This window comes from Phodopus roborovskii, unplaced genomic scaffold (assembly GCF_943737965.1).
Source record: "Phodopus roborovskii unplaced genomic scaffold, PHOROB, whole genome shotgun sequence".
Classification (NCBI taxonomy): Eukaryota; Metazoa; Chordata; class Mammalia; order Rodentia; family Cricetidae; genus Phodopus; species Phodopus roborovskii.
Genome location: NW_026125397.1, coordinates 4,973,831 through 5,045,919, shown reverse-complemented (window position 1 = coordinate 5,045,919; position 72,089 = coordinate 4,973,831). Strand labels below are relative to the sequence as shown.

At 42.2% G+C, this 72,089-nt stretch overlaps 1 protein-coding gene across 2 annotated transcripts; it reads left to right on the top strand.

Annotated features, from left to right (window-relative positions):
• Positions 1-45,430: 45,430 nt before the first annotated feature.
• On the top strand, positions 45,431-71,530 carry Tbpl1 (TATA-box binding protein like 1). 2 transcript variants are annotated; one of them, XM_051175382.1, is made up of 7 exons: positions 45,431-45,491; positions 63,294-63,472; positions 66,432-66,514; positions 66,659-66,722; positions 68,357-68,460; positions 68,548-68,642; positions 71,010-71,530. In XM_051175382.1, exons 2-7 carry the CDS (start codon positions 63,338-63,340, stop codon positions 71,087-71,089), a joined length of 561 nt encoding a protein of 186 aa, XP_051031339.1. In that variant the 5' UTR covers positions 45,431-45,491; positions 63,294-63,337; the 3' UTR covers positions 71,090-71,530. The 2 variants fall into 2 exon arrangements, with proteins under 2 accessions (XP_051031339.1, XP_051031338.1); XM_051175381.1 differs by lacking the exon at positions 45,431-45,491 and adding an exon at positions 45,921-46,150.
• Positions 71,531-72,089: the final 559 nt, after the last annotated feature.

Here is a 72,089-nt window from a genome sequence, read left to right as displayed (position 1 = left end):
TCTGGACATAGTTGTGTCCCCAGAATTATAGACTGGATGGGGTGAGGGCAAATTCAGAGAGCAAATAGCAGGGTTTGGGCTTCAGACATCTCACTGGAAGTCTCTCCCTCTCTCCGTCTCCCCCCCCCCTCCTTTTATCTACACAGAGCCTAAACATCTGTCACTAGCCCTGCCTCACTAGAAGGTGCCTGCCCTCACCATGTTCAGCTTCCCTGCCCCTCTCGTTCTCACTTATTCCCCGAAGTATGCAATTCCCAGGCTGCCTGGTACCCAGCCTCTGTCCCTGAGGCCACAACTTAATGCAAGAGTAGGGGACACCTTTGCCCCGGGCTAGAAGAGCTGACAGTGAGGGATGAGGAGTATAGTGTGACCTTTAAGCTATAAAAAGTATTGTACAGAAAGCACTCTTCTCAGAAGGACCAGGCAAATAACCAAATTACCATATCCACCTGGAAGGAAAATGAAGTGCTTCCAAATGTTCTCAGACACAGATTCACAATGTGGCAGCAGCAAATGGCATGCACCCTCCCTCCCTCCCTCCTCCCTCTCCCTGCCAATGCTTGTGATTCAGTGTACTTTTAGCAGTTTGCCTGTAGTTGCACCAACTACTTACTCCAAAAAAGTAATAATAAACAGAGCTCTGGTGTTCACTAGTTATCTCTAATCCTTAGTGAACACGACCCAGGTGACCTTTGAGCCTGTGCTGCTCTAGCTTGATTCAGTTTTGTATCCATTCTAGGGTAACATGCACCTAACTGCCAGTCCAAAAATAAAGTCTCTCATCCTCAGGAAATATGAGATCTGTTCCTAGGGATGTGGCCCGACTATGTGGAAGCACATCTTGTGTCCTAGAAGATAGAAGATAAATTCCAGTTATTAGTCGATGAATTAATTTAAAACCTGGGTAGATTGGAGGCCAGAGTATCGTTGGTTTCCTTAGACCTCCAAGGAAGAACTCTGGGGAACGTGGACTCACACCCCTGGAGAGAGGTTCCCACCGCCGCTCAATCCCAGTTCTGCAGGCGTCTGCCTCACTTGGGTGGGGAAAGTCGGGCTTGCTCGGACTCAGAGCACTGTGTTTCAGGAAGTGGGAAAGTGGTTGACTGACGCCAGGGGAGAGGGTGAGCTTGGAGTGAGCGCTGCGGGGAGGAGAGAGGGAGGAAATGGGGGGGGGGGGGAATCCATCTCCGTTTTTACAGTCTGGAAGGGGGAGCAAGGAGTGTTGGGCTCCCGCCTAAGAGCTTGCAGGCTACTCTGTCCCTTTCTGGGTGTGGTCTAGGGACAGCTGCAACGTGTCCCGCTGCTGCAGACACGCTTTAAGAAGGGGCTCGCTCGGGTCCAGGGAGGGTTCTAGATCACTGCGGCATAGAAGGACACGCAATTCGAGCTGGGCACAGCTGGCCGGCAGAGCATCTTTCCTCAGCTTAGCACCCTGTCTTTCGGATTCTAGCTCTGCCTGTGGAAACTGTGGTAGCACGTGGCTGCATTTTCGAGTTGGCCTGCTTGCTCTCTCAGGCAGCCTTGGCTCAACACGGGTTCTTTGATCTTCAGGTGTAAGCTAGCCCCAGCCTCCTACCTCCCAGTTAACTACCCCAACCGGCGGCGGCACCCCTCGCCCCAACTCCATCCCACACACCCCACCCACACACCCGCTGCACAGCAGGGAGAAAGGATGGGGAAGAACTGAAAGCATCATCTTTTAGAACGTGGTTAGAATACAGGACTTGGTTTTGTACCCACCACCCATCATAGGACCCATTAAGCAGTGAATCAAAGCAAACCATTACTTTTAGGAATGTGGAGAAATAAAAAGACTGTTCCAGGAGTAAAACTATAGTTTAGCCTCTCACCTTAAAGACAGACATGAGGTGAAGAAAAAAAACGCGAAAGAAAATAGATGTTATGCAACCACATAAAATCAACAGCGGATAGCATCACTAGGTAAATTGTGTTTTTCTTATGCCTGTAATCCCAATGTCAGCGCTTGGGAGGCAGAAGCAAGTGGATCTTTGTAGTGTTAGACCAGGCTGGTCTGGTCTACATAGAGAGTTCCAGGACAGCCAGAGCTACATAATGTCTCAAAAAAAAAAAAAAAAAGAAAGAAAGAAAGAAAGAAAGAAAGAAAGAAAGAAAGGAAGGAAGGAAGAAAGGAAGGAAGGAAGAAAGGAAAGAAAAGAAAAAAGAAAGAAAACATTGACAAATTCTCAAAAGTACCTGGAAGAATAATATTGATGATTGATGTCCCCTAATCATGTAGTCAGTCATAGATGGTCATTAAATTGAGAGATGATACTCAGCTCTCTCTCTTCAGTGAGAACTCCAGTTTCTATCTGGAGTGAGTCCTATCTGCACCTCTGTGTTCCTGTGCCCGTCACCTCACAGAGAAGAGGTAAATTTTCCCGTTTCTCTGTTCAGTCTGTTGTTCATCCCTCCAGCTGCATGAGAGCATGGACTGACTGTATATGGCCAGTTTGCTGGCTTCTGGCACCTAGCATACTGCCCGGCACAGGGAAGACAGGGAAGTGCCCATAGAGTGTGTGAAGACTAAGATGGGCTTCTTGGAGAGGTGGATGTCTGCTGCACCTCCAAAGACTGGCTCAAATGCATTCAAGTTTTAATTCAGAATCTAGTAATGTAGTCACTTGTTCCATGAGAGTCTGTAGTGAAAGCAACATCAGCAATCCCATTCAATGTGCATTAACCAGAGACTCTGGTCCACATTGCTTTATAACACTGTCTCAGGCAAGGTCACAACAAGCACAGTGCCTTTGAAAGGTGTGCATTTCTTTTCAGCATCCTGTCCATCACTGGGAAGCAACCACTTCTAACTTCTGGTCACTTACTGATGAATTTGTTTTTCTTCTTTCATGGCTCCTGTGAGTGCCCAAATCTTTGGCTACCTTCAAATCTTACTTTGAAGCATTCATCTCCCATTGAGAAACCCTTCACTTTACAACTTTTCCTTTTCATTTCCTGAAAGAAAGTTCTTCAATATACTTACAACTTCCCTGACATGGAATGTATGGTGAAACAACCTCACCTCCTATAAACTGAATAAGCATTCAGTACTTTAACTTTCACACTATCTTCCTAATATGAGTGTCATGTCCCACTAATTAAGGGCTGAGTCTCTCAAAATTCTTACTATCTCAGATGCCAAATCTCTGACCCACAGGCTGTAAACCAAGGGTTCCATAGCCCCCCACCTCAAATTTGAGAATTTGCCATAATGGTTCTCCTGACTCAGAACACCATTTACCTTTGTCCACTTAAAGGATATAGCTAGAAATTCAGGTGAAGATGGATAAGGTAGAGGTTCTAAGTATGTACATGGAGTTGAGGCATATCACATGTTCAGCACATAACTGTGTTCCTGTGTTACAGATTTGGAAGCTTCCCAAATCTGTAATTTTAGGGGTTTTTTGTTTGTTTGTTTTTTGTTTGAAAGTATATTCAAGATTGACTAAGTTATTCACCAATGGTGATAAATTCAATGCCCAGCCCCTTTCTGTGGGGTAGAACAGGAAGAGTTCCTACTTCTGATTACAAGATTGGCAAGTCTGACAGACCATGGAAGCCACCTTCAGATACAAGTCATTCCATCAACATATAAAAAGGCATAGCTAAGTATAGTTGTCAGAAGTCTCTAATAGCCTCACTCTACAGGTCCTCTACAGGTCAGGACAAGAGCATTCCAAGCTCAACAGACACCTTTGGCTACACAGTGAGTTTGAAACCAACCTATTTGGAGACCCTTCCTCAAAAAAAAAAAAAAAATCACCTAAGAGGTTTCCAACAGTCTTAAAAGCTGTTGTGCCAAGAGCCACAAAAGTGACAAAATGCCTGCTCACATGTAGTAGGTCACACAATTGTTTTCCCCAACAAAGAGCCCAAGAGATTTCTAAACATAGCAAACTTTCAGATCTACAGAGCTGTTTTGAATACAAAGGAAATGAAATACTGTGAGATGATCCAAGCAATCCTTGGCCTGCATCTCTTGGCAGAAAATGGACAGTAACCATGCTGCAGGGAAACGAAACAGTCAGAAGTTCAACTCTTCCCTGAAGCTCTCTGAGCACTCTGTGAGTCTTCAACATTTCCTCCTCTAAAACTCCATTTTCTGTGCTGTCTACCTTTCTCCTTCTAACTGTTTTAGATCATAGACGTTTGGTTAAGTTGCTGACTGTAGCCTCAATTTTATAAGTTTCTATTGTAGATGTTGTCATCTATTATGTATATCTTGAATGTGGATTTATGGAGAAGATATAACTATTCTCTCTCTCTCCTCTCTCCATCTCTCTTTCTTACCTTTTTAACAAAGGAATTTATTTACTTGTTTTTATTTATATGTATCCGTGTATGCTTGTGTGAGCGTTTTGTGTTCCTCATTCATGAAGGAGTTATAGAGGCCCAAGGCTACCAGATCCCTTGAAATTGAAGTTAGGGATAGTTAAGAGTCACCTGATATTGGTGTTGGGAACCAAACCTGAGTCCTCTACTCTTAAAAAGCTGAGTTTTCTCTCCAGCCCCATGTGCTCACACTTAGTGAAGCTCCTCTTCAGGCCTTACCGGAAGTTGGAAGCCTCTCCTTCCCTTCATGGCCTCATCACGATTATGTATCTCTCCATCCATGTTTCTGTTTGATGATGCCACTTCCAACTTAAGGCCTGATCGTGGCCTTAAGATCCCTTTACCATAATTAACCTCATTCTGAAAGGAAATTTACGTGTGACCTTTCCTTTTCAGACTTCAGACTGACCAATGTGACCTGCTTTACTTTTTTAAAAAAACAATATTGAGACCACAATTTATTTAAAATCATTTATTCCCCCTTAGTCATTAAAGACTGATGATTTATTGTTATTATCAGTTACTATCATATAATAAGACACTCCAAACCCCAACAGCTATTTTTTTTTTGTTTTTTTTTTTGTTTTTGTTTTTGTTTTTCAAGACAGGGTTTCCCTATGGAACTTTGGAGCCTGTCCTGGAACTAGCTCTTGTAGACCAAGCTGGTCTCGAACTCACAGAGATCTGCCTTCCTCTGCCTCCCAAGTGCTGGGATTAAAGGCAAGCACCACCACTGTCCAGCCCAATTGCTTGAAGTAATAAACTTTTGATATTGCTCATGGATCTGTGAATATGTTGGGAGGTTCTGACTATGTGGAACAGGTTTTCTGTTCTTGCTGGCTTGTGCAGGTATAAGTGATGATTGGCTGATGATTTGGCCAAGAACTAGCTACTTAGAGGTTGCCTCATTAGTATGCATAGTGGCAGATGTTCAAGGTCTCAGTCTGAACCGGTTGCCACTGAACCATGTGTTTTTCATCATGTGTTAGTCTAGCTTGTATTGTTCTCACAGAACAAGGAAGCAGTAGCTCACAAGGCCCCTCAGACTTAGCTTCAGAATAGTGTTACTCATGTTTTTTCTACTGATGAAATCCTATTGCCAAGGGCATTCCTGTGGTTGTTAGGATGAGGATGGTTCCCATAGGCTCATAGATTTGAATGTTTTGTTCCCAGTTGGTGGAACTGTTTGGGAAAGATTAGGAAGTTCAGCCTTATGGGAAGAAGTGCATTAGTGGGGATGGAGTACAATTTTAGCTTTAGTAGTGTTTCTTTTATGAATTTGGGTGCCCTTGTGTTTAATGCATAACTGCTTAGAACTGTCTTCTGAGTGGAGTTTTTCATGATGAGTATGTAATATCCTTCCCTATCCCTTCTTACTATTTTTAGCTTGGAGTCTATTTTGTCAGATATTAAAATGGCTACACTGGCTTACTTCTTGATCCATTGGCTTGGAATATCTTCTTCCGTCTTTATACCCGGAGATGATGCATACCCTTAATGGTGAGGTATATTTCACGAGGCAAAAGGGTGGATCCTGTCCCTTAATCCAATCTGTTATTTTGTGTCTTTTTATTAAGGAATTGAAATCATTGGTGTTGGCAGCTATTATTTTGTTGTTGTGGGATAGGTTTTTTTCTCATCTTTTGATTTTTATTTTCTGGTCAGATATTTATTCTTTGTGTTTTCTCTGGTGTCCTAACTTTGTCAAGTTGAAGTTTTCTTTCTAGCGGCTTCTGTAGAGCTGGATTTGCAGATAAATACTGCTTAAGTTTGATATTGTTGTGGAATATCTGATTTCCTCCCTCTTGACAGTTTTGCTGGGTATAGTAGTCTGAGCTGGCATCTGTGGTCTCTTAGACTCCGTAGAACATCTATTTAGGTCCTTCTGACTCTCAGAGGCACCACTGAAAAATCAGGGGTTATTCTAATGGGTCTGTCTTTATATGTAACTTGGTCTTTTTCCCTTGAGGCTTTTTAATATGCTTTCTTTGTTTTGTACATGCAGTGTTTTGGTTATTATGTGCTGAGGGGACTTTCTTTTCTGGTCCAGTCTATTTGGTGTTCTGTATGCTTCTTGTACCTCAGTTGGCATCTCCTTCTTTAAGTTAGGGACATTTTTTTTCCTATATGATTTTGTTGAAAATATTTTCTGTGCCTGTGACCTGGGTTGCTTCTCCTTCCTCTATTCCCAGTTTTGGTCTTTTCATAATGTCCAAGTTTTCTTGGGTATTCTGTATCTGGGTTTGTTGTGATAGTGGTGGTGGTGGTGGTGGTGGTGGTGGTGGGATTTTGGGGAGGGATTTTTTTTTTTGATTTAACATTTTATTTGACTGAGATACCCATTTCTTCTATCTTGTATTCAATACTTGAGATTCTTTCTTCCATATCTTGTATTCTGTAAGTGAGGCTTATATCTGTGGCTTTTGCTTGACTTCCTAAATTTCTCTCTCTCTCTCTCTCTCTCTCTCTCTCTCTCTCTCTGAGGAATGGAAGAAATTGGACTGCAATATATTGCTATGTTGTTAGGCTAAAGTGATGCAGCCACTGTGGAAAATACTTTGATAAGTCAGAAGAATTAAACAATTACTACATGGCATAGCAGTTCCACAGCTGAATGACACATTCAACAGAACTAGCAACACAGCCACATATATAGCCAAAGCAACATTAATTATAAAACCCCACAAGTGTGAACAGCACATATCCATACCACAGGTTATTAGTCAGTTGTAAAAAGGATGAAGTCCTGTCATACAACAATGTAGATAAATCTTGAAGAAAATTATGCTAAGAAAAAAAACGAATCCAGAGCAGGCGATCCTCCTGGTCCAATCCCCCACCCATTCATAATTATTTATTCTATTATCTTTCCTTAAAAATATATCTGTCCCCACCTAGTCCTTTACTCTTCTCATAATGACCTAGATTTTCTGGATGTTTTGTGGCAGGAGCTTTTAGATTTAACATTCTGTTTGACTGAGGTATCTGTTTTTTGTTTTTGTTTTTGTTTTTTTCTAACTTGTTTTCAATGCCTTGGATTCTCCCATCTCTTGTATTCTGTCAGTTAGGCTTGCCTCTGGGGTTCCTGTTCTAGTTCCTAACTTTTTTATTCCCAGAATTCCCTTAGTTTGTGTTTTCTTTGTTGTGTTTCTACTTTTAGATATTGAATTGTTTTATTCGTTTCCTTCTACTGTTTGTATTTTCATAGATTTCTTTGAGTGACTCGTCCACTTCCTCTTTAAAGAGTTCTATCATACAGGGTATTTTCAGGTCTTATTCCTGTGTTTCAGCTGTGCTGCCATACTCAGTGCCTGCTGTAGTAGGGTGCTGGACTCTAATAGAGATGTGTTGCCTTGGCTGTTATTGATAGTGTTTTTGTGCTGGCATTTGGTTTGGTAAGATTGTAATTTGAGGTGCTGGTATCTAGTCTTGTCTTGGGTGGGTGTTTTGTTGCTTGGTTTCTGTTTCCCTCTCCAGATCTTTGGAGAATGTGCTTGGGGTGGGGGGTGATGCCTGGTAGGAAATTCTTCTGGGACGTTGCTAGGTTTTCCAGGTAAATGTGCTTCTAGGGACTTATGAATAGGGAAATACTGGGGTGGGGGTGTTGAGGTGTTCACAGAAGGGAGGAAAGCAGGCTGTTCTAGTATTTGCTTAGTCCTCTTGGAATAAGGATAGGGGGAGGAGAGACCACAGCAGCTCTGCTATAGAGCTGGGGATGAGCCTGGGGACAGACTTGGAAGAGGGGAGGAAGAGGAGAACATCTACCCTTAACCTGCCTGCTTCTTTGGCTGGAGTGGTCTGAGGGTCCCAGGAATTGCCTCTTGGAGCTTGGGGGGGGGCTGGGGTAAAGTAATAAATTGGGGGAGGGAAGTTAGGAGGGAAGGACCTGTGTGATACACTGGTGATGGGGAAGGCAGGCCTTGCATCATGTGATCTGCAGAGCTAGAAATGATCAATCCTCATGGGGGATGGATTTGGAGGAGAGGAGAAACAGAAGATGTGCAGTTGGCTTCCCTGGTCAGAGTGACTTCTTAAATTTTTCATTTCCAGTTTTACTTCAGTTTGGGGTTTTTTGGGGTTTTTTGTTTGTTTGTTTTTGTTTTGAAAATATTTTCATTACATTTATTTATATATTGAGGTAACACATGCCATGGAAACAGAGACCAATTTGTAGGAGTCAATTCTTTCCTTCCACCCTGTAGGTCAGTTTGGGTTTTCTCTAATGATTCTATTTCTATTTCATATCTTGAACTGTTTTCATTATTTCATTGCACTGTTAGAGTGTGTTTTCTCAGTCTTCGTTAACAGATTCCTTCGTATCCTCTTTAAGGTCCTTGAACACCCTCACCACGGCGACTTTGAGGTTCTGGTCTTGTACTTCAGCTGCACTTCTCAGAGCCTTCCGTATTAGGGTTACTAGACTGTGGTGGAGACATAGTGTCCTGGCTAGCGCTGATTGCATTTCTTTAGGCTGTACTCCTGGCATCTGAAATCAAGGGAGAGTACACCTTTGATGTTTATGGCATTGTTTCTAGTAATTTGTAGTCCTATCCTTGAGAAACCAATAAGAAAACCTTTGCACGAACTTAGAGAAAAAAGACAAGGTTGTATACTTATGGTTTCCTCTCGTTCTTACAGTCAAAGCACTTGAATGCTAATTCACAAGGAAATATGGAATTATGGATATTCGCTCAACGAGCACACTCGGTTATATAGTGTCTCCATTTTCATTTCTTTTTTTTTATTTAATTTATTTTATATAACAAAGTCCAATTAAATGAAAACAAACATTTATAGACAATATTTGGGAATTTGGGCGTTGTTCTTTCCAAACTACTTCCTGCTGGTAAGGGGCGCTGTCATGGGGGATTTGAAGAAGATTCAGAAATCCTGGCTGTAGTCTGTCAGGATGCTTTGTCCAGCTATTTTGAATGTAGGATCAGCTTGTACTCTGTTTCAGGCGGTCTGGCGTGATCAAACCACATTAGTCTGGAAGGAATCCACATCTTTTCATTTTCTGTGGAAACAAAAATAGAAGTCCTTTTCCCTAGTAACTTGTCCTTCAACTTAAATTTTGGAGTCAAAACATTTTTTTTAATTTAATTTATTATTTTACATGTCAATCCCAGTTCCCTCTCCCTCCCTGCCTCTCTACCTTCCTTCTTCCCTCTCTCCTTCCTTCTCTCCCTCTCTCCCTCCCTCCTTCCCTCCCTTTTACCCTCTCTGCCCTCTCAATGCACTCTAACCACCCTTCCCTCCCATCCCCCCACCCCAATTCCATATGTAGGGGAATGCCATGCAATTGGGGTCATGTAGATCTGACAGGTCATGTGAAGTAGGGACTAGGGCTTCTCTCCTGTCTCTAGGTTAAGGCAGTTATCCCTCCATGGGGGATGTATTCGCAAAGTCCTTTTGTGCACCAGGGATACATCCTGGCTCCACTGTCTGAGGTCCCTTAGACTGCTCAGTCCTTCTGGCTGAGACCCATATTCAGGGGGGCCTGAGTCAGTCCCATGCTGGCTTCCCAGCTATCAGTCTAGTGGCCGTTAGCTCCTCCTTGTTCAGGTAAGCTGTCTCTATGTGCTTCTGCCGCATGGTCTTGTCCTCTCCATCTGCATCTGGATTTCTTTCTGCATACAATATGCTAGTTTTCTTCTGTGGAATCCAAATGATCTTATATTTTTTTACTGTGAACCTAGCCTTTAACGGCTAGGCCATCTCTCCAGCTCCTGAATGATCTTCTTAAAGTCATCTTTGACAGCAGTGTGGATACTATTGAAAGTGAAGGTAATCCAAACAAAGGCACCGGTATTAAGAAATAGCCCAATTTTAGAAATATAAAAACATGTAGGAGAAGATGTTCACTAGCATGATGACGCAAGGGAGCTCGTGTCACTACGTGTATCAGTCATCAAGTGTCCCCTGTGTGAGTGGCCCTAAACTATGTATGTATTTGAAATGGATGAGTAAGATGGTATATCATTTTCTTTTTCTGTTGCAATAAGACCCTCTGACAAAATCAGCTTAGGGGAGGAAGGGCTTATTTCATCTTCCAATTTAAGGTACAGTCCATCATGGTCAGGAACTCAAGGCATCCATAGCTTGAAGCAGCTCGTTATATTGGCCAGCCTGGGCTATTTAATGAGCTCCTATTTTAAAAATTACAAAGAAGGCTTGGGAGTGCCCTTAGAGACAGAGTGTTTCCTAGCATGTGCACGGCCCTAGGTTTAATCCCCAACGCACACATAAAAAGTGCCTTGGGCAAAGACTGGGAAAAAAAAAAACTATGAAAATGACTTCATTTCTGTGACTATTAGAGAAAGAGTTAATTTGCCTTTGATTTTTTTTTCCTTTCCATGCCACATCTAATAAGCTTAAAAATAGTTCTCCCTCTATACTGCAGGAGGCAAAGTTTTTAATCCCAAACTCAGAAACCTTCCCAAACAGATTGCTGGCAAATTTAAAAAGAATCTACCTTCTTTTCTGATTACAATGGCACATGGAAAGAAAGGTGTCACTTTCTGAGACAGATGGGATAAATGTGCTTTGTTCTTTGGACTTCTGAAGGCTGCTGATACTGATACGACTCTTTGGGTACTGAAGATGGGCTGACTGCATTTTGCATTGTGAGAAGGGCCTGCTGCAGATAGGTAGAGAACTTTATGGTTTCACTGTCAATAGATTATGTGTCTGAATACTTGAGCCCCAGCTGCTGGAGCTGTTTTAGAAGAATGACAAACCATGGGGAGGCAGATTGTAAATGGGATGGAGCTTTTCTTTTGTCCTGACGGCCCAATCCCAAATAGTCACACAAAAGCTTATAATAATTACAAAAATGTTTGGCCTATAGCTCAGACTTAGTATTGAATTAACCCACTTCTATTCATCTACATTTTGCCATGTGGCTTTGTGGCTTTACCTGTTTTCAGGCACATCTTGTTCCTCGGGTGACTGGCTTGTCTCCCCCTGACTCTGCCCTTCTTTCTCCCTGTATCTTCAATTTGGCTTTCCTGCCTGGCCTTATTCTGCTTTGCTGTAAGCCAAATCAGCTTTATTATCAACCAATGAGAGTAATGCACACTCACAGCATACAGAAGGATTTTCTCACAGCAGTAGATCTAGCTGGAGGAAGTTGGTTGCTAGGACACAGGACTTGTGGGCTATAGTCTAGATGCACCTTGAGCTGTCTATGCTTCCTGGCTCCTAGAGATGTGAGGAATTTCCACCAACCTCATCACCCTGTCCTAAGACAATCCCTGAACCACAATAAATCATTCCCTAAACTTGTTTCTTTCGAGTATTCAAGTTATCTTGATGAGAATTAGCTAAGGCAACGAGTTTGCACCTGGATGGGATACTAGGCCAGGCCTGCTTGAGGAGGACTGGTCACTTGGGGGAGCAGGGCACATGGCCTTGAAGGATGGACTGTGTCCCTGGATGTTTCCTGTCTTCTTCCTGTCACTCTCTACCACCTCTTCTGCCACAAGCCTCTTCTGCATTATATTCTGTTTCTCCTCAGGACCAAAGTGATGGATCCAGCCAAGCATAGATTAAAACTGCAAGCCAGAATGAATTCTTCTTCCCTTAAACTGTTTGTCAGACATTTTATCACAGCAATAAAAGTAACCAGCAACATACTATGTAGCTATGGTGTCTGAATTGAAACATTCCTTCCTGAAGGGAGGGGGAGGCTTCTAAGAATCATGGGAACAGTTTCTAAAACTTTTGAGACCCGGGATCCTCCCCAAGATTACTTAAGCAACAAATAAGTGCAGGGCAAAAGGGGACTCCTAGGAGGGACTGTGTGCAGGTTGTCTGGGTTGCTCCAGGATGAAGCTTTTGTGAGCTTTCACTCATGCTGGGGTGAGGGTTGTTGGTGATGCAGCTGATCAATCTCTTTTTTTAAAATTAATTTTTATTTAAATTAAAACAATCTTATTTTACATACCAATCCCAGTTCCTTCTCTCTCCCACCCTCCCGTTCCCCCCACCAAGTCCCCATCCCACCCTCCATCCATTCCTCTGGGAGGGTGAGGCATCTCATGGCGGTATCATCAAAATCTGACTCATCATTTGGGGTCAGGACCTAGTCCCCTCGCCCCCCCCCCACCATGTATCTAGGCTGAGAAAGTATTCCTCCATAGAGAATGGGATCCCAAAGGCCATTCGTGCACAAGGAAAAATACTGCTTCCCTACCATAGCTGGTCAATCTTAAGCTCATTGGTTCACTCTACTATACTTGGGTGGAATTGTATCTTTGGTGTGTCATTAATGTCCTATCTAGGGTGAAGAGACATTTCTTCATATCTCCACCCCACTCTCTGCCCTCTGCCACTGTCAAAGTCACACAATACAGAGAATGTGCTGAGAAATGGCACTGTCACTGTGACTACCTAACCACATGACCTAGATGCAGTTGGAACTGGCTCATCAGGGAGTTGGAAAGTTTGAAAGAGCAGCATAGAAAAATCTGAGAATGCTTTGTCCATATTTCAGTGGGAAATTCTGATAGGAGTTCAGAAGATCACAGTACAGATAGAATTGTTAGTAGAAAGGACTAGTCTTAGGAGTTATTCTTGTTACACTCTAGCAAAGAACATATCTGCATTTTGTCTGTGTCCTTACACTTTGTGTGAAGACAAATTTAATTGTGCTAATCATTAACCTTGAAGAAGAAATTTCAGGGCAACCACAGCATTCCAGCACTAGCATAGTTATTTCTACCAGCTTGTCTTAGTTAGGGTTTCTATCTCTGTAATGAAACACCATTACCAAAAAAAAAAAAAAAAAAAAAAAAACTGGGGAGGAAAGGGTTAATTTGGTTTATACTTCCTTCTTACTGTTCATGACTAAAGGAAGTCAGGACCAGAACTCAAATCATGGAGGCAGGAGCTGATGCAGAGGCCATGGAGGAGTGCTGCTTACGGTCTGTTCCCCATGGCTTTCTCAGCCTGCCTTCTTCTAGAACCTAGGACCACCAGCCCAGGGATGGCCCCATCCACCATGGGCTGAGTCCACCCCCATTAGTAACCAATTGAGAAAATGCCTTACAGCTGGATCTCAAAGAGGCATTTCCTCAGCTGAAGCTCCTTCTTCTGATGACTCTATAGCTCCTATAGCTCAGTGTCAAGCTGACACACAAAACTACTTTTAGATAGGTTTACATTGAAAATTCGGTGTAAAACAGAGCAGAAGGATACAAAAGCCTTGTATCTTGGCTACAAAAGAAGCACAGGATGTGAGAGCAAAGGGAGGGATGGTTAAGGACGCCACATAATTTACCCTAGGACAAGATACATTGAGGGAATCTCAGAAATCAACTACACCCGACTCATTGCAGGTGCAAGGGTACATGGACTTAACAATTTTTTAAGACTGCTTTGAGAAGAAAGTGTCGGGGTGCCCTGAGCAAGTGGGGACATCGAGGAAGTGTTATCTTATTTCCAGGCAACCAGAGGCCACTGCAGCCATGATCAAGTGAGCCTGCTAGGGCTTAAACTGCTGGCTGATTTGATGATGCCATTTCTGTAAGCGGAGACTGCAGTAGTCGTGAGACCAAGACTGTTTTAAAGGGAGGCCCGGGAGAGCCGCCAGGTGTCACATGTTTGAGTCCTGGCACGCAGCCTCTGTGAAGGCAATGCAGGAAGTTGTGAGTGACTCTGTAGCTGTAGTAGAGACGTCACAATGTTAGAGATGGCAGAAAGCATCCTAAGATACCAGCTCAGTAGAATGATCAGTGATCAGAGGCAGCCTCCTGGGACTCAAGTGATACCACTCACACCCTAGATCCCAGGCACAGAGCTTGGTTCCTCTCCCCATTTCTATGCTACTGCCCCCTTCTGAAATGAGAGCACTTACTCAGTACCATTATATGCCAAAATAGGTAACTTGCATCTTTATTTTTCTTGGGCTCAAAAGAAAAAGTTTATGTTGTGTTTCATAGAAATATCTTAACTTTGATTTTTGGGGGGCACTGGAGTTATTGAGGTGTGGGGGATACTTGTGGATGCACTAGACACAACAGGCATCATGAGATGGTCATGAGTCTTTGGGGGCACGGTAATGCTATGGAATATGGAGATGTGCCCTTGAAGAAAGGGTATGCCTCCTACCTACCTAGTCCCTCCCTCTTTCTCGCTGCTTCTCTGCCACCATGAGATAATCAGCTGCTTTCTTCAATATGGGCCTCATGTGTGGATATCCATAGATTACCACCAGGGGTCAAGAGCTCACCACGGGTCTGTCTGGGCAGCCACCTAGGGCCAAGTTAGTGTTCAAGGGCTGAGTCTCTGTTAGGCCATGTAAATGCCAGCGGCCTGCTCTGCCACCCAGAGCCATGATGTCATCCCAGCCTGTGCCACGGACCACGTCTGGGTCTGTAGCCCTGCCCCAGCCCGACCTGTGTTGAGGTCCCTCTCGTGTTGTTACTGAAAGCAGTGATGATAAGGCTATACAGAGTTGGCCCTGCCCCTTACTGGTCCAGGCACTAGGGCGAACTGGCCCTGTACCTCACCTGGGCAGCACAGCAGGAGAGCTGTCCTTGTGGGCAGGGGTACAGGTGAGCTGGCTGTGAAGGCATGAGAGTGGGAGAGTGAGCCCCGCTGTCAACTCGGTGGCATGGGTGAGGGAGAGACCCCCTTCACCCATGTCCTCCTCCCTCCCCCCTCAACCCTTTCACCTACTGCAGATGGGAAAAGCTGATCCTGGGGTCGGTCATGAGAGTGCTCAGAGGGCTGACTCTGCTCTTCGAGGACTTGGAAGACCAGGCCGTGCACCTCACCTGGGGAGCACACTAGAGCTGACCCTGGTGGCGGGTCACAGGTGAGCCAGCCCTGTGGAGGTAAGAGCAAGAAAGCGACCCTATCCCCCTCCCCCAAGTGCCATGGGTGGTGTGGGGGAGGGAAATATGCCCTCCCCCACACCCCTTGCTACCTGCAACAGGCTGGGCCGGAGATCTGAACAGGGCACATGAGAACAGAAGAGCCTGTCCTGCCCCTCGACAGCTATAGCAATTGGGAGAGCAGGTCCTGCACCTTGCCTGGACAAAACAGTAGAGCGGGTGCTGGTGATGAGTGCAGAACTGACCCTGCTTCTTGCCGCTTGCTGCATGTGGGTGAGCTAGCTGGAGCAGTGATGGAGAGTTCACCCAGAAGGTAGCAGTGAGGGAAAGCTGGCGAACTGACCCACCATCCAAGTCCAGAACAAGGACTATGAGTTAGCCCACCCCAACCAACATCCACCTCATCTATTAACTTCTGGAGCCTGTTAAGAGGCCAGACCTGCAGATCCAAAGCTATAGGATCTCCACGGCACAGGACAGCCACAGGACAGCCAAGAGGAGTCCCAGTGAGGGTATGAACCGGGTAGCAGAAACCAGAGGCCTCGAATCAGACCAAAGACTCATTGCAGTGAACACTTACAAGTAAAGATGGACTTACTGGGCCACACTACAGCTTCCATACTGAGAATTTACTTCTTTGGGTTTCTGGTTTGTTTGTTTTGGCAGGGGAGGTTGCAACCGCAGAAGGCAGAAGTGAGGTACTCCGAGATGAGAGGATCACAAGACACACATTGTGAAATCCACAAAGAATTAATAAAAAGTTAAAAAAACTAAAAAAAAATTAAAAACGCATGCCTCGCCACGATATGCGTCTCATGTGACTATAGAGCAGTACAAGCAAGAGATGGTGGACTGAAACCTCTGGAAGAATGAGCTAGACTCTTTTCCCCTTTATTGTAGGACCCCAAGGCACCTTGAGCTAGCCTGAAGCTGTTGGCGGGAACTCCTTGCCCCAAGGCTGTTGTTGGTACTCTTCCTGTTTTGATACCACACCTCGTGACAACACATCTTGTGACACACACCTCGTGACAACACAAGGAGGAGCTAAGCCAAAAAATTCCTGTAATTTTCCACTGTGCTATAAGTCGGTATTTAAGCCCATTCTTCCCTTTCAATAAACAGCATTCGGCATTTGGTGTTCCAACTTTGCCATTGAACGAATGACCCGCTGTCTTGTCTTCATTTCAATCTCTAGGCCTTCGCCCGATTCGTGGTAGAGATTGTAGCGCGGGCGCTACAAGTGGAGGTCCCGCCGAGATCGGGAAAGAAAGGATCACCTAAGAGATCGCCCTCGAAGGCCGGCTGGCAAAAGTAAGTGAATGAGGGTGTATTGAAGGGTGGGTGCCAGTAACTGTAAGGAAAAGCTCAGTGGGCAATTAGTGGCCCTATTGAAAAGGCAGGGCACCAGGATTAAAACAAGACAGCTAAAGAATTCATTGCAATAAATAAAGTAAAAGAAATGGCATAGATGAATAGGACTTTTAAGGAAGTATAAGATTTAGAACAAGGTAGAAATGTTAGAAAAGGAAAGACAGGTGTTTCCAATGATTGAGACAATGGATCCTCAGATAACAGGGTTAGGGAGCACAGCCCATTAAATTTTAAGGATATAAAACAGCTTAAAGAGGCTGTCTCTGCTTATGGGCCCATGCTCCTTTTACTCAATGTTTGAGTCTTTCACAGCGTTAAATTGCACCCCTAGTGATTGTATGCAGTTCTGTAGAGCGGGCTGAGTGGGGGTGACTATTTGCTCTGGAGAGGCAAATTTCAAGAATTTTGCAAGGAAATGAGCAAAGTAATGCTGTTTCCGGATTTCCTGCTAGGAATTTAGATTTGCTCATGAGTGCAACAAGTGGAGGTCAATATACTACCATTGCAGCTCAAATTCTTTTTGACCCAGAGGTTTATGCACAAATTGCTGCTGCTGCTACTAGAGCTTGGGAAGCCTTGCCTAATAAGCCTGCAGGAGATCAACTATCTAAGGTGTTGCAGGGACTGTCTGAGCCCTACTCCTACAGCTGGCAGGACGCATTTTTGGTGATGTTGAAAATGCCATGCCCAAAGTTAAACAATTGGCATTCAAAAATGCAAACAAGTATTGTAAAGAGGCTTTATGTCCCAATAAGTCCAAAAGTCTTAATGATTATATACGCATATGTCGGGACATAGATGGTCATCACATTTATGGGCCAGGTTATAGCTTCAGTTATTTAAAGAGGTGGGAAAAATGGAGGAGCCAGGCCAAATACTTGCTTTTGGTGTGGACAGCCAGGACATTTCAAAAGGAACTGCTGTGGCTCCAGAACGTAGTACTCAGTTTCTTAAATGGTCAGATGATGAAGGACATGCAGGAATTTTTCAGCCTTTTGTGTTAAGTCATATACCTGTTAATCTTTGGGGGAGAGATGTGCTTCAGGCCATGGGAGCAGTCCTTACTATTGAGCCTGTTAAAAAATATGCTGGCTGACCAAGGTTATGTACAAGGAAAAGGACTGGGTAAATTCCTACAAGGTGACCCTCAGTCTGTTGCATCCAAAAATTTAATTATCAAAAGAGCCGGAGATCGCTCTGGGCTGGGAAATTTTCCCTAGGGGCTATTGCTATGCAGCCTGTTCCCATTCCTATTATCTGGAAAACTGATAACCCAGTATGGGTGGAGCAATGGCCCTTATCTACTGAGAAGTTACAGGCTGCACATCAACTTGTAAAGGAACAATTAGAGGCAGGACATATTGTTCCTTCCACTTCCCCATGGAATACCCCAATCTTTGTTATAAAGAAAAAATCTGGAAAATGGAGACTCCTACAAGATCTCCGAGCTGTTAATGATTGTATGCAAATTATGGGAGCAACACAACCTGGCTTGCCTTCCCCAGTGGGTATTCCTCAAGGCTATCATTTATTAGTTATAGACCTAAAAGATTGCTTTTTTAGCATTCCTTTGCATCCTCAGGATAGTGAGCGATTTGCATTTAGCATTCCTTCTGTTAACTTTAAAGAGCCCTATAAGAGATATCAATGGATGGTGTTGCCTCAAGGAATGGCCAATAGTCCCACTATTTGTCAAATTTATGTATCATTGGCCATTGCTCCCGTTAGAGAGAAATTTCAATCCCTATATATTATACATTATATGGATGATATCCTTTTAGCCGGCCCGGATTCTAAGGAAGTGAATGAGGCTTTTGGGGAATTGCAACATAATCTTCAACTAGCTGGCTTAAGATTAGCCCCAGAAAAGGTGCAACAAGAATTTCCCTATCAATACCTGGGTCATCAATTGTTATTTTCTGGTATCCGTCCTCAAAAGATTACTTTAAGGCTGGATAATCTGACCACCCTTAATGATTTTCAAAAATTATTGGGAGACATAAATTGGGTTCGATCTAGTTTGGCCCTAACCGGTTACTGGGCAGCTTAGACCATTATTTGATATTTTACAAGGAGATTCTGATCCCACTTCTCTGCGCACCTTAACGCCTGATGCTCGATAATGTATACAGCTTGTGCAAAAATGTCTCCAATCTGCACACTTAAATTTTATTGACTATTCTCAAACCTTGATGTTATTAGTCTTTGCCTCAGTGTATTCCCCTACTGTGGTATTTTGGCAAACTGGTCCTATATTATGCGTACATGAACATGCATCCCCAAGAAAGGCAGTTAAATCTTATCCTCAGGCAATGCTTTCTATTATTCAAAAGGCATACAAAATGAGTATTCAAGTTTTTGGCAAGATGCCGGATTTAATTGTTACTCCCTATACTCAACAACAGATACAATGGCTTCAACAGTTTGATGAGGAGTGGGCACATTTCTTGTGTTCCACACCCTGCCACTTTGATAGTCATTTTCCTTCCAGTAAGTTAGCTCATTTTTTTAAAAATCACCCTGTGTGTTTCCCCAAGGTTATTTCCCAAAATCCTCTGAAGGAGGCCCGTAATGTATTTACAGATGACTCTTCAAATGGTTGTGCAGTAGTTGTTTCTTTTCCCATTATCAAACGCTCGATATTTAAGTGAAGTCTGCACAATTTGCAGAACTAGCTGCAGTACAATTAGCCCTTCAACATTTTTTCTGATGAGCCATTTAACTTATACACGGATAGTAAATATGTGTATCATATATTGGCTCCCTTAGAAACTGCTGCTTATATAGCTCCAGTGTCTCGTGTATAAGAACATTTACTAGCCGTACAAAGCCTACTATGGAGGCGCTCTAATCCAATTTTTGTAGGACATCTCTGAGAGCATTCTGATTTGCCCGGCCCTTTAAGTGAAGGAAATGCCATTGCTGATTTTAATACTAAAACAGATAGTGCCATCATGATGATGAGAGAGTCTGGGTATGAAGCAGCCTGCAAAGCTCATACAACCTTCCACCTTAATGCAGAGTCACTCAAATTCCATTTTAAAATTACTAGAGACCAAGCTATTGATATAGTTAAGAATTGTCCCCTATGTGCAGAGTTCTTACCTGTTCCACACCTTGGAATTAACCCCCGTGGTGTCACACCTAATGATATCTGGCAGATGGATGTTACTCATGTTCCTTCCTTTGGTCGACTACAATTTGTTCATGTATCTGTGGATACCCATTCTCATCTCATATTTGCCTCTGCTCATACTGGAGAAAGGCTTAAGGATGTTAAGAGCCATTGTTTACAAGCCTTTGCTTATATGGGAATGCCCAGACAATTAAAAACTGATAATGGCCCTGCATATACTAGTCAGGGTTTCAATTCTTTTTGCAAAAATTATTTTTATCTAACATAAGATGGGTATCCCTTATAATCCTCAGGGTCAGGCCATGGTGGAACGTGCACATCACACAATTAAAGCCTATCTTCATAAAACAAAAAAGGGGGAGTTTACAGGATCTCCTCATAATCACCTTTCTCTTGTCCTATACATTTTAAATTTTTTAACTATTGATGGTGCTGCTCGATCTGCGGCCGACAGGCATTGGCGCCCTTGGTCATCTGACTATGGTTCAGTTATGTGGAAGAATGTCACTACTGGAAAATGGTGCGGCCCTGACCCAGTTCTAGTATGGGCCCGAGGGTCAGTTTGTGTCTTTCCACAAGACGCAGATAACCCTGTTTGGGTGCCTGAGCGGCTGATTCACCATATGCCGAGGGATGGTGATTGTAACAGCCAGAAAGAAGGTCCGATGGGTCTTCCAGAATCTACCCATCCTGATGCCTGTGCATCTGAGTAGCCATATGTGGCCTTTTTCCTGATCATTAATTATAGATTGGATCAAGCGGCTATATAAATTTACACTGATCCAAAGGACAAGAATTTCACCTTCATCTTAGGCACTGTATTCTGGTTCCATTCTTTTGTTGTAATCAATGCTACTAATGCTACTAATTTTGGAGAAAGTTTCAATTGTTCTCAACAGGTCTGCTGACTGTAACAGCTGTCGTGGGCCGCGTACCCCAGGTGTGCAGCAGCGAGGAAAGGAGATTCCTGGATCACGGCTGCCAGTGCCGCCTTCGCCACTGAAGCAACAGTTCCTACCATAGCCCTCTCCCAATCTGTAAATACTGCAAGCACAGTGGATCAACTAGCAGATGATTTGGCTTAAGCCTTAGCTACCCAAAGCACACTTAATTATCTAGTACAAATTGGCATTTTTAAACTAAATTTACAAACTAACCTCCTATAGGAACACTTGCATTTTTGTGAGAAGCTCATATGGCTTCTTGTTATCTATCTTTTACACATATCTGTGTTAATGCATCATGCTTTCTCCAGAAATCCTGGAGTGATCAGTTTTTAAGTTATACACATGCTTTAGCCATGTAGATCATTAACATCTATGAGACCTGAGTGCCACTTGCAAATGCAGAAGGCCTTTTACAAGGACTTCAACTTGTGGGCAGAACACTGGGGTTTGTAGCCCTTGCACTTGGTGCTACTTTGCCACAGCATTAGACAGGCCCAGGCCAACTTTCTAACAAGACAGATACTGTCTTTGGCTCAAGAGAAAATGCCTCTGCCCACGTGTGGCTGACAAACTATTCACCAGTGACGGGTAAGGCAGAAGGGGCAAATATCCAACCTAAGCCAGGAAGGTTACAGGCCTGGGTGACCTCTCCAATGACGGGTAAGGAATTATGCTGACGTCCTCTGCCACCTAAGACAGGTGTTAGTTTATATTAAAAGAAAGGGGGACCTGTAGGGCCCTGCATGGACCCCAAGGCACCTTGAGCTAGCCTGAAGCTGTTGGCGGGAACTCCTTGCCCCAAGGCTGTTGTTGGTACTCTTCCTGTTTTGATACCACACCTCGTGACAACACATCTTGTGACACACACCTCGTGACAACACATCTTGTGACACACACCTCGTGACAACACAAGGAGGAGCTAAGCCAAAAAATTCCTGTAATTTTCCACTGTGCTATAAGTCGGTATTTAAGCCCGTTCTTCCCTTTCAATAAACGGCATTCGGCATTTGGTGTTCCAACTTTGCCATTGAACGAATGACCCGCTGTCTTGTCTTCATTTCAATCTCTAGGCCTTCGCCCGACTCGTGGTAGAGATGGTAGCGCGGGCGCTACACTTTATGTCAATTGTGTCATAAAAGTGAAGAGTGACTAAGACAGATGCAAAAACGCAAACATTATGTGGTGTCCTCACATGGATATTTAAAAAAAATAAAGCTGATCGGGAGTGTGGGATGGGTTACTAGAGAATAAGAAGTACAGAGGGAGTGCTTCAGAAGAAAATTGAAGTTTGGATACTAAAACACAACTAGATAAAAACAACAGTCTTCAGAAATATATCACAGAGTAGGAAAACTATAGTCACAATAACTATATTTTGTGAGTAATTGTAAATAGAATTATATTTTCTTTTTTTATCGACCACATGTTTATTGCTAGAAAGTAGAATTACAATTGGATTTTATATACTTAATGTGGCCTTGATGATTTTTATTAGTTCCATTAGCTTTAATTCATTTGTTTGTTTGAGACTCTCTACATTGACAATGATGTTATTTGTAAATAATTACATTTTTTTCTTTCTTAAAATTAATATAGCTTTTATCTCCTTTATTCAACTGTCTATAACTTCTGACCCTACCTCTATTAAAGTCATAATAACAGACATCTTTGCCATCTTGAGAAAGTATTCAGTTTTTTATATATTTCAAACTTTTGGCTTTGGAATGGGAAGACCTACTTTTTAAAAGATTTATGTATTATATGTACAGTTTTCTGCCTTCCCTGCCAGCAAAGGGCACCATGTCTCATTATAGATGGTTGTAAGTTACCATGTGGTTTCTGGGAATTGAGCTCAGGACCTTTGGAAGAGCAGCCAGTGCTCTTAACCTCTGAATCATCTCTCCAGCCTTCAAACTTTCTTACTACTTTAAGTTGTTATTTTAATTTCACAAACATATGGAGTATAATGAGATAATTCAATATATGTATAAAATGTATAACCAAATCAAGCATGTTAACATTTTTATTTTTTTGAAAATTACGCTTCTCAAATCTTTGGTTAAAATACAATAATTGTACATGTTACTGATAAACAGTATGATATATCAGTACATACACAATGTATACTGATTAGATCAGGGTAATTAATGTTTCTAGATCTTGATAATTTTGTTTAGAATACAAACACAGTTGAATGGACAATGCAGTGAGACAAAGCATGAAGAGACGTTTAACCAAAGAAGAATACAAATGAAAAATAACCACAAAAGGGGGAAGTTAAACAGTGTTAGCCATTTGGAAAGTGCAAAATATTACCACAATGAGCTATTACTAAATATTCAGAAGGAGCAAAGCAAAATAATAAATAAACAAACAATATCAAATGCTACTGAGCACACAGAGGGGTTGCATCATTTACACTTTGCTGAAAGGTATGTAAAATGGTCCATCTACTCTGAGAAACAGCTTGGTCATTACTTAAGAATGAAACACACAACTATTACATATATTCAGGCATTTGAAGGGGGAGAACCCTTCCATTTACACATACACACACCACAAACCATGTGCACACACACACACACATATACACACACACAGACACAGACATTCAAACCACACTGATACATATCACATAGACACACACACACACACACACACACACGGCATACCATACCTGAGTGTCTGAAACAACTTATTTATTATAACCTTAAAGTAGAAACAACTTGGACATCTAGGTGGCAAAATTGGTTTTAGCAGCAATAGGAATCAATAAACCAAATCTCCAAAGGCTGCTTTAAAATCTTCTTCGAATGAGCACATATGTATGTGTGTAGTTTATAAATGCACATAGCTCTAAATATTTAAGCACATAACTTTATACAATACATACTTGCATATGCAAACTTTAATTCATTGTCACAGCATTGACTTCTGGTGTGCTTTGTTGAAGAATTCTGAACATTTGTGACTGGAAACAGTCTTTGTGTAAGAGAATGTTCACACTGAAGTTCCTACTGAGACACTGATGCCAGATCCAGATGCACAGCAGAGTCCCTTCTGAAGAAGGTACGAAGTCCCCAAACTAATGGAAGCCCTTCAGCCTCTCAAGCAAAGCCAGAAAAGAAAAAGATGGGTGTGATGATATGTCATTTATTATTTAATAAAGACTGCCTGGAGTGTCAGAAAGCAAAGCCAGCTACACTAGTTAGCTATAAAAGGTAAGCAGTGGTGGCACACACCTTTAATCCCAGGACTCAGGAGACAGGCAGATAGATCTCTCTGAGTTCAAGGCCACCCTGAGATAGGGAAGTGTGGGAGAAAGTGTTTGAGGTTCTTCTGAAAGATGATGCTGTGTGATTGGGGCTGAGCTCTGAGCTCCATGCAACCCTCATGCCAAGGGAGAACAGACAGAGTACCATCATGTGAGTGAGAGAGGCTCTGAGGGTTCCTGAAGAGACAAGAGGGGACACTTATGGGGGTCACTGAGATCCTTTCCTATGTAGCAGAGTCAAAATGAGGATGCTGCACCAACAGCATCCTCTAGAGGTGCATGGCATGAAAATAACCTTGGGCTCGATGCAAGGTGACTAAAGTGGCCTCCTAATGTGACACACTGTCATACCTGTCTGGAACACATGAGAGTGTTTTATAGAGATGACACTGAATATCTGCATATCCAGAGGTCATGCAACCAAATTATAGTGAGTCCTTGTTCTTATAATATCTTGATCTTGCTCTGTAGGTCTGGGCCCATCCATTTCTATTTATACCGGGAGGGATAGGAGTAAAGGAAGAGATAAACAGGAGAGAAGACAAGGAGGCCAATTATGAACTCTTCTAGCAGATCCTGGCTAGGAAGCTGAGGTTCAGCACACAGTATAATGCAGACTGTCTGCCACTACCTTGAGTTAGGCTTTCTGATTACTGGATTGCTATGGCTCGGAGAAATGTTTAGCAGCTCAGAATTAGCACGGCACTCATAGAGCCTCCAACACTTCATCTTGGTGATTAAGCATAACCTCCCCAGTGAACCCTTCTTCAGCAGGACAGGAGACGGGAAGCAGAGAGTGCTTGGGTCACATTAGCATGTGATTCCTATGTACTATTCATTATTTTCTACTTTAACTGTTTTCCCACTTGCTTATTCATTCTGAGTCCATGTATAATGTGTGCACACCCTGCTTTCAGAGTCTTTTCTCTCCTTCCGCCATATGGGTTCTGGTGTCAAACTTAGGTCACTGGGCTTGTTGGCCCAGAGCTTTCCATTCGCCATAGTACATTCTACCCTGAGTGGGAAGCCAACACTAACCATTTCCCTATGACTCCTGTTACCACACACAAATGCACACCCAGCCTTGCAAGATCACCTCTCACAGCCAGCCATTTGGGATCTAGTGCAGTATCCCTTCCCATTATTTATTTATGTCTATTTCCTCTTTTCCCCCTTCCCCTTCCCATGCTTCAATTGTAGCTTTGGATTTCCTCATATCATGATTACTATAATAGAAAAAGTAGGAATGTAGTTAAAATGGAGGCAGAGTTGGCACACAGAAGGGTTTGAATGCTAGGCATATAGCTGCAGGACAGTACTGGGAATTTGCTCTCTAGCTTCACTAAAATGCCAGCTACACCACGTTTGAGGAGTTCTTGTAAAGAAAGAAAGTTACCTGAGAGATGGCTGACTGGAGAGTTCCCACTCAAGAAAGAGAAAGAGAAAGAAAGAAAGAAAGAAAGAAAGGAAGGAAGGAAGGAAGGAAGGAAGGAAGGAAGAAAGAAAGAAAGAAAGAAAGAAAGAAAGAAAGAAAGAAAGAGAAAGCTGTGTTCTAGCTGCTAACCGCGACTGCCAGCCCTATCTTAGTGCAAGCTAAGTCAAGCGAGCTAACAAGCTTGTGAGCCAGTTTGAAAGAAGTGCTTTGTCCTGCAGCGTCCCATTGGCGCCCTCTGCTGACAAAATGTAGCGCAGAGTGGCTAGACAGTAGGGGCCCCACTTCAGAGACTTGCAGGAGGGCAGGCAATGACACTCAGATTTGGAGTTGAGAAGCAACAACCTGGTAAACGGACCACTGCCACATCATTGTCTTCCTGTGATCTTATTTTTCTACTCAGAAGACCAAATGTCTTGTAAACCAATCGCCAGCTCCCTAAGTCTCAGGATTTCTGTGGACCGTCACTATCATCAAAGAATTTCAAGAGAAAATCATAAACAAAAAACTGGTTGAGGTTTTCTCTAACATGAGTATCTGCCTGTATCACATCCCTGGCATCATAGTTAATGTGATACATTTGTAAGCAGTATAAGAGCAGTAACTGTAATTCTTGTGTGGGGAAACACAGTGAATCTTGGGAAACTAGCACACTATTTAACAAACTCAGGCTTGATTTCTCATACTGAGAGTGAAATTTGGAGATGTGCTAAGTTCCATAAGGTACTGGGGTACTATCATGTGTTAATTAATGCATTTTCTGTAAATGCCTTGGAAATGCAGGAGATGCATCATACAATTTGATAGTTTCGTTGTGGGCACTCTGACTGTAGGTCTCTACTGCACTTGGATGACAAGCAGAGGCTAGTTTCCATGTGTGTCCTTTCATTCAGTCCTTGCCAAAACCTTGATATTGTGATTTCATGTTCAGGATTCGAAACTGAAGGCTGAAGAGGTTGAATAACATGACCAAGATGATTACCTAACTGGTACCGATATTTGTGAGTCCAGATATGTCAGAGGCCAGGGCTTACTTAACTTCTCTGTCATGGCATGCGGCCTGAGCTCTAGTAACCCTTTCTTCCTCCTCTATAGTACCAATTTTCTTGTTTTCAACTACTCTAGCTTTTATATTTTAAAAGTCTAAAATGAGGGGCATCTATTTTTCAACTGCCTTTAGTTACCGAGGTGCTGGCATCCTCTAGGGAGATGCTAAGCTGTGGAACAGGGACATTTCCATCACCACAGAGCAGCCGCTGGTACAGCACCCTCTACCCATCTGCAAATTCCAGTGAAGATGGGTGGATATGTGTGTACATGCTGTGACTGTGCAATAGCCTGGGATGGAAATGTCATGTACCATTTGGGCAGGCTGAATTTTTCTTTGCGTGCTTCTTACCCTGTCTCAACCTGCTAGAATCATATACTCAGGATGTACCTCTATAAAATGGGGTTTTCAAGCCCCATTAACAACAACAAAAAATAAAGCAGACATACGATACACACTTGTAATCCCAGCTCTCTGGAGGCTAAGGCAGCTCCCCAACCTGAGAACAACCTGGGCTGCATAAGGAGACTGTATCTCAAAACATAAAACTAAACGGAAGTGAGCTCAGTCCACAGTTCTGCAGGACTGCAATTAGAACAGAAATCACACAACTCGGGAAGGCAAGGTCTGTGCGAGCATTTAGTACATCAACACTTGCTTCACTCAGTGGCGATTGTGTCCTATTTTAACAGTGAGGAAAAAACAAAAATCCCTTCCTGGGACTTAAGTGGTTCCATGGCTATATTTCAAGGTTCTGCCATGAGTTCCTGCGTCATCTAAAGAGATCTTGCGTTTTTGTAATTATGAGAACCTGACACTACTTACAAATAATTTGTAAATTAGCATTATTGTTCATGGAAGCTCAAGCTTTTATAACTTTCCTATTCCTCACACTTCTCTGTATAAAGCCTTCTTTTGTTCTCATTTCCTACCACACGAGGGCAGCATGGTTCCCAAAGTCCTGCTTGTCCGCCTCAGGGCTCTCTCTTGTTACAGCGTTAGCAGTTTGAGAAGCCGAACCTTCCGGAAGAAGCCAGTAAGGAAGCCGTGTGCGCCCATTGGCCTCTAAAGACCCTTCTCGTTCTACTTAGTGATTCCGAAGCAGAAGTGACCTGGGGCCCCTCAGCTTGAGCTCACCCAGCACACCCCAAAGTAATGAGGTAGGATAGGGAGGGGTGGGCAAGAAAGTGAGGCTGATCCAGCACTTTCCAGAGGGAAAACGGTGAAAACAAATTCAGCAGACTTGCGTGAGAGTCCAAGGGTCTCCAGGACAAAAAGAACAGAAGTTAAAAATGAACTAGAACACACGAATAAAAGCGATGTCAACACCATGAACGATGGCTTAAAATCAGTCCGTATGTATGCCTCTTGAATGGAAGCTAGGCAGAATCAGCACCTAATGAATGCAACTTTTTCAGCTTCTTGGAGGGAAAATCCAAAACCACACCCATCCAACCAAGGCATGGCTTCAATTATTAATACGATTAAATTGTAACTGAATAATACTGACAGAGAAATAGCAGTCTAAATGGCATTTTAAAAGAGAGGAGATAAAAGATGGATTTTAAAGGTAGTTTTTTAAACGATAAATGTACCTTTATTTCATGTGCATGGCGGGTTTGCCTGCATGTTTGTATGTACGCCAGGTGAGTGCGATGCCCATGGAGGTCAGAAGAAGGAGCTGGGTCCCCTGGAGGTGAAGTTACAAGTGCTGAGCTGCTGTGTGGGGGTGAGAATGGAGCCTGGTCCTCTGTTAGAGCAGCCAGCATGCTTAGCTGTGATCCGCTGAGCGATTCCCCAGTCCCAGAGACTGCTTTCTTTTGTCTTCGGCAGACGTGCCTAGGATGCGCTCTCTTTACTCTACAAGATCATCTGGGGTACATGTAGGTTCTTTTTATACATCTTTTTTTTTTTTTTTTTTTAGATTTATTTATTTATTTTTTGTATATGGGTGTTCTAGCGACTTTATGCCAGAAGAGGGCATCAGATCCCATTATAGATGGTTGTGAGCCACCATGCAGTTATTGGGAATTGAACTCAGGACCTCTGGAAAAGCAGCCAGTACTCTTAACTGCTGAGCCATTTCCTCAGCCCCAGAGTTATGTATTTTTAAATGAGACAGGTGATGTCATACTTGAACAGTGCCCACCGTCAAAGGAAGGCACATTTTCCCTATACAACTTCCCTGGTTTAAAAGAAAATGGTCTGCAAAGGCAGTGGCAAGATTAGGAGGTATGGCCTTGTTGCTGGAAGTGTGACACTGTGGGGGCGGGCTTTGAAATCTTTTTCTCAAGCTTCCCTCAGTGTGACAGTCAGTCAACTTCCTGCTGCCCTCTGGACAAGATGTAGCCACCATCAATCACATCTGCCTGCATGCTGCCATGCTCCCTGCCATGATGATGATGGACTGAACCTCTGGACAGTAAGCCACCATCTCAATTAAATAATTTCTCTGTAAGAGTTGCTGTGGTCATGGTGTCTCTTCTCAACAACAATTTAAAAAAAAATTTTTTTTAATTAAAAAAAAAAAAAAAACCCAAGACACTGATTGTTTTGGGGAAAGTATGTGAAGTCAGTATTTGTTTAGAGAGAAGATAACAGTGTTTCCTGGCACCAGCTACGAGTCATACAAAACGAGTTTCAACTCTGCTCACCAAGAGCCACTTCCTCATTCTTGTAGAGAGAGCGTGGTGTACACAGTGGTAAATTGTCATTGAAATATGAATGGAAAATGCTGAGCAGAATTTCTGGCACAAAGTTGATAACAAGTGGAAGATAACACTACCAAGAATTCATCCCTTCGCTTGTGCTTTATCAGTTTCCATGGATTTTTTAAATTAGTATTATCAGGTATGGGTGTTTGACCAGCATGTGTATGTACCTCATGCATGCAGTCCCTGAAGAAGCCTGGAGAGGGCGCCAGACAGCATGGACCTAGAGTTAGAGGTGTCATGTGGATGCTGGGAAGAGAACCCCAGACCTCCCTCCGTACGCACAGCCAGTGCCTTTACCCTGTGGGTCATTTCTCGAGCCCCTTCTTGGATATTTTTAATTGATATGAGTGAGTTTTCCAGATAATGTGGAAAACAAAAGCAAAATCCCTCACTTCAGTCTGCGATTATTGTTTGTTTTCTTATCTCTGATTAACTAAAACTTCTAAGAGAAACATGAGAAAATAATGGGATCCCTGTGTTGATAAACACTCCGCTAGTGCAGGCTTTGCGATGAATGACGTGAATACTGAGGCTAGAACAAATGATCAGACCTGACTTCTACCTCATTCCCTCTGCACCCAACAAAGGTAAACTCTTGCCTGAATTTCATATTTTCATGTGTTTAGATTTTTTTTTTCAATTTTTATTTTTAACACACGTTTGTATACTCAACGTTTGTGTAAATGTGGAGGCCAGAGGTCAACATCAGGTGCCTCTCTCAGTCACCCTTTCCTTTTAAATTTTGTTCTAGTCATTGGTGGTGTGAGCATGGAGGTCAGAGGAAAACTGGTAAGGACAGCTTCTGCCCTTCTATCATATGGGTCCCGAGGTCTGACTTCCCCCTCGAAGTTATCTTAGCAGTCCCAATTTTTTTATCTTTTATTTTTTAATTGTTGCTGTCGTTGTGTGTGTGCACATGTGAGCTCACACATTTGAGGAACGCATGGAACTCGGGGGACGACTTTAAAGGTTCTCACCTTTGACTTTGCCCTGAATCATCTTTTGTGCAGTGTACTCCAGGCTAGCTGGCCCTTTCTGTCTCTGCTTTCCGTTTCCCCACAGGAGTGCTGGGATTACAGATGGACGCCACTGCATCTGGCTCTTTTTATGTGGAGACTTGGGTTGCCAGGCTTCTGAGGCGAGCTCTTACTGAGCCATCTCACTGCTCTGACCTTACTTGAGACAGTCTGTAGACAAACATTGAGTTCACTGACTCAGCTAGACTGGCTGGCTGGACCTGAGTTCCAGGGACCCTCCTGTTCCATCCACTTCCCCACAGCTGGGATTATAGTGCAAACTGCTTTTATATGAATGCTGGAGATTGAACTGGGATCCTTATGCTTGCCTGCAAGCACTTTATGGACTGAGCCATCTCCCCAACTCTCCATATATATATATATATATATATATATATATATATATATATATATTCCTCACCATCCCTTCTAGTTTTGAATTGTCCTCAAATTGAATTTTCTGTATGGTGTAAAGTAAGTGTATTATTGTTTTATTTCCAGCATAGATAGGTAATTCACCAGAATCGTGGTGTAGAACCTGATGTAGGTCCAGCTTCCACGTACGAGTGAGCCTGACATTTGGTTTCTGATTCACTTTCTGTGTGTATCTGACCCTGCAACAGTTCTCATCATACAACTTTGTAAAGTGCTCTGTTCACATGCCCAACCTAGTTCTCAAGAAGGGTCTGCTAAGTTTCCCTGGAAGTCTCTGTCACTGGGATCCATACTGGGATTATATTAAACTATACATCAGTTTGAGTGGTGGATAAAAATGACCTCTTTAGGGTAATTGAGTTTACCTATGTAAGAAGTTGTGTGCCTCTGTTTCTATGCACATCTTCTCTAATGTAATTCAATAATCTGAATTTTTCCTAAAGGCCTGTGCTGTGGATCTAGCCAATAGCATATACCTTTACTACAATGTGTGGGGTTAGTTTACCTCAGTTTGTTGTTCCCACACTTCTTACTGTTATTGCCTGTGTTGCCCCTGTTACCTCCAGCAGGTGGGGCAAAGCCAAAGTCTGAATCGTGTAGAGTCTCCTAAAAGTTACTGTATCTTAGGAAATCTGTTTTTACCACACAATTTGGAGAGCAGGAGCATAGTGTGGTAAGGTGATGAGGTTTAAAGTTTATCTGCACGGTGTTCAAGAATCCAGCTACACCTCACAGGCTCTGAGAAGCAGATAAAGACACGCAAGCATCAGAGTCCTATACTACAGCTTTGTTGAATGGTGCCGTCTGCATGCTCCCGTGTGGCCCTCAGACCCCATCCCCACTGCCACCCAGAGATACATGCTGCAATGTGGCCATCGTATGATGCTGGTACAAGATGCCCATTATCATATAAAACGACTAGTGTGGCAGCAATCACCTGTAACGCTAGCACTGGGGGTGGGGAGACAATCTCATCCTGAGAGCTCATTGGCTGTCGAGACAGCCAGACAGCCCAGCCTAAGTGGGGAACTCCAGGTTCAGTAAGGGACTGTCTCAAAAAATAAAATTACACTAGAGAAGATGGACATAGATGCAGAGACCTACTAAGTCACTGGGCAGCTAAACTCAATTACCTAAAAGAGGTCATTTTTATCCACCACCAGAATGGATGTAATAGATTTAATACAGTTCCAGTTTGGATCCCAGTGAGACTTTAAGGGAAACTTGGCAAACATTCCTAGAGAATTAGTGTGGGCACGTAATCACATCATGGCTCCTTACAAAGTTGCACGATAAGACTAGAGAGATCAGATCTGGAGTCAAATGCCAGGTAGAGAGCTGCAGAGGAAGAGACCCACTCAAAGATGCCCTCTGACCTCCATGTGTATACCCATGGATGAGCACAATCACCCACACATATGAGCACACACACAAGCATGTGCGCACGCACACAGGTGCACACTAATTTAATTAATACTCCTAAGAGGGCTTGCCCTGCTTCTTACCCTGTGAACTGTTGAGTGATCCCTTACCAGGCACCAATCTGCCAGAGCCTTAATTCTGGACTTTTTAGCCACTAGAACTGTGAGACGCACATTTCCATTATTTACAAAAAGAATATAGCATTTTGTTACAGCCACCCGAGTGGGCTAAAACAATGGTATTTTATTTATTATTTATTTGTGTGTTTGTTTGTTCATTATTCATTTATTTATTGAGGTAGGTCTGGCTATGTTGCTCAGACTGGCCTTGACCTTTCAATTCTGTCTCAGGGTTCTGAATGTCAAAATTAATTGTGTATGACACCACACTGCACAATTAACAGTCCAATACTGAATGTCAATGACAGCTTCTGGATTCCCTAACTTCCTCATTGAGAGTTTCTTTAGAAAGCCCTCCCCCCCCCCGACCCCCGCCACTTTTCTCAAAGAGGTCCACACTAAGAGGTCAAGTGATTTGATGTGCATTGAACCTCCTCTATTGGATCTTTCTCTTTAAAATAGTGCCTTTTATTTCATGTTGGCTAGCTAATACATGCAAATAAAGGTAATTTCTTTCAAATATTCTATATACATGATCATATCTTCTGTCAATAATTTTTCTAAGTCTTTGTGTCTGTGACCTATTTTCGTTCTATGCATGATAAGTACTCTTGTAGAGAGCTAGTTGGAAAAAAATCAAAGCTTAACTGCAATTTTCCTTCCTTAATGAATTTTGATGTTTGCATATACTCATGAGCCTTCACTACAATTAGGATAGCAAACATTCTCATCACTCCAAAATATTTTCTTATGTTCTTCTACAATATTTTCTTCCTATTCCTATTTTTCATCTCCAAGAAACCCCTAATCTATTTTCTGCTGTGGAATAATGTTTTTGTTCACTGTGTCTTGCCAAGGTGCCTTCTAATTGGTTTAATAAATAATAGAGAACTGAATGGCCAATAGCTTGGCAGAAAGAGGTTAAGCAGGACATCTGGGCAGAGAGAGAGGAGAAGCAATGAATCTGGGCACAGGAGAGATGCCAGAGGACATGGAGAGGAAACAGGAGGTGCAAGGTGGAAGAGAGGTAAAAAGCCACCAGGAAAAAGATAGATGCGTATAAATGGGTAAATTTAAGTTATAAGAGCTACTGGGACAAGCCTAAGCTATAGGCCAAGCTTTCATAATCAACAAGAAGTGACTGTGCCATTTTGTGAGCTGGCAGCCCAAAGAAAATGTCTACAATTTTCGGTCATAAATTATTTGAATTTCTTGACACTTCATGTAAATCTAATGTGCACTATGTGCCCGGTTTTGCCTGAATTTTTTCTCTTACCATAACCATGATTACCTTGAAATTTACCACCGTGGTTGTTTTTATCCACAGTCTCTCCTCTTAACTCCTGAATAGGGTCCTGGTTACCACCATTTGTACTGTTTCTTACATTTGAGCTGTAACAAAAGAACGCTGCAAGGAACAAACACTGGTGAACATGTCTTTCTGACGTGTGCTCTCATTTTTAAGACTAGAACAACACAGCCAGATTTGATGTTCTCTCTTTACATTTTCTCTGCAATGTACAAGAGTCAGCCTTCCTGATCCATGTCAGTACTTGGTATGGTGTGTTTAAACATTGCAGAAGGGTGTGCAGTTCTCCATGTGTGTGCCTCTTTACTCACTGACTGTCTCTTTAGTGCTAATTTCCAATCTGCATGTCTTTAGTAAATTGTCACAACCTCCCTTCATTGATTTATTGAATTGCCTCTTTATAATTAGCTCTTAGAATTCTCCATTGGATATAGGATACAAATATATTCTGCAAATCTGTGGCTTTTCATTCCTCATGGTATTTTTTTCCCCAAACAGCAGATATGCTTAACCTTTATGAAATCTCATGCTTTAGTCTAGAAAACAAATATTCTTTTGGTATAAGAGAGATTTGCCAAATTTGATACCATAAAAGTTTTCTCCTAGAAGTTTCTAGAATCTATTCTGAGTTAGTTTTATGTATAATAGAAGGTATGGATTAAAATTCTGTTTGTTTTTTTTTTGTTGTTGTTGTTGTTGTTGTTGTTGTCATTTGGTGGGTGTGTTTGTTTGATTGGTTGGTTGGTTGGTTTGTTGGTTGGTTGATTTTTGCCCTTGACTACCAATTAATTCCAGGACCAATTCATAAGAAAATTATCACTTCACTATTTTGCTCAAGAATTTTGCATATTGATTACAACTGGCTGGTAAATTTCATTTTAGCAGCAAACAGTTCTAGATTCATAAAATGAACCTGTGAGTACTCTTTATTATTCTACTATAGAATGTATTATATATGTCATATATATGAATTATAAAAGTATTTTTCTTCTCTGAGTAGTTGATAAAACTGCCCACAAGTGCCATCTGAATCTGGAATTTTCTTTGTAGAAAAAGTTTATAATTATTAATTGCCTTAATTATGAGGAAATAATTTCCTAGGGATTGGTCCTTGGCTATTATATTTTCAAATTAAATTGACATATAGGAATGTTTATGATATTTTTATTTTTAATGACTGCATTACTGTGATAGTAATCATTTATACATTCTTTTACCTCTTATTCAGTTATTCCCAGTTAAGTAGTTATATATGCATTAGTTATTTTCTATTTACTAAAAATTTTAAAATTGAAATATAATTATGTCACTTTCCCTCTTCCCTTTCTCCCTCCATCCCCTCCTATGTCTACCCCATTCTGTTTCAAATGATGGAAAATATGTACATATGTATATATGCATATAGTTCAAATTAATTAGGAATATATATATATATACATATATATATATATATATATATATATATATAAAGCCATACATACACACTCACTCACTCACACACACACATACACACACACACACACACACACACACACACTTCCGGGTGACTTCAGTGTGACTTGACTGTATATGATTTCAGGCCTAACCACTTTGACTGGGAAGATAACCCTTGGGAAAAGTTAACTCTCCTTTCTCAGTAGTCATTAGTTGCCTGTAGTTCTTTGTTGAAGGGAGGGTCTTGTGAGATTTCCCCCTTCTGTGTTAGCATGTCTACTGATATTATGCCTCTTCAGGTCATGTTTAGGCACCCATATTGTTGTGGGATCATGGGCGTAGCTTTTCCGTCATTTTTAGGAGATGCCATCTCACAGCAGACTTCCTAGAGCGCTGGCTGTTGCAATCTTCCTACCTCACTTCCTCAATGCTCCTGGAGTCTGTGTGGGAGATGCGTCTCTGAATGATCATACTTGTGGTTTTCTTTAATGATTGCTGTTTGTAAGTTTAATAGTTGCTTTATAAAACCAACTTTGGGCCCTATTAACTCCTCTGTGGTTGTGAAATCTCCCAGGTGAAGTGGCTTTCATGATCTCTGGTAACACTCTTTGCCTTTAAGAGCTATGTCACTTCACTAACCACATTAATTTGGTTTTGGTTAATTCTGAGTACCCTACCGTTTCAAACATCTGCTTCCAATCTTCATGTCTTTATGTTTTAGATATGTCTTGTAAGCTGCATATAGTTGGATTTTGTCTTGTTTTGTTTTCCTTAATCATATTTAATGTTTCACTTTTAACTACAGCATTAAATCCATATACTTTTATTGCTTTGGGGCATGGTTTTTTTCCCACCTGTCCATTAAACACTTGTCTGTTGTATGTGCATGGGAGAGGTGTTCTTGTCTATGCATATGTACTCAACCTTGTCTTTGTAGACGCTGGAGTTTGATGTAGATGCTGGAGTTTGATGTAGCCTGTCTTCTCTATCATTCTCCAGCTTCTTGTTTTTTGAGACAGAGTCTCTCACTGAAGCTGGATCTTGCTGTTTTCCACTAGCTCTCTGGCCAGCAAAACTCTGGGCTCCAACTGTCTTGGCCTTCTAAGAACTGAAAACTGAATTTGTAAGTATGTCCTTCACACACAGGTTTTTTTTTGTTTTTTGTTTTTTTTTTTTTTTTTTTTAAGGCAGGTGCTGCAGATCCATACACAGGTCTTCACACCTGTGTGGCAAGCAGGTTACTCACTGAGCCATCTCCCTTGCCTGTATTTGTCATTTCTATTGGTTTTACTGTGTACCTCCAATTGTCTGTTAAAATCTAACTGATTATGTATCATAGGAGACATCTGGAGCCTAATAGGACCCTACCCTCCTGCAGAGAGATCTGAGAGCACCTCACACTAAGTTGAAAGAGGTCCTCTGTCCTCCACGGTTCTAAAACCCAGCATCAGGAGGTTGTTCACCTCCAGTTTATTCTCACCTCAGGATATAGTTACTGTGACAACACAGCTACTGTCAGGCAGCCTTTCAGTTCACCTTCCCACTTTGTGCAACCCTTGGGCAATTGCATTGAAAGAGGAAATCAAAAAGAAAGTTCAAAATCAGCAGACCATGAGTGCTTTCTAGCATTCACCCCTTTCGCAGCTCTTCTCTGTTCTTAGTCTGAGTCTCACAACTTCCTATTCTCTTCTTAGTATTTATGAAGAGCTTCTACAGCCCACCCTCAGCATTTTAGAAGTTTTCAACAGTATGCTTTGTCAGTTACAAGAATCTGGAATCCATTCCTCCCTTCCTGGTTCATTTTTTGCTATCTTATTTTTTACTATTTCATCAAAATGTTCCAATTTACTGGCATGAGGTTGTTCATGGTGTTCCTTTTTATCTGTCCAGTCTCTGCCATATCTGACACTTGCCAGGCCTCCTTTTTCATCCTTAATTGATTTACTTGGGTTTTATCTCTTGTTGTTCTTGGTCAGCCTCTCTCAGACATTGTCTATTTTATTGCTTTTTATCAAAAAACATTAACAGAATCTTCCTTCTGTTTCACTATTTCATGAACTTATCTTTGGTCCACATTTTTCTACTGTCTAAGAGTTTCTTTGTCTTTCTTCCCCCTAGGTTCTTAAATGGGATTAATTAAGCAAATTGCAGGTTTTGCTTTTAAAATAACAAGTTAACTTTCTAGCCAATTTTTATTCAGAGAAGTGTACTGGCCTATCCACTCTGATGTTACTTTGTCAATTCCTCATTTTATGTATATTAACTCCTCACTTTATGTATGCTAGTGTTTTGTGTGAAGTTGAGATGGCTACTTGGGAGACAGAGCACTTGGGAGGCAGAGAGAGGCAGGTGGGTCTTTGTGAGTTCAAGGCCAGCCTGGTCTACAAAGACAAAGTGAGTTCCAGGAAAGAAAAATGCAGAATGAAAGAGAGAAAGAGAGGGAGGGAATGGGAAGTAAAAAAGGAGGGAGGATTTGTATTTACCTTTAACTTTACTTTGGTTATAAATTTAATTTATAAAAATGTTCCACTGTACTTTTCAATTTTGCAACATGTATTTACCTCCTTGCCCTTCTGAAATCCAATTAAATTACCATATTCAATAAAATATAAAGATTACAAGTCGGGTATGATGGTTCATAAGTATAACCTAGCACTGGAAAGCAGAAGTAGGAGGGTGTAAGGAGTAAGGTTTTTCCGCCCGCCGCTGGTCTTGTACCACCGCCACGCCAGCCCCAATTAACACACCGAGACTCTGTATCAGGTATAATGCTGTTGGCCAGTTACTTGTTTCTTATCGGCTAGCTCTATCTTAAGTGTTAACCCATTTCTGTTAATGTATATATTTCCATGTGGTCTAATCTTACCAGAGAGCCAGCTGGCGTCTGCTCTCCCCAGTCTCTCCATGTTGACTCCTCCCTACTACTTCCTCTTTCCTCTTTGTCTCCTAGTCCCTCCTATCGTCCTTTCCTATTGGCCAACAGTGCTATATTCATTAACCAGTATGAGAAACATATTTACGGAATGGCATCTCCCATCAGGAGGGTTAGGAATTCTGGATTATCCTTGGTTACATGGTATAGTTGAGCTCAGCCTGAGCTATGTAAGACTCTGTCCCAGAGAACACAAAAGATCTAATGCTTGCATTCATTTCTGAACAAACCTACACCCATTCATGTGTATATGTGCAGTGGGTTGATTAAGTCAAATGCCAATAATATCTCAATAAATAAACAAAGCTGTCAAACAAATATATTTAAATCCTAACCCCTAGAACCTGTAAATGGAACCTAATTTGGAAACAGGAACTTAGGAACTGGAATGAAGTCTTGAAATAAGGTAAAGGGCAGGTCCTCAAGCCAATGACTGGGAGGAGGGGACAGCGAAACAAGATGCAGTGATGCGGGGAAAGAGATAAGAATGATGCATCACAACCCAACGGATGCCAAAGATTGCCAGGCAGCCAACAGAATGGAGAAGAAAAGCATGTAACATATTCTCTCCCACGCCAAGTGAAAGGAGCCAATCCTGCTGACACCTTGATTTCTGGCTTCCAGAATTAGGAAGTCACTAGCTTTGTGGCACTTTGTCATAATGGCCTTAGGGAAATAAGTCCAAGGAGCAACTTGAACACAGAGAGGGAAGACAAAGCCCATGGTTGGTATATGCAAACAAGCACATAGAGCAAACAAGTAGCAAATTAACAAGGATACCATGGCCTTTGTTTCTACAGTTCTTGTCTAGTGACACTGTAATTGATATTCATGCCTTTTCTTCTGGTCATTCTCTATTTCCCATGCCCTCAGCCAGAACTTCAGCTGCTGAGGATCTGCTGCCTGGTGAATTGACCCAAACCAGTTGTGAAAGGCCCAGGTCCTCAGATACCTTGTGTTTTATTTTAGGTTGTTGCCATTTCCCCTGACTCTAATATTGCTGCCACTAAGATGTCCTAGAGCCAGACTGTCCTCTTGCCTCCACCACACAGAAACAAGCAAACTTCCTCTTTGAAACTGGCATCAACCACTCTGTCTAGCAGAATAGTTCCTGTTTCACCTTTTGCTTTCATTGTGTAAAGAACCCAAAATAGCCGGGTGGAAGTCTCACTGCCTTCATGCAATCAGGGTTGCATCATCTGATAGAAAGCATCCTCCCCCTGGGCCTGTTTTCTGAACCTGCAGCAGCCAAGGTTCCCAGGCAAAGAAGACAATGAGGAGGTTATCAGATGACACTATAAGATAAGTCACTGTTGTTGCCATATCTTGACTCAAACATTGCTTTTTTATGGGCTAGACAGTGTGATGTGACCTGAAATCAGAATCCCATTTTTTTTTCTATGGTACTGTCTCCAGCTGGGATCATAACTCAGTTTTCCAAAAGTCGTTTCACTATTCATTTAAGCCAGCTGCTTCCCAGTGGCGTGTGTGGCCAACCCAATTAATTCCCTTGCTGTGAAATGAGTTCTCTGAGCAGAGGTAATGTGGACTAGAACACACTGATGGTAGATAAGGCATCTTGTGAGTTCACAGATAGTGGAGCTGGCAGAAAGCGTATGAGCAGTAAAAGCAAAACCATTTCCAGAATATGTGATCATTCCAATCAGGGGGAATCTTTGTTCCTTCCATGATGGAAGAGATCCAGTATAATCAACCTGCCACCAGATGGCTAGCTCATCGCCCCTGGGAATGGTGCCATATTAGAGACTCAGTGCTGTTCTCTGCTCTTGACAGATTAAGCACTTGGCAAGAGGGTTGCCAAGGTGACCCCTTCCCAACTACCATGCCCATTCTGCTTAAAGGTCCCTTCGTTCAGTGGTGAGATGGCTGGACAAAGACACTGAGCATCATCCGGCTAGTGTGCTCTAGTGTGTCTGCCTGATTAGGACAGTCTCCTCTGCGGTGGATATTTGTAGTGTGCACTCAGCTAAAATATCAATATTTTTACAGTTTGTACCCATTCAGAAAACCCCCATATAACTCTCTCACAGACTTCCCTGTCATCTGTTTCCCAGTCCTATCTTATTCTTTCTAAACTCCTAACCTTCTAGACAAACCATTAGCAACCGGATTTAGCTCATCCAGTTATCTGTCAGTCAGTTTGTGATTGTTTTTATTTTCTTTTCCTTTTTCCAGACAAGGTCTTGCTATGTTACCCAGTCTAGCCCTGACTCCTAGACTCAAGTGATCCTCCAGTTTAGGCTCTGTGAAAATGACAGATGCATATCATCATCCCAGATTTATCTTTCACTTTCCACATGCTGGACCAAACAAATACTGTTCCAACTTTGTTAACTTGGAGACTTCACTGATGTCTATCAGACACCACTGTCCCCACAGAGGACTGGGAAAGCCACCTGTGCTAGTGCAGGTGGATTCTCTTTTTTAATTTTTTTCTTATTTTACATTATCCCAGTTCCCTCTCCCTCCCATCCTCCCATGTCCCCCTGATCCCTCCCCATCCCATCCCTTATTCACTCCCCAGAGAGGGTGAGACCTTCCATGAGGGATCATCAAAATCTGTCTCTAGGCTAAGGGAGTATCCCTCCATGGGGAATGTGCTCCCTAAGTCCATTTGTACACTAGGGATACATCCTGGTTCCACTGTCAGAAGTCCCATAGACTTCCTAGTCCTCCTAACTAACACCACGTACAGGGGGTCTGGTTCAGTCCTATGCTGGTTTCCTAGTTGTCAGTCTGGAGTCCATGAGCTCCTCCTTGTTCAGGTCAGCTGTCTCTGTGGGTTTCTCCAGCCTGGTCTTGACCCCTTTGCTCATCGCTCCTCCCTCTCTGGCACTGGATTCCAGGAGTTCGGCTCAGTGTTTGGCAGTGGGTGTCTGCTTCTGTTTCCGTTATCTACTGGATGAAGGCTCTAGGATGGCATATAAGGTTGTCATCAATCTCACTATCAGGGAAGGGCATTTAAGGTAGCCTCTCCACTATTGATTAGATTGTTAGTTGAGGTCATCCTTGTAGATCTCTGGACATTTCCCTAGCACCAGATTTCTCTTTAAACCTATAATGGTGTCTCTTTTCTTGTTCTATTCTTCCCCCAACTCAATCTTTCTGCCCCCTTATGTTCTCCTCTCCCCCTCTTCTCTCCTTCTTTATCCTAATTCCCTCTCCCTTCCCCCCCTGCTTCCAATTTGCTCAGGAGATCTTGTCCCTTTCCCCTTCTGTGGAGAGGACCATGTCTCTCTTAGGGTTCTCCTTGTTTCTTAGCTTCTCTGTCAGAGTGGATTGTAGGCTGATGATCCTTTGCTTGATGTCCAAAATCCATATATGAGTAAGTACATACCATATTTGTCTTTTTGTGACTGGGTTACCTTACTCAGGATAGTTTCTTCTAGTTCCATCCATTTTCTGTGCAGGTGGATTCTAATGAGGTCATCTACACTACAGGATTCTATCGGGGAATACACTGTAAGACTTTATTATCTTCAGCATTCTCAACCAACAGAAATCCAACCTTGTACAAAAAAATATTTGAAGGCTCTAGATCAGCAGTTCTCAACCTGTGGGTTGTGACCCCTTTGGTGTTCAACATCAAATATCCTATGTATCAGACATTTACATTATGATTCATATCAGTAACAAGATTACAGTTATAAAGTAGTAATGAAATAAATTTATGGTTGGATCACCACAAGATGAGGAATTGCATTGAAGGGTCACACCATCAGGATGAAAACCATTGCCCTAGATCCACCTTTACCAAGCAGAAGTAAAAGTGAATTTAGGCTTGAGAGGCAATAGATCAATTATGGTGCACAGATTCCATTCAGTTAGCCAGCTTGGGCCAGAAACCCACTTCTCTATTAAGTAGGGAAGTTTTTGTTTGATTGTTAATTAGACTGAGGACCAGAAATGAGAAGGACTTCCTTGGAGGTGAGGGGAGCACTCTTCCCTATAGAAAAGTTCTATAAAATGAAAACTAAAAAGAAAGAATTCTAGCAAAAATGTTTTTCTATGCTACTGAGATTGGTAAAGGTATTTGCTGCCAAACCTAACAGCCCAAATTCAGTTTCAAGGATCCCACAGAAGGAGAGAACTGATTCATGAAGGTGTGTTTAAGTATACTGGCTCACCAACATACATCTGCTTACTGTCAATCAGTTCTCCTGTGTGCCACCACAAACATGCTTTCAGTTGTGGGAAACTCATCCAGCTACTGAATTTAAGCTCATGTTCAGAAATCTTTGAATGCTGTCCATTTTGATCAGCTCCAGTTGTGAATGATGGGTGATGAATTCAACCTTACTATACAACTGTGTACTAAAGAAGATCAAAACGAAAGAGGAAAAGCATGTGATGGTGATGGCCAGTACCAGATTTTTCCCAACAAGAGGGATATGAGTAAGGGCTGTACTTCTACATCAAGGAAGCAAGATCTCTGGTCATCCAATCGATGTTCCAAGCATTGCCTTGTATCATATCCTGCCTCACAGGCCCAGTCAGAACATGACCTAAATCATCCTCCTTCCTGGGCCATCTTCAGTGCCCTTTGCTCTGTAAAGAAATTTCTAGAAATGCCTTAGAACTTTCCATGGCTGTCAGTTAATGACATTTGAAGAATTCCATTAGCTTGATATCAGAAATCTCACAGAGACATGGATTTTAAGTATGAACCTCCCCTTTCTAATTTCTATCTATAGCAAGACTTGCTATAACTAGTCTTGCTATTCTGCCAGTCTCCAGGGAGCTTAGTCCAGTGGCTCTAAGAGTTTCTCTCTCTCTCTGCCTGGGAGTCCTGTATAACCTCTCCTGCCTAGCTACTGGTCTTTTAGCTCTTTATTAAGCCAATCAGGTGCCTTAGGCAAGCAAGGTACTTGCCTTGTACATGCTACAGCACTGTAGCATGATAAATAAAATACCCAGAGATTGATATTTGGGTTCAAAAGCTGAAGATCAGAAAAGCAAATCAGCTGGCCACTAGCTCTTACCTCTACCTCAGCTCAGACCAAAAGAGTGATCCTCAGACAGCTCCAGATTTCACTGCTCCTCAGATTCACTCAGACTGCTATGTTCTCCTCAACATGGCTAGAGACTAACTCTCAGACTGAATGTGTCTATCTTTTATACCTCTCAAATCCTGGGACTAAAGGTGTAAGCTCTGATTCATTCTCCAGTAGCCCAGGATGGCCTTGGACTCAAACATCCCTCTACCTCTTAGTCCTGAGATTAAAGGTGTGCACCACCACTGCCTGATCTCTATAGCTTGAGGCTGCCTTTGTTTTCTGAATCCTCAGGCAAGATTTAAGAAATAATAATATATCACCATACAGCACAGAGACACATCTTTACACAGGGAGACTTAATATTAATTTCCAATGCTTGACAGGAAGCTCAGGCTTGTTACCATTTAAATTAACTCTCTGCCACGTGGCTCATGGATTGTTACCTCCTTTTCTACATGTCCTGCTTCCTCTGCATCTGCCGACTTCTGATTCTACCCTTCTTCATCCCAGTATCTTTAGTTTGGTTGTCCCACTCATACTTCCTGACTACCAGCCAGTGAGCTTTTTATTAAACCAATTCAAGTAAGTTTAAAGTATACAAAAGGATTATTCCACAGCATTAATCCAATCTAGAAACTCCCTCATAGGCAAGCACAGGTGATTCTAAACTCTACTAATCAGATAGTCAATATTAACTATCATGGTCTGTATGTTACATTTACAGTTGCAGTCATCTAACCAATGGCACTTGCTAGTTTTTCATGTTTTGGATGAATAGGGTGTCGCTGTCCATCCTTACAGCAATGGTTCTCAATCTGTGGGTCCCAACACCTTTGACAAACCTCTATTTCTGAACACACACACACATAAACAATTCATAACAATAACAAGATTACACTTATGAAGTAGCAATGAAATAATTTTATGGTTGGGGTCACCACAACATGAGGAACTGTACTAAAGGGTCATGGCATTAGGAAGGTTGAGAACCACTGCTTTACAGTTAAGACAACTGTAACTCTGCCTCTTCAGGGATCAGTATCTGTGTTAATAAAGGTGCTTGGTTAACAACGGATTACAACTTGCAATGTCACCACAGTCTTCTGAGCATACCAGATAATGGCACATCATAAGGACAGAGATGATATTGTCTTACTTCTTTCACCAGAGGGGAATTTCTTGGTCAGAAGGACAATATATGGGCAGGTATGATAGTTCAGAAGTATTCTAGTTATTAATGGGAGTTATTTGTCTGGGAGTGCAACCAAAGAGGAGGAAAGATGGTTTCACAGGTGTCAGGACATTATGGTCAGGAGGGCCTGGTAGAAGAGTTCCCATCATCCTTTCACAAAGTGATAAAAGGGTCCAGAGGAAGACACATCACCTCAAGACACGCCCTATGACCTACTTCTTCCAAGCAGGCCTCACCTGTCTTTCATTACCACCAGATAATGCAGTCATACAGTGATGAATCTATTGAGAGAGCAATCCATTTGTCTCTGGAGGCACCATAACAGATACAAGTGCATTTTACTAAGCATCTAGGGTTGAGAATAATACAATCAGGCTAACAATCAAAATCAGCACCACAGCTAATGGGACTTGCAAGGAAACTGTCCAATTCTACAAAGAGGCTCCTTGGCTATAATAAAAGGCAATCCAAAGTAACAGACATGCTGCCTTCTGGGTATCCTGCTGGGCTCCTCGAAGGACAGTATCTCAAAAAGACCTTAGAATCAGTCACCATTGTTGTAAAATTGCCTCCTAAGCAGGGACAGTAGGGTTTCTGGTGCCATTTCCTTGGTAAATCATGCTGTCATTCTCCAGCACGCACGCAAGGCACGCGCGCGCGCGCGCACACACACACACACACACACACACACACACACACACACACACACACACACTTTTCTTAGCATTTGGAAGAAAATTCAAACTCCTGTCTGTAAGACACAGATGGTTTCAGATCTTAGCTCCCCTCCAACTTTAGCTCCAGTCACTCTTTCCTAGCTGAGTTCACTATGCCCAACTCCTCTTAACACACACAGCAGCTAGCCAGACTTCTTTCTCGTCTCAGTCCCAACCCTTTTAGATCTGTCAAAATCAGTCTCCTTCTCACCCAGCTTCCTGTCCATTCTGTTCCACACACAATACAGCTATTCAATATAGCCCCCAAAATAAATCAGTATGAGAACCGAAACAAATCTGTCCTACTGGGCTTTGAAATGTTCGAGCGCTTTTGTGTGTGTGTGTGTGTGTGTGTACACTTAGGAGTAGGGAGAAGAGATAAACAGGCATCCTTGGCTACTGCTCAAATCATTAAATCTCAAGTGGTTGTGTACTCCCAAACCCTCAGAAGTCAGCCCAAGTCATTTTCAAAAGGCCAAGCGGCCCCAGAGGCCAAACCATTTAGGAACCCGATTCGGGAGGCCTGTTCCAAAATCCAGGCTGCCCGCGCTGGCCACCTCCACCGTCCAAGGCCAGGCGGTGCGGGACAGAGCCGGGCCGCGCGGCGGCGCTCCGGGGCCGTTAGGAGTCTCGCTCCGCCGGCCGCCCGGCTCCCGCCGCCCCGAGGGGCCCCGAGGGCGCACTCGGCCCGGTGCGGCCGTTCAAACCGGCGAGTGTGCGTCGCCAGTGTCCAGCCGGCCCGCCGGACGGACAGGCCTGCGAAGCGCCCGCCGAGCCCTCGCTGAGTAAGGCCGGGGACCCCGCCACCTCCCGGGTCAAGACTGGGCCGGATGACTGCTAGCTGGGCCCCTTTGTAGAAACCGGTGGGTTGAGGTTTAAAACAGAAGCCACCAGCCAAGCCCGTGTGCGCTGTGCCGTTCGCCAGCAATCAGGTGACACCAGGCACCCAGGATCTCTGCAGGCGAGCCTCGCTGAAGCGCAGCCGGGACCCCGGGCGCCCTCCGGCCACTTGCGCCGGGCCCAGCCCGTGCGCTCAAGGGCCTCCCCCGGCCGCTTCAGGAAGGAGGAAGGAGAGCCCGAGCTAGGGGCTGGGGCTGGGGCGGGGGAGCAACGAGAGCCGGAAGTGGGCGGCTAGCGAGGATCCCCGGAGCGCCCGGGCCTGGCGGCGCTCTAGCCGCCGCGTGGCGTCTCTATGCTCCCCCGCGTCTAGTCTATTTATTGTCGCGGGGAAGCAGCGGCCGCCCTGTACCCGGAACAACAAAGCACGAAAGACGGAGCCCGAGCCTCGGGGGCTCCTAGCAACGGGCCGGGGCGGGAGTTCCATGGAGACTGGGGAGCGGGCCCGCCTCATCTTCATCCTTGTCCTCCAGCTTTTCCTCCGCGTCCGACGCAACCGGCAGCAGCGCTGCCGCCGCGTCCTCTGCGACCGCCCCGTCTTCCCACGGTAACCCCGTCGGCGATCCTGGGAGGTGGGGGCAGGCGGGCCCGGGGCGGCCCGAGAGCGGCGGCGGGGCGTGTGCGCGCCGGCCGGGCTGCGGTGTGCCGTGCTGGGCGGGGAGCCGAGCCGGGGAGCGCCGCGGGCAGCGGCTAGCGAAGAGGGCGGTCGGGCGGCTTGGGCATCCCAGGAAGGATAACGGGGTGGGGGTGGGGCGCCCTGCCGGGCCGCGGGAGACCGGCAGGGATGGTCCCCGTCGTGGAGCCCGCCCCTGGGGGAAAGAGGGGCCGTGCCTCTCAGCGAGGAGTCCGCCGCTTCTCGGGAAACTTGCGGTGGCCGCTGTGCCGCCGCGCAAAGGCTCCCCCAGATAGCGGCGCGGTCGCCTCTTGCTTCTGGCACTTGCCCGGAACCCCGCTTTATAATGATAATAATAGGAGCCGAATTAGGCTTCGGGAAAACGGATCTGGAACGCGGGAAGAGAAAATGAATTGTGAATAGGGTTTGAGCAGGGATGAGAGTGGGGGGATAATCGCTTCATAATCGCCAGGACGGGTCCTAGAAGTAAATAAAATCGGAAATGACTGAAATAGAGCTGTGTGCATCTGCAGGCTCTGCCAGTGTGCTCATTGCACCGAGCGAAAGTCAAGCTGCAGCCAGTCCACATCTGTGAGCTCTGTGACTGCATCTGTCACCTGCAGTTCCAGAGCGACACTGCCAGTGACTAGTGTGAACTTGTGTGTTTATGGTTAAGAAGAATGCCTTAGAATTGGGACTTGTGCGTGACACCATAACAGATTGCCTTAGGTAATTGAAAAAAGGGGAATGTAAGAAAGGCATTCAGTCTTTTGGGCATGGTTTGCAGCCTCTTTCCAAGTTTGACAAAATAGCAGTCCATTTAAATCAAGAAGTGACTTTTATCACTGTCGGGTTGAAAGAATTGTTTAGAGTTTGGATATGCCCGGTTAAATTATTCATCAATTTATGCTCTTCAGCCTTGCATCACAAACTGCTTGTTCTATGCTTTGGTAAGCCATATTATATTGGCTGCAATGGCACATGCCTGTGATCCCAGCATTTGGGAGTCTGAGGCGGGAGGATATGAGTTCAAGGCCCTTTTAGGGTACATAATAAGTTCCAGGTCTTCCTGAGCTATACATCTGCCTCAGAAGACAAAATAAAGCTGTATTTTCTATCAGTGAGTGAAGTTTCTCTGTGGCACAGAAAGGTCAGACTCTACTGTAATACCATTTCTGTGGTCAGTAAGGAACAAAGGTCTTCATACAAAACTGAAGAGCAGCACAACGCTGATATTCATAAAGGCAGTGTGTCAACCACAGGTGCAGCTTGTCCCTTGCTAAGCCTGGCTTCTTCTAAGCAAAGGGATGTCATTGTCACCCTCAGTACTCTCCTATACTCTGCTCCCAAAAATGGGAACCAGTGCTGTAATGATCTGCTGCTCTGCTGCTGTGTGCTTTCTTGAACAAGAACCAGACAGGGCTCTTTTTTTTTTTTTTTTTCCTTTTTTCTTTCTTTTTTTCTTTTTTCTTTTCTTTCTTTCTTTTTTATTAAGTCATATGTTTTCATTTTAAGCTTCTAACCAGGACTTTTGGGTCCAGCGTTGTTAGCTGAAGTACTTGCAGGTTTACAAGGAAATGAACAGTTTCCTTTTAAAAGACTTGGAAATTTGAACATCAGAAAACAAATTAGGGTTTAAACGTCTTGAGATGAAAACGTCAGTATTTTCAAAGCCGTGATGAGACTGCTTCCTATTTTTATATGGCTATCCTGTGGAGACTGTTTGGGTGCTGGAGTTTCTTTAGTGCGCGTGAGGAACGCCCTCCACTGTAGAGCTGCCTTTAAACAGCTGTACTGCACAGCTGGACTGTTGGTGAGGTCTCTGCCTCTGTGGTCCCTGAATGCCGGTCAATTGTAGCTTCTTCCTTTCGGTAGTTCAGTTTCTGCTTTCTGTGGTATTGACCCTAGCGCTCACCTTCTTACTTTCTCTTTTTATGTGTGCTCTGATCTAAAGTAATTTTTTTATACTTTTTGTATTTTTTTTTTCCTACTTCTTAAAGAGTTTTCACCACATGCCGTGTGCTTGTGTGTGTTTTTCATTAATGGAACATGGTTGCATTTTCATGTGAATCCTTGTATTTGGAGAATTGGAGTGGGCACATCAGATGTTAGCTGTAAATTCATTCCAACTCAAAAGAGTGTATTGAAAGGAACCATGTAAAAATATTTGAGCTCTTCATCATAAAAGGTATTTAAGAAACCCATGTGGTACTACTGTTACTATAGACAGTCACTTTGTTTTGATGATTAAAAAGGTATTACAGACCCTATTGTATGTTATAAACTGAACTAACATTTGTGTAGTTGTTAGTCAAGGGTTATTTTTAACACCATCTTTCTTACCATTTTGGATCTGAATATTCGATTAAAACTACATTTTGCAATTTTGAGGGCAGTGCCTAAGTGATTCCACACATTTTTTCTTCAGGCGGTAAATAGTCTCATGAACAATTTTTGTTGGTGTATCTATGAGTAGAATGTGCAGAATTTGCTATAAAGACAAGTCATGGAACATAGTAATAGTTTAGAACATGTCATTTCTCATCAGAAATGTGACACCAGTTAAAAGTTAGCAAATTCTTGGGCTGGAGAGATGGCTCAGCCGTTAAAGTTAGCAAATTCTGAATATATTGTAGTTGACAGGGCATGAGGATATCTTAAACAAAGGAGGCCACTGAGTAAGGTGGTGATTGATTTCTTCCTGTTGCATCATCAACCATGTGATGAAATTATTACTATGGAAAATAAAGTTTCAATTGATTTTGAAAGCGTTTACAGTAGAAAGTTTTCATCATGTCTCCAAATTAAAACCTTTAGTGTCTTGAGATTTTTAGCTGACATTTGAACTATGAAATTTTACTGGAATTTCTATCTTTTTTTTTTTTTACTAAAGCCACGTCAAGTGTGCTTTTTGTGTATGTATAGATAATAGAGAAATGACAAACGTGTAACATAACTGATGTATATTTGAATTTTAGATATTGTATTACATACTTGCTGGTACTATAATTATTGGTCTATAGATGTCATCCTCTGGTATATAACCAAGGTTTCTAGAGGGTCAGCATTATGAGCCGTCATCATATTGTGTGTTCATGTCCTCTATATGTGTATTTTAGAGATTAATTTGTTTACCAGATGGAGATACCCTGTTTGTTTTTATTGTATCTTGGGCTTTCTAGTGGATGAGGGAGAGCCTTTCTTGTAGTGCTAAGGACTGGAACCCAGAGAAGAACCATTTTGAAAGCTGTTTTCTGGGTAACAGTCACACTTCTTATTCTCTGTATAGTGGTACAAGCTATAGCCCCAGAGCATCAGAGCCATGGTTAGGGCTTTGTTTTAATGAACCCAAGTGATTTAAAGAATGACTGACTGCTACAGCTTGAGTAGAAGATGCAGGGACTGTTTGCATCTTAGGGGTGCCACTGGGGGAAATTTCTAATAAATGTGATTTTTCTATTATGATGCATATGTCTTTTCCTTAGAAAGGGATGTGGAGTATGTGTTGTTTGTATAGTTGTAAAGATTCCAGAAGTATGTCATTAGTCAGATCACATTGGAAATTCTCTTTACCTGTTTGGGGTTTGTTTGTTTGCTTGCTTGCTTGCTTTCTGTGACTAATGGTAACACGGAAAATAATTTGTCCTAAATGACTCGGTTTGCACATGGAAACATGTTACCAGGGATCACATTAAATGTTCAAAAATTACATCTGAGTGTTTTCTTGGGCAGTTTAGATCTTTCCACATGAGGTCAATGAAACTTTAAAATTTCACCCCCTCCCATACAATACAAAAGTTCTGCTATAGCTTGTTTTTAACCACATACTCTTCACTCGTGCAGAAAGAATGCTGAGGACTGGGGCCATAGCTCAGTGGGGAAACTACTGGGCTTTCACATGTGCGGGCCCCAGTTCCGATCCCCAGGATCCACATGGAGGCAAATGAGATAGTGTGGCTGCAATCCTGTGGTAGGTCCTATGGCTAGAAGACCTGTGGGCTGGCTGGCCTGCCATAGGTAACAGTGAAAGAGAGCCTGTCTTAAATAGGTAGGCGGCGGGAACCCAGATTGAGGTTGCCCTCTTATCTCCATGCTGTAGCACAAGCATATCCATACTCAGGCACACACACAAGCATGGAAGTTAGGTGGTGTGTTAAGAATAGCATTTTCTCATGACTTGTGAGTGACAATACTAATAGTGCCTAGCAAGAAAGACAGCTTCATATATATCTTATATGTATATATGCATATCTCATATGTATGTATCTTGGCCTGGATGAGGGTAAGTTTTACTAAGTGAAGAATTGCAGCATTTTAGAAGTAAAACATTAAGGGGTTAGCCTTCCTTCTTCTCCTAAGTTTGAAGTTCTTAGTTGATCAGGATTGGTTCAATGCTGTTGGCATAACATTTAAAAGTATGGACTGTGCCTACCTAGCAGCTGCCTGTGTTCTGTTAGTGCTATGATGTCGTTTTGACAAGTGTCTTTCACCTCCCGAAGCCCCAGTTCCCTTGTCTGCAATGTGGAGCCACTGTCTGGAGTATGTACGGAAAGGGTTGCTGTGAGGATTAAGTGTAAGAACTGAGAGCATTTGAGCAGGTGCTGTGAGAGCTGTGCTACCTCGTAGTGTGTCAAAAGGGAACCATCAGATCGCTGATTCCTTCCTTTTGTTCCCAGACTTTCTGTTACATTATTGAAGTTCCTTTTGATCCTGGGCTGTTGAACTCATCTCTGCTGTTAGGTTTTAGTGTGTGTGTGTGTGGGGGGGGGTACTTTTTAAAATCTGTAATTGTTACACTGGCATCTGGTTATCACTTCTGGCAGATGGGCTAAGTAAAGGCAGACCAACAAAGCATGCTCTGGCTCTGGGTTACAGCTATTGAAATGCTCTTTCCCTGTGGACCCGACTGTTTTGCTGTATAAAAGAAATAGCCCTGCTGATTCATTAGCAGAATTAGTCTTTCTTTAGAAGACACTCTTTTTAACTTGTGTGTCTTAATTGATGATAAAGCAGAAATTTGTTAGTGCCTGTATCAGTCATTTCATTTGAGTTTTCCCTGTCAGTATAATTGCTGTAAAATAAATAGTAGTTGTATTAGAATTTTAGAAGTAGCTGAAGCTGTTACTCTGTGCCAGTGTTTACAGAGCCTTTAGAACTGGAAAACTTTTTTGGGACGGGGGTTCAAACCAAACACTGAGGCTACCTAATCAGAGAGATAATTTGATAATTATAGTTAATATCAAGACACCTAACTTAAAGTTAAGTTCAAGTCTTTCAGTTTAATTGAACTTTTGAAGCTATTAAAATACAAAAGTTATCTGCACCTGGTGGAGCAGGCCTGTCACCTCAGTATCCAGAAGCTGAGACAGGAGGATCACTGAGTTCTAGACCAGCCAGAGCAAGACCCTATACCAAAAAGAAAGTGTTTGCTTAAACAAAATGGATTTTAGACTCTTGTCTTCTATTTTGTGTAATATCTAAGTTCTGGGGTTTTTTGTCAAAGTAATATTTTTACAAAATACTACTATACCATCACTTAAACTGTATTAGCTGAGGATTCAACTCAGTGGTAGTTATTGCCTGACAATTGTGAGGCCCTGAGTTTTATTCCTTAGGACTACCTGCCTCCCCCCCCACACACACACAAATAACAATAACCAAGGTATATAATGTTTTAAATATTTAAGGGTAAGTTCCATAATTCCTTATTCCATGTTTCATTTGCATTTTACATATGAAATTAGCAAGTATGCTTGATTCAGAGAGAAGACTTTTTGTTTTCCCAATTACAGAAAGTGATGTTGGGTTGATCCTGTTGGTTTAGTTGAGCAATGTCAGAATCCACCCTGTGTTGATTAAAATTGTCAACCCATTCTTTCATAGCTATATGGATGGGTCACAGATATGGGGGGGCGGGGGGATGAGGAAGAATGATTGTGGCTTTTGTGCCAAAACAACAACAAAAGCCCATGTAGGTTTATGGCTACTTCAACTTTAGATACTCTGAGGATACTGTTGGAATACTTTTTAAGAATGCAAGTCCTGAACTTGACTTGGTTAACTCATGGCTTTAATCCCAGTGCAGTGGAGATAGAGGCAGAGGCAGGTGGATCTCTGAGTTTGGGGTGAGCCTTATCTACACACTAAGTTCCAGGCTGGCCCGGGCTACATATTAACTCCCAGCCTCAAAATGGAAGGAGGGGTTAGAGACTGCGTGGCTGACTCCAGTACTCATTGCTACTCTACAGCAAAACTTGCTGGTCTGGAGATAGTTCTAACACACCATTAAGTGTGCCCCCAGGGTTCTTTCCACCATCCTGGAGGATCAGATGTTGTGCAGATAAGGACATAAAGCTAATCTATAGCCCTGGGTGCAGGTATGAAGGTGGGGTGTGGTTTGTCTAAACCCCAGATAACTAACTCACAGTGAAGCTGAAGCTTTGGTGGAATAAAACTCAGCCCATCCCTTTTGATTTGCCAGACACTCTTCTGGAACCCCAGAGCCTTTCTTGCTGCCTTGCTTATGACTGCCATGCATCTTGTACATCTCCTTCCCTGTTATCTTCAGACAGCCTGGTGAAGTAGTCCTGAGCAGCTCATCATTGATGGAGGTTGGAGGTTGGCCACATCCCAGGATCTTTGTTGTTCATGCTCAGGGAGGTCATGAGAGCATTTCCATGTTGAAGGAGGTAGTCACCAATTTAAAGATCTTCAGCAGATGTGTTGCGCTGCTCTGAAAGGCACCGTGTTCTGTGGTCTTGTGGAGACTCAAGGAAAATGATCTGTGGCATAGCATATTTTAAAAAATTGCATGAGCCAGACATGATGGCTCATGCCTGTAATCGCAGCACTTGGGAAGTGGATGGAGGCAGGAGAATTAGGAGTCATCTTTAGCTACATAGTGAGTTAGAGTCCCTACATGAGAGCATGTGCTCACAACAAAGAAAAAGTCCATGAGAATAATTCTCTCATCTTCTTAGCAGTATATTGCTAACAGGAGTTCCAGTATGGCCAACTTAAAGTTTGGCAGTAATTTAAAAACTTGCTGCTGTGCACACCTACTTGGGCAGTTTCATATGCTCTCTAATGGTGTAGTTACTGATGGACCATGTATATGATGGGATCTTGGTTTGTATCCCTGGCTGGCCTTGAACTGGTGATGCTCTGACTCCCCAGTTACTGAGGTTACACTTGAGGGCCACCATGCCTAGCTGTGAAAGAGACTTGACCAGTTAGTCATTCTTTGGTGGCCAATTATTAGGCAGCAGCTTTAAGAGCTTGATAAGGGTTGTTTGGTAAAATAAAAAAGGGAATAATGGGAGGGGGGAAAGATGTAAAAAGTACTATATATAAATGAGAATACATGTCTCTTGGTTTACTGTTTGTTTTAAATAAGTCTAATTGTTAATTCCTGTGATACTTATTTCTACCTTGAATGAATTCTGTTCTTTCCATTTGTCCCTAGTCCCACACTTATTTGATTTGTTCCAAAAGTATTCAACCAAGTTGCTGACCCAAGAGCTAAAAACATTTAAATAAAGCTTAGTAGATCTACTAGACTGTGCTGTGCAGTCTAGTAGACAGAACACAGACAGATGCCTTCGTTTGCTGAGTACTCCTGAGATGTCCTCTGGTTCCATAGGCAGGCTCCTTGGATCTCCTTTGGAGACTTGTGTCTCATTTCTACAGAGAGTTGAAATCACTTCACTGGATCATTCTTCCTATGTGATCTTATTTATTTCCTAGGCCCTGCTTCCTAATTATTTTCATTGTTGACCTATTTATTTCCTGCTTTTACAACTAGACTATAACTGCTAAGAGGGTCCCTCCCTGACCGTTTTTCTGAGTTGTATTCCCACAGGGTTCGGTGACTAGCTATGTACTAAATGTGCAGTTGGAGTAAGACTTCGTTAGTTAAAGCAATGGGGGCAGGCAGAAAGTGGTCTGCCATTACAGGCAGTTTGCTATGAAGTAGAGGCTGTAAGGATGTGTTTCAAGTAGATTCAGTTATAAAAGGAAAATTGGTGGGAAGCACACAGCATTCTAAGCCAAGTAGATTAGATCCTATTTTGTTTGTCTAAGAGAGCCAAGAGATTTTTTTTCTTTTTTTTTAAGTAAGAATGTGGTACAATTAGATAATTCTGGTGGTTATTTGGTAGATGAACTAGATTTTGGAGATTGCAAACGGAGACGAGTTCTAGTAGGAGGCTGTTGCCATAATGGTGTGCAAGAAACCCTAAAATAAAATTGTTGCTTTGGACACAGGAAAGAAGCTAGATTGGAGGTTAACTGAGCATAAGAAAAAAATGATAGATGAAGGAGGTCCTGAAGTTTTGTGGGAAGAGTATGAGTTTCATCCAAGGTTTCACTCCAGCCCAGGCCAACCTGGAACTCTGTAGTTCAGGCTAGCCTTAAACACATGACAGGCCTCCTGCCTTAGCCTCCAGGGTGCTCGGATACCATACATGAGTGACTGTGGTGTTTTCAATTGAGATGAGTGAATGTTTGATGGTGACTCCATCCACTAACACCAGAAGAAGCAAAGTCAAGTGTTTCTGATGGGATTAGTAAATTCTGTTTGGGTGAGTTGGTTTAACTTAATAGATATACCTAGTAGGTAGTTGGAAATGTGAAATTAAGTCTGTGATAGGCCAAGATAGACATAGGAGCCATCCATAAAGTTCAGCTGAAGTCCAGAAAGTTCCAGGAGGACTAAGATTTAGGACATATTTTTAAGATGTGAAGAAAACAACAGCCTCTTCAAGCTCACAGAGAGGCTTGCCTTTATACAGTTTTAGGGCATCCCTAACTGTTGTGACTATTACTTCCTCAAAGGCTACCTTAAACTTCAAGAAGGGTGTCTGATTTAAGGAGTAGACAGACAGGAAAAAGACAGGATTTCACTCTGTAACCCAGTATGACCTGGAACTCACCTTGTAGCACAGACTGGCCTCAACTCCCAGCAACTCCTGCTTCTGCCTTCTGGTTACTGGAATTACAGGCATGAGCCACCCCTCCCTTCTCAGTGTTTCAAATAGTACTCTATAATCACTGAAAATAGGGACACATGGAAGACTGCTCAAGAGAATTGGTACCTAAAAATGAAATGAGCATCTTAAGCTTAATTTTCAAATGTAGTAGACAGAGTTTTCTGGCTTCTATAGAAACCTAAATTATTTTATAATATGTAGTTCCTGGTCAGTCTTTGACAGTCCTGCCCACTTTGCCTGAACACCTGCTACTCAACCAGCTACTTCAGACTTAGACCTGTTCCAAAGTCAGTAGCCACTAGATGTTTTGATTTAAAATAGTTTTATTAGGGCCAGAGTTATTTTTTTAATTTGTGGCTAAATCTAGATTCACCCTCATACTAGTTTTATTGATCAGATACATCAAATTGTATACTTTAGTTTACTTTTTGTTTTTAAACTTGAAGACACAGGAAGTGTTTTTATGTTCCGAAGCTTGAAGACTATAATGAATCACCAGAAACCCTTTCCATTTTTGCACATTTCTCTGCTCATGGAAGAAGAGAGGAGATAATAATAGTAACAGTAAGAATAGCTAAATCTGAATGCCTACCGTGTGCAAGTGCAGTACTAAGTGTTTCACATGGCCTAGCGCTCTGGTAGGCTGTGTGCTGTATTTTACACATGAGGGCACTGAGGCACCTGCTTCGGTACCTTTCCCCCAGTCATATGGCTCCCAAGAGATTGCTTTAACTGAGTAATTTGCTGAGCTCTTATGCGCCTGTGTGTGCATGAGAGAACAATTAAACTCTACACATTCTATTGAATGTATAATGCCTTGGGAACCGTGCCAAGGCCAGGACACAGAAAAAGAATTAGATCGTGCTTCTGAGCAGCCTGCTGTCACCAAGAAGACATCAGACAGCACACATTTCACAGTGTGGAAATGTCTGTAACCCAGCTATGCATAATAACAGCCATGGAACTCAGAGTAAGGACACTCTGGCTTTGTCTTGGGTGTCAGACTTCTCAACTACATATTTCCTCAGTTTTGCTCATAATGATTTTAATTGCTTTTTACATTAGAGCCGCTAGACTTTCATCTCCAATCCAAAGCAAGACTTGCCTGAAATATAGATGCTTTACTGATTACTTATTCTGTATCTCCTTGGATGTCTCAAAACTTTTGGGCATTCAAAGTGCCCAAATACGTTGATGCCCATTTTTCCCTCTACTGGGCATCTGACATCCCTTTCAGTGTCAGTAAATGATAGTCTTGGCCAGAGACCTAAGGTCACCTTCCATTTTCCCCTTTTCTCATCCCTGTACAGTCACAGAGCCCTGTTTTCCCTGTCACTCAGTGCTGCTCTGGTCCACTCTTAGCTGGACTTCCGATCAGGTTTCCTTCCCAGTCTCATCATCCAGTCAGTCCTCCCATCGTAGAGTGGTAATGACTTCTTAAACGCATGTCTTTCCCCGCCCCCACTCTTCTAGCTCACCACCGCAGTGGGGACAAATAGGACACAGTTGGACCCATCCCTGCCTTTCCAGGTGGCTGCCCTCGGTTCTTCCACTTTTCATGCTGGCCCTTCCTTCGGATCCATCAGTACAGTGAACGCGTTTGCGGCAGAAGGGGTACATTAAGCGAACTGATATTTATATAAGAGCTTTATGAATAAGGAAAGTGGACCAATGATATAAAACAGTTAACTTCAAAGAATTCTAAGTGGTTAGCAGTATTTAAATAAAGAGTTTACCCCCATTAATACTCAGGAAAATCAACTAACTCGCCTAATTTTTGTGTGTGTGTGTGTGTATGTCTCAAGTTGTCAAAAGATATCATCATCATCATCATTTTTATTACTTTATTTTGTATGTGTGTGAGTGCTTTGCCTGCATGTCCCTGGAGCCTCTGGAGGTCAGAAGAGGTCATCTTGGAACGGGAGTTACACAGTTGTGACCCTCCGTGTGAGTGTGGGAGGGATAGCCACTGTACTTCTCCACTGAGCATCTCTATCCCTTGTCAAAAGAATCTTATGCAATCCTTTTGTGACTTTATAAAAACAGTCCTTGTACATGATCACAGTCTTGTTTGATATACTCAGATGAAATATATGCATCCAACAGCCTAGAAAAACTTAACTGATTATGATTATGGGTGACTTTTATTTTCCTTCTGAGTAGTCCATATACAATCAGAATGACAAGTTTCTTTAAAAATCACATCTCATTGTGTGGTGACATGTGCTTTTAATCCCATCACTTGGGAGGCAGAGGCAGGTGGGTGTCTGTGATTTTGAGGCCAGCCTGGTCTATAAAGTGACTTCCAGGCAGTGAGGGCTATCTAGTGAAACCCTCTCCCTGTCTCAAAAGGGGGTGAAAATATGTGCATGCATACATACGTACATACATACGTATATACATACATACATACATAGAGTATGTTTTGGGCTGACAGACAGACAGTGTCTTCAGTGTCTTAGTTTCCTTTTCTGGTGCTAAGACAGAATATTCTGAAAACAACCTAAGGGACACAAGATTTATTTTGGTTCACAATTAGGGTTACAGTCCATCTGTTGCAGCTTCAGGGTGAGGCTGGCTGGTCACATCCCATCCGTGGTCACAGCTGCAGGAGGGTGGGGCGCTGGTCACATCACATCTATAGTCCAAGGTCAGAAAAGGGTGAGTGCCGTGCTCGTCCTTTCTCCTGTTTAAGGGGTCCAGGGTCCAGCCTGGGAATGTTGCTGCCCATAGTGGGTAGATCTTACTGGTAACCCTCTGAAGGTAATTCTTTACAAGCATGCCCAGAGGCTCAGGCAGGTATGCTAGGCACCATCTAGTTGACAATTGAGATTAACTCTCACAGAGTTTACTTAAAATATTAAGGAATATATCTAAAGTAAATTGTGTCTGCACGTAATAAGGAACTGGGTACATCTTTAGGTTTGAACCCCCAAATTGAGTGGTTATTGTAAAATCATGGGGTGTAGGGCAGTGGCAGCAATGCACGGCCCCCAGTCAGCTGCGCAGCCTAGAGAGGAATCTCCTAGTAGTGGTCCCATGCAGAAAAAGAAGAGCCTTTACATCTCTCCTGGTGCCTTCCGGGCACCATTGCCTAATGTTGTCATTGACTGAAGCATTAAATACACTTATTTTTACGTTGCTTTGTGTGTATACCCAATAGATAGCTGCCAACAATCCAGATTACGATTCCTAGTAAGAAACAGTCTCGGTAGCTCTCTGTGAAGGTTTTTTTTTTTTTATCACATTTGCTTTTCTTTCATTTATGTTGCTGTATCTCTGCATGTGTGCCCACATGGCCACCTCAAGTGGAGGTTAGACAGAAAAAAGCTTGCTAGAGTTCTTTTCTTCCACTATGTGTGTCCCAGAAATGGAACTCAGGCTGTCCAGCTTGGTAGCAGCAAGAGCCTTTACCTAATGAGACTTCTGTATCTGGCTGGCCTCCTCTGTAGATTTTAAAGACAAACAAAAAAACCCATAATCATTTTGATACAAGTTCCGTTTTCCATTCTTGTGACTGTTTGTTTGTGTAACCAGGTTGGTCTTGAACCTGCAATGATCTTGTCTCATTCTTCCAGGGGCTGGGTTTACAAGTAGTAGCGTTTTTATTTAGAATAAGTAGTATAGTTAGTAGGTACAGATATGCATAGGGAACATTAATTTTGTGTAATGTAAGGAACTGTGTTTGCTTCGGCATTTATTCAATGTTTTGTGTAATCTTGGTGGCATAGCCTTTCCTTTGGCTCTTTGTGTGAGCAGGCATATGATACATTCTTGCATACTTTTACAAAAATAAAAAATTCTAGCCCTGAGGACTGAAGCCTGAGGTATAAGCCCTTGAGACAAGTACAGGAATGTCTTCATGATAGAATGTCACCTGCCAGAGAAGCTAAAGGTTGCCAGTTCACTTATGCAACTGTTCTCTGGCCCCACACCCATAAGCCTTTCCCTCTGCTGCCCCTTGAACAGGAAGGTGGTGTAAAGGGAACATAGGAAGGTTGGCCTGGAGACAGTGTATCTAAAATCATAATAGTTGTAGAACTAAAATGGAATTTAGTGTCTAGTTCCTGAATTTGTCTATATTGTAAGTCTTCATCTTTTTCCATTAGACATTCATCTTTGAACAAATTGTGCAGATTTGTGTGGCAAAATTTCAGACATTGAGCCACCTGACCCCAAGAAATCTATCATTGGGTTTGATTTGGAAGGATTTGTGTATTTTAAAGCTGATCAGATACATGACATTCTCTCCTGAACCCTTGTGTAAATCTCTGTAGTGGGTGTCTGGGTAATCACTCCATTATCTCGCCTAACAAAATTCACAGTAATTCCCTAACATCACCCAAGTCCATTAGATCTGCATAGATCATTAATGTCATAATATCTTTTATACTGGTTTGTTAACCAGAGTTCAGTCAAAGACCTTTTTAAATGGATGCTTTTTGTTACTTGTTTAAAAATGGGCTTTGTGTTTTTCCGTGTTAAATATTTTATTTGTGTACCTTAGTGGATTGGCCAAGGAATCAAACTTTTTTAGAGGCACCCAGTAAATAGTTTAGGTCTACATGTCTTACTCAGAACCATTTACCTATGCTGCAGTCACTATGGAAACAGAAGCATGGCTGAGTTCCAGTAAAACTTTTACTAACCAGGTATTGGCCCGTGACTGTTGTTTGTTGACCCTGCCTAACCTGTTAGGATCTGGTTCTTTCCATCTGTTGCTGTAAAGGCTCTCAAGGTTTCTGTCAACTCATTCAAAAAATGTTCAGTTACCACATTTTCCTGTAAATCTATCTACAGCTTGGATGCATGTTACTTGCTGTGTTCCTGATAACAATATTTCACTCTCCCTTTGCTGTGCATATGATATCACCAGTTTACAGAAGAGGGGCTGAAGACTTGCAGAGAGCTGGCAACTGACCAGTGTTACAAAGCGAATACAAGCACCATGACAAAGCCCTTCTCTGCAGTTGATGCCACGTCTCAGAAATGGGAAAGAACATTCTTTTTCTATAAGGCAAAATAGGATGTCTTTATTTTTTTCCCTTGTTCTCAGGGGAGTGTTGACTGTTGGGTAATATGATGGAATCAGGGAATACAATGTCTGTTTCCCTTTCTACTGTTTGGGAGCTTTATAGAGAATATGATGATAGTGTGTCTGGCTTAGAAGAGAGAGATCTCTCGGGACTGAATGAGTGGGCCTGTGTGACATGGTGACTTGGTCTGTTACCCATCTTGCCCTACTTTTACCTCTTCTCAAATTATGGATACTAATTTTGTGATCAAGCCTTCCGGGCTCCTCCAACACCCACAGCTGCAATACCCATCTCGTAGAGCAGCAAGATTCTTCTGTTGTGTAGAAGCGGATTTAGTTTATTTTACTTTTTTGGTCCTCCATTAAATGTTAAGGTTACTTTTGCTTTGTTTTTAAGATAGTGTTTATTGTGGCCTCTCAGTTTAAATCTGTGGAAAATGTGGTGTGGCTGCTGGTGATGAAGCTTGTCTTCAGAGCCGGGAGGTGGCAGTGTTTTCCAGGCCATTCAAGGTTGCAGCTGCTGAAGTAACTTTGTAGTGAATATCAACCACCAGGCTAGAAAGCCAGAAACCTAGATAGAGATGCTGTACTGTCCATACAGTCACTGCACGGGATGGGGGAGGGGGAACGACTTCAGCTTACACAGCTCACTGTACAGAGTGCTGGGAACACAGCTTTTCAAGGGAAACAGGACAGCTGTAATTTTAAACACTTGATTTGGAGATATTTGACAAATCAAACTCAGACTAGGTGTTTACTTGATAAATGAGACAAAACACATGATTAAGTTATTTTCTATAATATATGTCCTGGGCAGTGAGTATGCAAGTTATTGATACCTAAAATAGAAGTAACTTTATTTTTTTTTTTTTATCAGTAAACCTAATACGTATTTGTTGATTTACAAATTCAACATCGGGGCTGGGATATAGCTCAGTTGGTAGATTACAAGTTAAAGTTCATCCTTGACTATATAAAAGCCTGGCTCAAAAAACAAAAACAAAATCCAGATTCTCCTGGAAAAGAGGAAGAAAAGGTCACTACAATGTGCTATTCTCTGAATGGAGAAGTTAACATTTACACACACACACACACACACACACACACACACACACACACACACGCGCGCGCGCGCGCATATATGTAAATAGATGACCAAAATAAACTATCAGGACCCCACACTGGTTAACTTTGTGCATGTGAGTGCCAAAAGAGACCAGAGCCATTGGATTCTCTGGAGCTAGAGCTAGAGATGTTTGTGAGCCTCCTGATGTAGGTACTAGGAACCGAACGCATGCCCTCTGGAAGAGCAGCAAGTGCGCTTAACCATTGAACCATCCCTACATAATGTTCTACACTAACATCATGAACCTCCATCTAAGCTTTTGTGTTTTATACTATTCATAAAAGTATATGTTGGGCCTGAAGAGGTGGCTCAGTGACTAAGTGTACTTCCTGCCCTTGCAAAGGACCTGGGTTCAGAGCCCAGCACCCATATGGTGGCTTACAATCATCTGTAATTCCAGGTCCAAGGGATCTGATGGTTCTTCTGACCTTTGAGGGAGCACTCCTCCACACATGTGGCCCACAGACATACATATACATACATATACATATATATATATATATTTCATAGTGTGTGTGATGCTCTTTAACCAGCCCTTTTAGATGGGGACAGCATGTCTGTGCTATTTCTGGTTTCTATGTATATACTTGTTTATTCTTTGCTTGGCTCAGTTACTATTAACTGACAGCAATTCCACGAGTGCATACATATTTTAAATTTGATAAGCCAAAATAAATTATTCATCCAAGAAAAACAGTAACAGAAATTTTTTAATGTTATTAGTATTGACAGGCAATGAAAACATACACCCAATAAAGTAACCCTGAAACACCAGGTTATAATGGCCTTCAATGTCTATACAAAAAAAGAGAAAAGGAATTCAAGCTTAAGTATTTTTCAGTGTAAGAAAGTAGGAAGTAGGAAATGAATCGATAAATCTAGGGGAGGAAATAAGCATGGGGAAAAAAAATGCAGAGAGGAACAGAATAGAAAGATTTATCAGCAAGGTGTAAGGGACAGAGAAACCCTGGAGAGCAACCCCAGAGTTAAAATGTGAGCTGTGCTGATGTGCTGTGACCAAGGCCTGTGTGGACCAGTAAGAAAGTAGAAGATATGGAAATTTAAATTTAGCACAAATACAGAAGACATCAGTTGTTCTAAAACACTTAACAATACTGAATTTGTTTTCAAAAAAGAAAAATCTCAAGCAAATAACAGGTTCAAATATTTTGAAAATAAACTCATATTTTTCTGAGACAGGCATAACCTTGATACTCAAGTCATACAGTACAAAAAAGTGTATGTATACATATATATGCTATAATTATAACCATTAAAATCTTACTTACAAATGTGGATACATGATCCCTAAGTGAGTGATTAAAGGGAGTCAGGTGTACACATGGAACAGAAAATGAAAGATTAAAGTCCAAGAATAAAAGAAAAATAACAGTACGGTTGATGCATAGACTTGAACACTATAAGTTGTGTACAGGCATTACAAGTTTTTATTTGTTAGTTTTCTGAAGCTCGGTCATACTGTGTAGCCCAGGCTGGCCTCAATCTTGGGCATTCCTCCTGAGTGCAGGGGTTATCAGCGTGTGGCGTGTGCCATTGTGCCAGTCACATAATTTAATCCTCATGTAAAATACTAGTTTTTTGTATTGTGCCTGCTAGGATTCAGTGCCGACTGGACACTGGGACCACAGAGTCTAGCCCTTGAGTGTAATGTGCTTGGATTCTTACTATAACTGTAGCATACCTGAACACAGTGTCAGTAAAAGTTTCTCATTTTTAAGGGTTGAAAGTTATTTAAATATAATACGTTGCATCTATTGTGACATTTTTAGTGGTAAGAAGAGATATGGTTTGATTCTTGTAATATCTGAAAACTATATTTCTTGCATTTTAATTTTAAGATTATGTGTACAAAACAAATTAGTGGAATATTTAAGTTTAATAACTTTATTTTGTTTTATTTCCCAGGATGTGATCTTCGTGGTGGGAAACTAAGTTTTTAAACTACCCCAATGGATGCAGACAGTGATGTTGCATTGGACATTTTAATTACAAATGTAGTCTGTGTTTTTAGAACAAGATGCCATTTGAACTTAAGGAAGATTGCTTTGGAAGGAGCCAATGTAATTTATAAGCGTGATGTTGGAGTAAGTATCTGGATTCCCTTTTGTGTACTGTACAGCCTAATCTAACCATGCTGTGAATAATGCTGTATATACAGATAATCTTGCTTGATGCTAGTTGTAATTGATACAACAGGGAGCCCTGTAGAAGTGACTCCCTCATGGAATTGCAAGGTACTGGTGATAGCCACTCAAGCTACTTACTCTGCGTCTTGGTGCAAGCCCTGTTTTAATTGTATGTAAATTTTCCTGTTCCTTTTTAGATAAGATATATTATTAATAATATAAAATGTAATTCATATGCTAACCTAGATTTTAGTTTATATTTTGTGAAACCAGTTACATTTGGGCACAGGCCTTTAACCACAGCACTCAGTAGGCAGAGGCTGGTGGATCTCTGAGTTTAAGGGTAGCCTGCTCTACAGACCAAGGTCCAGGACAGCCAGAGATGCACAAAGAAACCCTGACTTGAACCTCCCTACCCCCCCCAAAAAAAAACCCTACATTTAAAAATGTGTTACTAATAAATAACAAAATCTTAGTGATTTGATGTCAGCTTTATAAATGACAGTGGGTATGCATTTGAAAAATACAACTCATAAACATTAGAAATGTGAGAAATGCAAAATAAAACTACACCAAGATTCCATCTCACCTAATCAGAATGGCTGTCTTGAGGAAAACAAAGAATAGGAAGTACTGGTGTTTAATTACTTTTCTATTGTTGTTCTAAGATACCGTGACCAAGGCAGTTTCTAGAAGCAAGGGCTTGCGGTTTCAGGGTGGGAGCCTTGCCAGCAGGCAGGCAAGCAGACACGGGGCTGAAGCAGTAGCGGGAGTTCCCCAGATCCACAAGGACGAGGCAGAGTTGGGGATCAGGAAGAGACTGACACTGGGAACGGTATGGACTTTGGAACCTCAAAGCCGGTCCCCAGTGTCACACCTCCTCCAACAAGGCTACATCTCCGAATCCTTCCCAAACTATAACACAATCAAAGGACCCAGAGACAGATATTTAGGTTCATACTTAAAACTGAAGATCAGAAAAGCAAAGCATCTGGGCACTGGCTCTTACTCTGCCTCAGCTGAAAGGGCTGACCCTGTCTCTGCAAGCTCTCACCAAGCCTCTTCAGCATGGCTGGAGAATCCTGAGACTTCAGTGTCTTCCTTTCCTCAATGTGGCTGGAGAATGAATGCCTGATACTGACCTTGCTCCTGTCTGTATAAGACACCTCCCTAATGCTGGGATTAAAGGCGTGTGATCCCAGGTGCTGAGATCACCTTTGTGTGAGCTGTTTCTCTTTAGGGCTGGATCAATCTTGTGTAGATCTGGGTGGCCTTGGAGACTCATAGAGATCTATCTACCTCTTAATCCTGGGTCCTAGGATTAAAGGTGTGCACCACTACCTCCTAGCTTCTGGCTGCTGGGATTAAAGGTGGGTATCACCACTGCCCAGCCTCTATAGCTTAAAGCTGACTTTGGTTTTCTAAATCCTCAGGCAAGCTTTAATAAAATATAAATAATATGTTACCATCACCACACCAAACACTTCTATCAACAGAGGACCAAGCATTCAAACAGGAGCCTATGGACCATTCTCATTCAAACCGCCACAGCTGGCAAGGATGTGGACAAAAAGATTGGGGATAAGGTGGATCCTTACCCACTGCAGAGCTGTAAATTTAGCATCTATGGAAATAGCTATGTTACAGCATCAGTGTAGGTGACCATAGGGATATGGAAGGATAAAGAAAATGTGTCATAAATATACAATGAGTATGTCATTTCTTCAAGAAGAATGCAATGAAGGTCACACTATTAAGTGAAATAAGCTAGACTCAGAAAAACAAACATCACATACTTTCTCTACTTGCGGATCCTAGAATAAACTGTATAGTATAACATACATACATACATAACGCACACACATACACAGCAGGAGGAAGACAGGGAAAAGGGAGACTATTTGAAGTGGGAGCAGGGAGAAAGGAAAGAGCATGGATGATGAATATGGTGAGAGTGCATGATATATTTATTAAAGAAATTCTTATAAATCCTAGCACTCTAAAATGACTAACACAGATTTTTAAATGGAGGGTAAGGTGTTGTACAAACTATGCATTAGGATGCCCAGAACCCAAGTAAAAGATAGGTGTAGTCTTGCCTCTTGATTGGTGCTGACGGGAGGGGGCAGAGATGAAATCACTGGAAGTGTATAGACCAGTCTGCCAGTGAGCAACAGGAGAGGGTGTCTCAGTGAAAACCGGGACTGGAACACACGCTGGTATGCCACACACGTGCCTGCACACATACACATGATCATACATAGCATAGACACCCAGCACACAAAAGGTTTTTTTAAGTTAAGAATCTATTTAAAAGCTCAGTTTAAGTTCTAAAAACTAAATGTCAGCTACCCTAAGCAAATTTTCTCAAGTTCTTAGAACTAGAATAGAACTAGAAACTAAGAACTAAATTCAGCTATATAAAAAAAAAAAAAATCTCATTGGCCAACTAAGATTTTTAAACATGTTAGTAATATTATCTTCCCTTAACAAAAAACGAATACACAGGAGGTCAGGTGTCAAAACACACATCTGTTGTCCGCACCTAGACTGTAGGATCATGCATTGTTGGCTAGCTTGGTTACACAGTAAGACCCTACTCAGAAAAGCAAAAGCAAACGAGAACTTAACTCGACAGTCTTGAGGTTGGAGAATACTAATGTGCATATGATGATTCAACAGGAGAACTCTGGAGGGAGACAGGTTGCAGACCTTTTCTAAGAAGTCTGCTTCCACACCTATAGCTCAGTCTTCAGACTTCCACTGTGTTCAGTATTGAACACGGTTTCACGATGGGGACTTGAACACGTATTTCTGCCTCGCCTAGACTTGGCATTGCATGTGGACATTACACAGGCACCTAGGACAGAGCTGTCTGAAGATCGATGCTTATTAGATGATTGAATTTTTTTTCCAGAAAGTATTAATGAAGCTTAGAAAACCTAGAATTACAGCTACAATTTGGTCCTCAGGAAAAATTATTTGCACTGGAGCAACAAGGTGAGTGATACCTGGGTAAGTTTTATCTTTTGCCTTGCTCTCTATGGGAGGGACTTAAAATCACAGTTGCAGTTGCTCATGCTTTTCGAATAGAGGGCATTCATTGCCTTTGCCATAATAATCTTTTTTTTTTTTACTTTACAGTGAAGAAGAAGCTAAATTTGGTGCCCGACGTTTAGCCCGTAGTCTGCAGAAACTAGGTTTCCAGGTAACATTTTCCAAAGATATGCATACTGCAGATGTTCCAGGGTTTAACTTTATAAAGTTAAAATGTTAATAGACTAAACAAATCTCAAGAATTTGGTAACCAGGAATGGCTCCATGGGGATTTGGGAAAGGTCCTGGTTTTCCCTAAATTGTTTTCCCATAGAGACTTGTTTCCTTAGGAGTGACTGCTCTTTGAACTCGAGTTTTTCCTTTCTCTGCTATACACATACATTCATCAGAAAATATCTTTTGACACTTAAAGAATAGCTGTCCCCAGGTCAGTGGTAGCCCACACCTTTAATCCCAGCACTCTGGAGGCAGAGGCAGGTGGATCTCTGTGAATTTGAGGTCAATGTGGTCTGTAGGGCTAGTTCCACAACAGCCACGACTACACAGAGAAACCTGTCAGGATGGCGAGAGAGCTGGATAGAAAGAACCCTTTCAATGCAGACAATAGGTGGCACCCACTCGTGTAATATCCCGCATTGCTGATTTGTATACTTTCAAGTATTTTGTAACAGTCAAAGTGTAAAAATTACTACTTAATCTGTAGCCTTGGTAGGTTATGTTCAAGTGAGTAAACTAAAGCAAAAGGTGAGATGTCCTTGAAGAGGTGTTCTTGGGTAGGACTCTAGGAGAAAGTATAAAACCAATGGGGAGAAGGGACCACAGTATATGAAGAAGTGGCAGAGGAAACTTTGAGGTGTAGCTGTGGTATGGATCTAGCTTTAATGCTTTGTGCAAGCTCTGGGTTGCAGAATGGTTGTCACCTAGAACTGATTTGGGGAGGAAATGCTTAACTGTGTGTGTGTGTGTGTGTGTGTGTCTGTGTATGTGTGTATACATACATACATACATACATACATACATACATACATACAGCACAGTGGTAGAGACTTGCCTGGAATATATAATGCATTGCATTTAATCCCTAATATCCCCCCATACACACACACAGGGAGAGAGGTGGGGGAGGGACAGAGAGAGAGAGAAGAAAAAGGAGAAATACTTTTTAGAAAGACAACAAACAATTGAAGATGTAGGCAGGAATAGCTATAAATGTTAAGAAAACATTACTTGCATGCTGGGTAATGGTGACTTATACATTTAATCCCTGCACTAGGGAGGCAGAGTCAGGTAGCTCTGAATTCAAGGCCAGTCTGGTCTGTAGAGAAACCCTGTCTTGAAAAACAAACAAAAACGTATTTAAAAAGAAGTTATTACTTGCAGCCTTGAAGCTTCTTTCCCTAGCATAAGCTTCTTGGTGTTCAGAGAATCTCTACTAGTTCAAATCAGCACAAGGACCAATATCTACCTGAGCCCACAGAAGTGCCTTTCCATTCAATTTAGGAGCTCAGCCTTCACTCTATATTGAATTCTTTAAGTGACAGCTTTTCCATCTGATTCTAGAATCCCTTATCCCTTTTACCTCCTTCGCTTTTCTTGCTATTTACTAGGTTTTAAATGTTCCATTTTCAATATTAAGTTCATACATAAAATTTAAAAGATAGCCTAGTTTCAATTACACAAATACCATTTTATAATATTATGGATTTTTAATTAATACAGATTGCCATGAGCACCTTTTTGTATATGCTTCAAAATAATTTATATAGTTTTACTTCTCTCTCATAGGTAATTTTTACAGATTTTAAGGTTGTGAATGTTTTGGCAGTTTGTAACATGCCCTTTGAAATCCGTTTGCCAGAATTCACCAAGAACAATAGACCTCATGCCAGGTAGGTCTTTGGAGAATCAAGATAACATACAACCTTTGAAGTTGCCATTCGGTATAAATAACAAAACATAATTGTGTTTTTATATAGCTATGAACCTGAACTTCATCCTGCCGTGTGCTATCGGATAAAGTCTCTAAGAGCTACATTACAGATATTTTCAACAGGAAGTATCACAGTGACAGGTAATCTATGACATGGAACAGCAACTGCTCTGGATTGTGTGTGATTCATTGATGAGAAAGGATAGTGTGTAGCCAAGCCAGAGGCAGGTGAACCTCTGAGTTACAGGACAGCCTGCTCTACAGAGTGAGTTCCAGAACAGCCAGGGCTACACAGAAAAACCCTGTCTCCTTCATAGGAAGTCAGTCTTCTGACTTCAGGCTCTGTAGGTTAGTTTTCCTATTGTTGTATTACTTACATCTGATCTATACTTATCTGTGTCTGCCTGCCTTCATTTTTATCTTAATGAGGAAATGAGGCTCATTCTTAGCATCCAACCTACTCTCGTTGTACCTAGTGTACAATTATACTCTCTGCAGATATTTGAATAAGAATATTCCACTATAATCTTCAGAGTACACACATACACACACACACATATATCTAGTGTGTTAATGTATATTAATGTATGTATATTGCATTTAAATTACCTAGGAAAAACCTAAATTATGAGCTCTGGAGAGAAGCAAAATGTTCAGATGTAAATGATTCTTGTCTGTTATGTTCTCCATGTGTTTCATTATCTCTTTTGAATCTTTTAAGTGGTTGGAAGGGGTGGCTTCACAAGGCATGCATGTCCAGGGAGGCATTAGCTTGCAGGCTGATTTTTTAAAATGTACTGTGATAAGTTGTACATGGACATTGCTTAGGAGTCAGGCCCCAAAATAAAACTGAGCTAAGCTAGATAGATTCCTCAGTCATCTTTAAATTTTGCTTCTTCGATTAAACCAGCTGCAGTTTAGCTCATGTCAGATGTTTTCCTATCTTCCTGGGATCTTTCAAAGCCAATTGCCAGACTCCTACCCGAATCTTAAAAAACAGGGCCGTGAGGAACTGTTTCATTGTTCTCTTATTTTAGATGCTTCTAAACTTCTGGGCCTAGATTTCTGAGAGGTCCAAATGTATAGGCATGCCCTTACTAAGTATAGAATAATACAGTGGAAACCTCAAGACAAGTGTATGTGCTGGGTGTGGTAGTTCATGTCTTTAATCTTAGCACTCTGGCAAGCAGATCTTTGTGAGGTCAGCCTGATCTACATAGTTTCAGGCTAACCAGGGCTACTTTGTGAGACTCTGACTTAACATACCCCCATTCCCACCCCCAGAATATATTTATTGAGTTGATAAACAAGACACCATAACAAATTTAAGGAAGTTAACCTTGTTAATTACTATGCCTTGTGTGTTGTTCTTTTGATACAACTCTTGCCTAAGAAACACAAACACGAGATTCAGCACCCACGTGGAGTTTATTGAGAGAAGGGAGAGAAGGGGGGGGAGGGTAGCAGGTGGCCAACCAAAAGCAGGGGAGAGAGGGGGATGGAGAGAAAGAAAGAGCAGAGAGAGAAGGCCAGAGAGAAAGAGTAAGAGAGAGGCGCCCTTGCTTTAAAAGGGAAACTTGCGCATGCCTAATTGAATCCCCTGGCAGCCAGGTCAAGCCTGACCCAGTGATGACATGGCCATGAGCATCCTGCCCATCGTCGGGGGCGGAGTCAGCAGACTGCTGGTTCCCAATATTGTGTGTGTGTGGTTATTTCTTTTTAAATGTCTAATTACTGAATTGATAGGTGATTGATTAGACAGCTGACCTGGTTAATTACTACCCATGTGTACATATATACATCTGGAATGTCCTAGAAATGGATAGTTTCTGAGAGCACTGTAACATAAACAGTGGGAGGAAGAGCCAGACAGGAATGAATAGAACATGCTGCTTAGTCGGTACATATTTAAGTTTTTGTGACTTTTCAAGAGGTAACTATGTATTAGCACAACAAGTTTGGTTTACAAATTTAAGAAACCATTTCTCTTTTTTAGTGTTCCCTTTGATCGTTTAAATGATCCAGGGTTCGGTGGGTTAATTACTAAATAATGAATTACTACATAGCATCGCCTCGTCATCACTGGTTCTTCCCCCAGAACTCTGCCAGATTAGATAAGCTCTGCGGGTCAGCTGCCACCTCAGCTGGCCAGAGACTCTTAGACCCTATATAATGTAAGAACCAGCATTGCATCACCTGGCTGGGTCCCTCATGGCCTGTGACCTTCAGCTGAGTCAAATCTGATGACAGTGGCCAAAAGGGTGGCGAGTATCCAGTCAGTTTGTCCTTCCTCCTGAATTGATTGCAATAATACCATTTGTCCTACTCTGGCAGAGCAGTTTTTCATGCCAGTGTTTAAAAAACTAAAGCACATAGCTTTATGTTTTATTGTCTAGAAAGGAAATGTGTTCTCCAAAGAGCTGTTAAGTGCATTTAACTCTTGGAGTCAGTTTTCCTAGCATCCCTCTCTGGGTTCCTCTTAACACTTCCTTATTTTGTTGATTACAGGGCCCAATGTAAAGGCTGTGGCCACTGCTGTGGAACAGGTGTACCCATTTGTGTTTGAAAGCAGGAAGGAAATTTTATAACTCATTTGGTTGGTTAGTCTCTAACTGAGCACCTTGAAACCTGCTGCACATTGGACTCAAAACACAAGGAAAACTGGACCAACAGTGACTGAGGAATAGACTCCTGCTCACGGCTACAGTGTGAGCTCCAGTCCCTTTGGATTTCACTTCAAACTTTGCTGTAATATAAAAAGGAAGTTTACAAGACGTGACATTGCTGCTTTTACAAAAGGACATTCTATTTATTTTCGCAGTAATTCTCATGTCCCCACAGGCAGAGCTGTCACAGTGTGCACTACCTTAAGAAATTGTTTTATTGTTGTCATTATTTTTCCAGTTTGAGCTAATGTGTTTTATTTGTGAATAGTCTTTTACATTTTTGTATGCTGAATATGGGCACCAAAGAATCTGTAAAAGTTATCTTTTTAAATTGAATGTGCACAAATAAAAGTTTGGAAAAGATCTCTCTTCATATCCATTCTGTAACTTTTATTCACCCTGTAACTTTTATTCACCATTTCCTCTTTTAAACAAACTGTATTCATAATTTTTTAAAATCTATGCAGGCTTAAACTTTGGCTAAGGTATGTGGGCTTCTTTTTGAAGTGTGTTTGTATATATCTATATATATGTGTGTGTATGCTACATGTATATAGTATCTTTTCATGCTCTGTTACCAAATATCAATTAGAATCTTTTCTTGCAGATTAGAAATAAAAGAACATGTATATAAGCTCTAGGTAACTAGGGTAAACAATAATGTTTTGTTACTAATTTGATATGGTAAAAAATGTTAAGTGACTTTTAAAAGCGAAGAAATTGTAGTTTTAAAGAGGCCTTTTCCTCCCTGGATGGGTATGGGAAGGAAGCTGTGCTAGGTGGCACCTCCCATTACCTGTGTTACTCTGCAAAGACTAGCTGTAGATGTAGGAAGAGTTGAGGTTCTTACTAATCTTAGGTTGGTGCTCAAGGCTATACTACAGTCTTGTCAGAACATTGTTTTCACAAGAAGTGCCCACAA

Coding starts and splice junctions, on each gene's coding strand:
- Tbpl1 (XM_051175382.1), top strand. CDS start 63,338: ATGGATGCAGACAGTGATGTTGCATTGGACATTTTAATTACAAATGTA. Junction 63,473..66,431: donor TTTATAAGCGTGATGTTGGA/GTAAGTATCTGG, acceptor TTTTTTTTCCAG/AAAGTATTAATGAAGCTTAG. Junction 66,515..66,658: donor ATTTGCACTGGAGCAACAAG/GTGAGTGATACC, acceptor TTTACTTTACAG/TGAAGAAGAAGCTAAATTTG.